This window comes from Mercenaria mercenaria, unplaced genomic scaffold (assembly GCF_021730395.1).
Source record: "Mercenaria mercenaria strain notata unplaced genomic scaffold, MADL_Memer_1 contig_3084, whole genome shotgun sequence".
Lineage (NCBI taxonomy): Eukaryota > Metazoa > Mollusca > Bivalvia > Venerida > Veneridae > Mercenaria > Mercenaria mercenaria.
In genome coordinates, this window is record NW_026461191.1 from 1 (window position 1) to 70,913 (window position 70,913).

The 70,913-nt window shown below is 35.7% G+C and overlaps 1 protein-coding gene across 1 annotated transcript; it reads left to right on the forward strand.

Annotated features, from left to right (window-relative positions):
- Positions 1-4,648: 4,648 nt before the first annotated feature.
- LOC128552720 (uncharacterized) lies at positions 4,649-31,523 on the forward strand (the record flags this gene model as incomplete). Its single annotated transcript, XM_053533768.1, is given in 5 exon segments — positions 4,649-4,778; positions 11,212-12,146; positions 14,101-14,360; positions 17,132-17,275; positions 26,867-31,523. Coding segments are annotated over 5 exon segments (1,595 nt in total), but the record flags the coding sequence as incomplete, so codon positions are not given.
- Positions 31,524-70,913: the final 39,390 nt, after the last annotated feature.

The window sequence follows — 70,913 nt, forward strand, 5'->3', positions numbered from 1 at the left end:
GATCTCAGCCGTTCTACCTGAATCCGAAACAAAGTTTCAACGTGGGTTATCTAATAAATACGAACAGTTTTGCGTTATCATCCATTGTCAACAGTCTGTCAGAAAGTACTAGTCAGAATAGCACAAATTTAGTCTGTATCAGTACTGGCATGTATCTCTTTTATGTTTGTTAAAATGACTCCGCTTGACCCCATAAAGGGAACTGCTGGAGCTTAAAATCGAAAAACATTTAATTATCTCCTGTGAAAGTACGTGGCTGATTTATATTACATTCGGTGTTACTCTCCTACGAAGAGTTTTAAATTGTTTCACATTAACCCTCTTTAGTGGCCATTAGAGCCAAAAAAGGGTTTTTAAGCATTCTGGTAGTGTGCTCTCACTGTAGGGATAGCGCATGTTTTTTCGTGTTATAACGTCTGCAGAATCCCGAGGGATTGGTTGGTGCCCGAGCCCGTAGGGCGAGGGTACCAACGTATCCCGAGGGATTCTGAAGATGTTATAACACGAAAATAGCATGCGCTAACGCTATTCTAGCATAAAACGCGGAAAAATGAATAAATGAATACATTATCCCTCAACGTCATTAAATTTCCATGAAATGCGCGGGAATATCCGAGTTGTTTTTTCACGTTGACGTCATTTCCATTTGAATTATCCGTTTTGGGGCCGTAATACGTTTACGTTCTGCCACGGAACGCGCATATATAAAAAGGTGTTATAACAGCACGTGAGCGCGAGAATCTCTCTGTTAACACACGTTTTCTCTCCTGTTAAAACACCCCCGAAAAGTGACAAGAACAGCAGTTTTATGCTAGAATGTTTATTCAAATGGTTCCACTTGCCACAAATTTTTAGGGGCCACAAAAGCTTAAGATAGAAATAACATTTAAAAGCTTAAGACAGAAAAAAAACATATTAACACATTCTCATTCTCCTCTGACATTTTTCATAAGAATGACTTCAATATTTGTTTGAAGCATCCTAGCATTAAATCCTTTCATATGATTTCAAATAGTCCCGCTTTTATTGGCCGTCAGAGCAAAAATAGAAACCATTTGAAAATGTACTCCTCTGACACACGCTTCTATTCAAATATACATCAAACTAGGTCTAAAGCAATCCGACATGGACCTCTTTGGTTTAGCTTGACAACTTTTGCGGCCAGCCACAAGATCAAATCATAGAAAACCTTTTTATACTCCACAGGCCATATGCCATATGATGATAACCTGATCAACTTGACATATAATCAGAATGTCTGAAAGTTTGAAAATGAGTCATCTGAGTAAAAATAACTAGGTCATTATGTATAAAACAGAGTTGTTTATCATTAAATGATATCATCAATCCCTTTGGATTTTGTACTTACTGATAGGTCATTATGTCCAATTATAGAACTTTTGTTAACAATCTACATGCCTAGTATAAAACATATTATTATAATTACTCAAGTCAAGCCCACACGGGCTATCTTGCATCAATTAATGGGTCTATGTCCATTGATTGCAATTTCAACACTCTACAGGTCACATTTACCATCTGAACCTCATAAATCTTGGTCATAATTGCCACGTATAAAACTTGGTATCTAGAGTAGCACCTCATGACCAAGAAAAACATTGCTAACACTCCCGTGGCCACATTATCTATCTGATATATGTGCATAAAATGACCCATGATAAGAAAGACCATCTTTGTAAGATCTGCATCTGTAGTGTGTCAAAAGGTTACGTAGGATCAAAATGTCAAATCAGTGTCAAAACCTGGAAATATTGTGAACAAACTTATTGTGAGTGTTTTTTCTACTTGATAGACATGAAACCTGATTGGGATATGTCTTAATGAATTCGTTTTTAAGTTTGCAACTGGTTCACCTAGACAGCTAGGTCAAAGCATATACAAACCTCGTCAGCACTCAGGAGGTCACCTTTCTAGCTGATCTGTATAAATTTTGGAATCTCTTTGTTCCGTCCGTACCTGTCCCGTCTTGTTCTGTGTGTTTTTTCCGAAGCGTTTTCCTAGATTATCTCTTTGACCAATACATATTTTTATTTACAACATAACCCAAGATTGTAGGATTCTAAGGTAAGTTTGCATAGCTATTACTTTAGTTTTGAAAAAAGTTATTTCCCGTTTCTACTTGTTAAATATTCTCCAATGTTGACAATTATTTCAACATTTATAAAACCTTGGTGCGTTTGATTGAAACTTCTAACAGCCCTTAATGGCCGTAGAAAATGTTAAGTGTAAACGCTTTGCGTTTTTATTTGATAAAATTGTTTTCATTTTATGTATATTTCTTAAAATATCTCTGAACCCAGTTAATGTATTTCACTGGAACCTCTAAATAGGTTGTAATGATCATTAGTTTACATACCATTTCCCATAACCCTAATTTGTATTTTAAACATCTTTTTTCGATTTGTAGTTAGCAATTTTCCAAACTTGTCATTATCTTTAATAGTTTATGAAACTTAAGCACGCTTTGGATTGAAACGTGACAGAGAATTTTAGGATCACAATGCAAGTTTAAACATCAAATCAAGTTCCATGGTAATACTTTAAACTTTGACAAAAATGTTTCCTTTCAGTCTTAAATATTACTTTAAAAAAACTGACAACATGGGAAAATTGCTGACTACAAACTGAAACTTAGAAACATGTGACAAAATATGTCCCGCTTCGTCGTGCCCTTAATGGTGTTTCCATTTCTGCAAATTGCTTAAGCACATATTCTGCAATAAAAAGCATATGAAAAATTTCAAGTGCTTGTGGCGGGGTTCAGGTTGCTCGGGTACTATGCAAATGCTCCAACCACTAAGCAGAAGAGTTAACTAACTCATCGACGCAGTTGTCACAGATTGTCATCAGAGATTGGTTTTAAACGTATATGATATAAGCGTAAGCGACTGTAACACCTCCCCTCTTCGAAGAAGTCATCAAAGCCATTTTGGCATTTTCGGCACGAGACAAAGTCCGTATTCCGGACGAGCATCCATCTTACGACTTTTGGCTGTAACAGATCGAAGAGCTTTTTATCTTTACATGAGCATATTTTTCGTTTTTACAATGAGTTCCCGTGGCTATTGTTACGTGTGTAGCGAATTCACATGGCGTGTTAGGGCTTTAAACTGAGGTATGGCGCCAGTAAACAAGTTTGAATTATCTAGTGGAGTTTTGCAACTGCTAGTTCCAAGGCATGGTCTACTGTATTCCTTCTTCATGTCTGTGTCTGTTTGTTCCTTCTATGCTATATTTGCCTTCGTTTGTGTTATTTACATGTGTTTAGCCACGAGGTACGTATATAGTTGCATATAACATTACTTTTACGTGTGTTCTTGTTATTATAGAAAGGATATCAGTCACATTTAGTAAAAAATGTATTAGCTCAAGTTGAAACTTGAAACTAGGACATCTCAAATTAAAAACCAGGTCACTTCAAATCATAGATAAAATTGTTACTACTCATTATTCTATCTTATCGTCGTGAAATCTGGTAGGAAGGATTGACCTTGTCTCATCTAGCCAAATTTCAAAATAGCTCATTTGTGTTTAAGGTAGTTAGGCAGGTTATACGGAAATAATGTCGATATTTATCCGTTAAACATAAAATAAGAGAATAAAGCCTGACTTAGGCATACGGAAATAAATCTCATTTTATAAAGTTAATGAAAACCAATGAGTAAATTTATCAAAATGGCAATATTACTACAGTTTAAAGAGAAAATATAAAACGTTTGATATTTTGAATAAGTCCAAACACTCTCTTGAAATCAGCTCGATATGTGCGGATCTCTTTCGTCATGGAGCAAATTACAATGACATATACATTTTATTTTACTATATTTAAGACCATCTTTTGTTTTACAACTGTGGGGAATTTCATGAAATTCTACGCTGTAGAACATTTTCTATTCGCAAAAATGTTATCAAAATTGTGATTTTCCCTATAGACTTCCATCATGAAAACTAGTGTGAGGTTCATATTTTTAAAGCCTAGCAAAAAATCGAACACATGACCCTACCTTTTTATTCGCCGTATATACTGAATATTTGAAAAATAATCAGGGTTTATTTAGATTTTACATTGTAGAAAATAAATATGACCCGGACGTGCAGAATTACCTAAAAACTGTCGTAGAAACCTGGTCAGAATATTTGTCATATGAGACCTATTGCAGTTTTTAAACTGGGTCACACTGGCGTACATTTTAGTTCGGATTCCCTAGATCAAATCGTGAAGGATTATAATTATTACCATTGATCTCCATGAAACTTGTCCGTCTATACACTCCGGTGAGAGGGAAAAACTTCACGGTAGCTTTGTAACTACTGAAATGAACTAAATGAAACTAAATATATTGAAAATGGCAATGTGTGAAAAAGTAGAATGTAAAAGAAATAACAGTGTCTTGATAATATTTGGATTTATTTTCCTTTTTGTTTTGATATTATACAAGAATCCCTTGTCAGTATATCAAATTTTAGAATGTCAATTGAATGTAACAAATGAATTTATTTATTTGAAATGAAAACCTTATCACCTCCACTCTTGGATTCTGGTGCAAGACATGGCACCGACAAACTGCCCTTGACAAGAGTACTGATAGCTGTTGGTTAAGAAGATGAACACTTATTTCATTTGTAGGACAGGACTGGGGAGCAATTCTAATAGCAGGAAACGATATAAATAAGGCATGTGCCGCAGGCTTCAAGAACGATATCGAGGAGATAAAGACTGTTATTACATCTAAGTGGCCACTTGTTATGGGGATAAGGTAGGTTTACTTTTTTGATTAATAGAGAATTTCTGTGTGATACATGACACAAAGTCTGTACCAGCACGAAGCTGACAACTTCCATTAAATGGATCTCACGATCAAAAGGACCATAAAATACAAAAACAGTCAAAGGACGTGGAAAGAATAGATTTTAAGGCCGATAAAGCGACACGTGTGGTGGTTAAATAAATCTTTAAAATCTTTCGGAATAAAAAAGGCAACCAAGAAAAGTTTGAGACAATTCGATTTTATAGATTTTGTTCATAAGAGGTAATATAATGTCTTGCGAAACACCTCTCATGTCCCTGGCATCTTCCTCAGATGGCAAAACTTGCGTTGGACTTTTTTCAAACATAATCTTTTTTCTCTTCTATAAATTGAAAAGTGTATGGTAATTAATAAAATTTGACTCATGACAAGAGTTTATGGTGGCATAATTTACAAAACATATGCAGGGAAATATTTTTGCAGTCAAGTGTACATGTTGGCAAATAAAATTCTTTAACAAACCGATATGAGTACATTTTAAAAAAGTAGCGAATTTTCACTTACATGTATATTGATATTTTAATTGCAAAGTTCAAATTTCAGGGGGGGGGGTGCATTTTGTCTCCCGTGATCAAATTAAGCTGAGGATTTTCTTCTTGTTCTACATTTGCTAAGGTAGTTTGCGTATTCAGAAGATCAATGATATCAAGATTCTTTTAAAAGTATTATTAACATACACTCAAGGACTTTAAACACTCCCGATGTATGCATTTTTTTTTTCTGTACAAAACGAAACGTGACTATCACTAACGCTCATATTCAGATTCGTTTCTTTCAACTAAGAATGTCGAATATATACTTAGTCGTTACATTGTTATTCTAACACGACCTACAAATCACCTACATACATACAGAGCAAAATCTATATTGGGTTATTCTGCAATAAACCACCCTTGAACTGTGCTGCGCGCGCACCATGTTTTGGCTATTCCATTTATACACTGCGTGTGAAGATTTATGAATGAAAGTCCTGTTGGAATCGTAGTAAAACGGGCGTACAACAGCAACAATTTTCGTCTGCTTTTCGTAAACAATCTGTTGATGGAATGGTCAATTTGCCAGATTCGTCGAGAAACTAGGGACTGGAGAGTAATACAAAGACTTGATGGGCATGTTCATCAATGTCTGATGCAGTGCCTCAACACTTGGGCCACAGCATGGAGATTTCTACATGAAATTGCAAAAAAGGACATATCAGGAGCTTAATGAATTTCTTCAAACTGTTGCAAGTTATTTTGATGAAGATATTTTTGAAGATAAATTCATAGACTGTGTTACAATGATGATGGCAGCTTTTTACTAGAATCTATTGGCACTGAAACTGTTGAAAAAGTATGCACAAGCCCTCCTCATTTCAGCAGGTCACCCAGTCATTTATGAACACTCTAAAGGCTAGCAACACACAAGCCACAACAAATAAACAGACAAAATGGGCTGTGAAAATATCAAAAGGTAATTATAACATAATGTATCGATAATGCATAAAAAATGTTTGTTTTCGGTAACATGCTAAAAATAATTAGGGAAGGTAGGTCAGTAATGTTTTTGTTGCATTCCCTGTTTGATATTTGTCTTTGTTTTTAGATCCAAATGGGACTTAAGGCCATAAAAACATTTAGGGCCGGACAAAAACATTAGGGTAGGTCGGGATCCCGAAAACAAACAATCGTTTACGCCCCGTACAAATAATACTATCCGAGATTCGCGTGTAAATCTTTTACACAAAATGTCGGCTCATGGTGAGCTTTTGTGACCGCCGCTCAATGCCCGTCGTTCGTCGTTGATCGTGGGTCGTGTGTCCGTCAACAATTTCTAAAAAAAATCTTCCTTTTTAAAACCAAACTTGACAGGAATGATCCTTGGGTGGCCCCTTTTCAAAATTGTTCAAAGAATTGAATTTCATGCAGAACTCTGGTTGCCATGGCGGCCGAAAGGAAAAAGTTTTAAAATCTCTTGTCCAAAACCGCAAGGCGTAGAGTCTAATCGTCTAATGGCCTTCTATGAAGATTGTGCAAATTGTGCCCCTGGGGTGAAAAGGTGTTCCGCCCCGGGGATCACAAGTTTACATAGATTTTTATAGGAAAATAAGCTTTAAAATATTTTTATCTTAATCCACAAAACCTAGGACTTTGATATTTAGTATATAGCATTGCCTTTTGGTCCTCTACCAAAAGTGTTCAAATATGAACCAACCTGGGGTAAAAAAAGGCCCTGCCCCGGGGGATGTCAAGTTTTACATAGACCTATATAGGAAAAACAACTTTAAAATCTTCTTCCCTGAAATTGCAAGGCCTAGGCTGTTGATTTTTTGTATGTTGCATTACACTGTGGTCCTTTACCAAAATTATTCAAATTATGCCCATGGTGTGAAAGGAGGCCCTGTCCATGGGTAAAAAACTTAAAATAGACTTACATAGGGGGAAAATATGCTTGTCTATAAGTTCACTGGCCTAGACCTTTGATATTTGGTATGTAGCATTGCTTACTGGATTTCTAACAAGACTGTTCAAATTATGCCTCTGGGTTGAAAAGAGGCCCCGCCCTGGGGTCACTTGTTATATGAATTATATAGGAATAAATACTTTAGAAATTAACAGATCATATTTCCTAGACTGTTTGATTATAATTACCTGATGACCCCAAGCGATTAGGGGTCACTTGACTGTGACCTTGACCTACTGGCCTACTAGTATATTCTTATTTTTTAAGATACAGCCTTGAAATCTGGATGACATGTACAATTTTGCACATCGATCTTAAAACTGACTTTTAATGAGAAACCATGAATATAACCTACTGACATACTTTCAAATGTTTTAGCATCACTGTGCCATTTTACACATACGGCTCATATTACTCAGATGAGCGATTCAGTGTCATCATGGCCTTTTTGTTTCACTTTGACAGTCTGTTTCACAATACCAACAACTGAGTGACTAGATCTAACTATATATTTAGTTTACTAAAGTATAGACTAAGTAGAGGGGAAGGAATCCGAAGGGGAAAGTTGAACAAGGACGAATATACAAGGGAATGCCATGTTCTCTAAAAACAGCCGCACCACAACGCAAACCACAACGGCGCAGACACCCATGCACCAAAGACAAACACACAACCACGATCAACCAAACAACACAGAAAAACGAACAAGCAACACACAAGAAAAGAGCAGGGCACCGCCACAGACCCACAAGCACACAAACGCACCGACACACGTAGGAAAAACAACCACGCACCGTCCCGGAATTCGGCTGCCAAAACAAAGGGGAGCCACGAAAACTTACTAAAAGTAAAGGGGGAGGGGATGCAAAAAGTAGCGCAAATGCAAGGGAAAGGAGAGGGCAACAGGGGGGCAGGCGGAGGAAAAACGTCCACAACAAACAAGAAAACACAAGACAGACAAAACAACCAGTTGAAAATAGGGGCACCGCCTTGGAACGGTCAGTAACCTAAATAAAGGAAACTGGCGGTTTAAACGTGTTTAGGGCATGCCGACTATGCACTTACCCTATTATCAACAAGTTAAACAACACAATGTAAAAAAAATCCCCGCTGAGAAAGGCTCTAACATTAGTGCAAAAGTAACAGATAAATAAAGCAAAACATAAAATTAAAGTAAATTTAAGGTACAATTACACAAATGTACTCAACAATTTGTCTGAAGTCAGAGCAACAAGAACCTAACTTTTAAGGGCACGACTAAGAAAACTGTAAGACAAAAATCTTATTTTGCCATACTTCTTTTTTATATTTTATCAAAACGACGCTGTCTTGATTTTAAAGACATAATTATTTGTACACTGATTTTTCTTATAAATGAGTTTTATCATGTATATGAGGTCGCCACGTATTTATTTTCAATTACCAAAAGAACTGTATTATAAGGGATCGCTTAATTAAACAAGAGGACTAAACCATAGCGATTTGGCAGAATCTTGAATCAAGGAATTTTGCATCTGCATTCTTGTAATTTAAATTAGATCTTCGAGGAAACGGTTGACAATTATCTGAATCAAGCGGCGGATACGTGACCTGTGTCAATCTAACCCAGGCGAAACGTTTGCTTTGTGAAGATATGTATCCAGCTTGCAAATGAACTTCAGATAAAACTTCACTTGGCAGCAAATGCAATTATGTTTTACCGTACAAATAAGTTACGAAACATAGGGTTGTCGTAGGGATTTTGAGAACTTTTTCAAATTACTAAATATATGTAAGACTATGTACGCATAGAAAATAGAGATCAATATAATTGCACCTTTACGAATCATATCAGGTGTTCTGTATAATAATTACAAAAGTGCTTCTACTGTGATATTTTGATACAAGCAGAACTGTTTATTATCTGCACTATAAAATACTTACTGGTATATCATTTTATTATCAGCTTGTTTTTAAAGCTAAATTGTTAACAATAAGTCAGTTGACAGAAGGAAAAGGAAGCAGGTTTTGAGTTGTAAATCAAACACATACGAATAAATCCTAAATGTTTTTGTTGTGAAAAAAAATTATATTGCGTCTTAAACCGTTTTTATTTTCCACTCAGTTTTGTTGTTTGCAAAGGAACAATACTAATAGACATCTCTGCTTAATCAGTACTAGCCCCAGGCAAGAGTTGTCATTCTTTGCGGATCAAAACTTTGAATTAAATATCAAAAACTTCTGTTAATGATATTAACAAAACTATCATAAATTTCACATTTTGTGAAATCATTTTAGGTTATTTCAAGGACTTGGAAATCAATTTCTAGACTTTATCTAATGTATTTCTGTCACTGAAAAGTTTAGGCATATTAATTTTAAACTATAGTTTAAGATATGCACATACATAGTTAGCGGTAAGTAAAAGTTATAAGGCATTAACCTTATATTTGCGGAAGCATATCATGGAGGGGACATTGGATTATTTTATTTTGATTTATCTCGTGGCCACGAGTTATGACTAAGAAGAAAAACGAAAAACAAAAAATGTTATCTCGTGGCCACGAGATATAACTAAAAAAAAAAAAAATTCTTAAGCGTATGCAAATGTAATAAGTTTAGTAAGTTGCAATAGCTGCAACATGTTTTACGGATATAGTTATAATATCTTAATGTTAATTGTTAATCGATAAATTCGAAACTATAAATGCCACATGCTTTTTGAAAATGCTTATTAAAAGAAGAGTTGAATATATCAGGGTATGAATGCATCCTTTACATAGACATTGGCCTTTGTTACATAAATTTGTCTATCTTATTTTTTTTCTAAAAGTTTTAAGACTAACAGTTTAGGTCCAATGTTCTTATTGCCGGTAGAACATATTATTGATTCAAGTCAGACTGGTAGCTTTCATTATTTTGAGAGATACAAATCATAAACTCATAAAATTAAAGAATTTGACGATAAGCATTCAACATTTAGCAATTAGTCTTAGCTATTTGACATTTAGCATTTTGAATTAGCTTTAAGTATATGACCTAAAGCATTTGGTACGTAGCATAAGAAATTAAGTAATTGCCATTTAGCATTAGCTAATTGGCATTTAACCTTAACTAATTGGCATTTCGCATTAGATATTTGGCATTTGGCATGTGGAAATAAGCACGGTATCCCGTCCTTCCATATACAATTACCGTTTGACAGTCATTATTTGATAGTACGCATTTGGCAACAAGCATGGGGCATCGGCCTTCCTATGGAGTCATCTTATGCTCATATGGTCACACTGTCAAGTAGTTGGTTAGTCGGTCTGCTGTAAAAAGACCTAGCTACGTTCACACTTTTGATAACTGCTGACACATAATTATTAGTTGATGTACATTGAGTGAAATATTGGGTCGGTCTAAGTATTGTAAAGTTTAAGGCTCTTTGACTTGGAGGAATGTATGATTTCGCATTCGTTCAAGCTCCCACAGTTATAAATATTTCCAATTAGATATGCATGATATATCATCCATCCCTACCCACAGTTTTACAGGAAATGATGACTGTTCTTACTTTTTGATAAGTGGTATTGCGGGGATATACAATAACTTTCAGTCATAGCTCTAGTCCTTTCGTGTACGCAAGTCTTCCCACAGCAAATGATGATTAAATTGTTATAAATATTATAATGGCAGTTAGTTTCGCATCACCGATTTCTTTGAATACAGAAACAGTATAACATCGTGTTTACCTAACATTTTCTTCCTTTAATTATTAAAATGCGGGGTTTTGCGAAAACAAATTAAAGTAGATTCCTGACGACGAAAAAATATGTTTTACAATAATCTTGATATTTATCACTTTTATGTTTGCTGATCTTTGGCTGTTCAGAACGCTTAATCTACTGCCTAGGTATTCATAAAGTCATGTGCATAAAGTAAGCTAGTAAATACCAGTTTGATCTTAATTTTTCAGTGAGAGTAAGGTGAAATCTGTTTGCCCAAAAGAACCAGGAACGGACGAATGCTTGAGAACTGAATTGAAGTCTGCCATAACATCACTCAACAAGAAGGAAGAAATTCAGACAATACTGATATACTTCTCAGGTCATTACTATCAGGAAAAGGGGGAATTAGAAAGGGTTTTTAAATTAGGTGGAGAGAACGAATTTCTCCCATTATATGATTTACAGTCAATGCTGTCACCATTTGTAAAAGGCCCAAACGTTTTGAAACGTACAACAACCAGTTCACGACGATTTATAGTATTTTTTGACTGCTGCAATGCTCCGTCATTTGTAACAAGTTCATCGGAGACAAAAGTAGAGACAGAGGGTGAACTAACACGAACATCGAATTTTCCTTTTGAATCGGGAGATACTCAAGCTCAGGAAAGGCCGAGGAAGACCGACTCTGCAAATGTTCCTTCAATTCTTTCTTTCGGGAATAATGATGACTATAGTATTGTACAAATAAATGCGTGCAGACCCTGCCAAGGTACGAATTTGAAGTCTGATGATGGAAGCATTTTTAAAACATACCTAGTTCAAGCTTTAACTAGGAAGGCCTTGAAGAAAAAATGTCATATTGAGACTGCCATTTCAAAGTCTGAAATAAATGCCAATGTCAGAAAGTGCACAGATTGTCGTCTTAACGGTGACTTTGTGACAATGGGAAATCTAGCTGAATACCTTAAAATTCACCTTGACAAATACGCACCATGCGATTCGAGTTCTCCAGTCATGTATGCACACAATGTAGGTCCAAATGATGCCAAAATTGGATATGTTGTAAACTTCAGCGCTGATATGTCATTCACTTACAATAACACCACAGAGCAAGGACACATTCCAACGGAAATGTTCAATGATTTGATGCCCTTAAAAACTGTTCTCTTCGATGGATATTTTGGTATATTTATCTTACTTTTGGAATTTGATAGCATATTTTTGGTAACAAAACTAGAATCAGTATTTACATGCTGAATGAATTTTTATGTAGTTATAGTTATTTAAATTTCATTTTTGAATGACATTCAAGCTGTCTTGCCACTAGTGGGATTCGAACGAAACGTCAGAGCAATTTTATTTTTGAACCTAGTTGCGCATACTATATTTATTCTGGCAGAGTTACAGGTCGTGATAAAGTAGTAAATGTAATCTTGTCGATTAAACTGAATTTGCTGGACTATTTTAAGTCTGCTGGTTAGTCTTTTGCATCGTGAATAACATTACAGGGCGAGTTACATATCTCTAGCTTACATTTTGTCAAACATATTTTATTTAGAAATATCGATCAAAGTTTGACACCTTATCAGTTTCCATACTAAGCAGTTTTCTCAAACCTCTTAAATGTTAGCAAAATCTTCACGAGTCTTCAGCATCAAGAAATGAAGCTCTGAATGATATTCCATTATTCTGACTTACATCGAACCACATTTTGCTTCTTTTTGCAATTAGCAACATGTGCTAAAGCTTTAGTGTGTACATGTAAGATAGTATTATATACGGGGTGGGGGGTACAAAAACAAACAAATGTATACAGCTTAGACAGCCGTTCCTAGTACACCTACCATCCCTTGAATAATAGTTTTTAACAAAAATTGATCTGCTTTCCTCTGCTCTATCTAAATGAAACACATGAATTATCATTACCTAGCATATTTTCACACATTCTACGAAATAGATATCAACAGAAATTTACAGCTTTTTAAATCTTTTAGATATTAAAAAAAAGTAATCTTGCCCGACCAACCTATTGAAACTTCGGGTTGGATTGCAATACAAGTCTGTGTTGTGATTTCCCTTAATGTGACTTTTTCTAATCAAAGTTGTCCTATATTGTGGTCTGCTTGCTATGAATAAAACCTTGTCAGAACAATTGTCCTGTCGCTTTGAAATCTAGACGTTTGTAGTAAAGTAAGGTCACTAGGTCAAGACATAGAAAAACCTTGTTAAATTATATAGAGGTCACACTTTCTACCAAAAATGCATGACATGTGGTCAGAATATAAGGCCTTATACCATCTCGTATAGAACTTTAAACTAAGTGATTTATCTTGTGTCGAAAAATATTGTTTAAGTTCTATGCTAAGGCCACACTTCCTATCCAATTTATATGAATTCTGGCATTACTGTTTCTTTTTGTTTTGTCTATCAAGTGGGTTATCTGAGGGCAACATAAACTTTTCAGAGTCAGATATGTTATTACGTACCTCATCTATATGAATCCTATGGAAAATGTTTGACTGTATGAAGTATAGTTTAATTGTGAAACTGAGTCATCCGGGGTAGAAAATTAGCTAACTGGTGTAAACTGTTGATAAATCATCTTTCTTAAAACGCCACATTTTCCTCTAAATCTTATTTATCCTAGGTTAAGCAGGGAATAGGGTCATCTTGGGGTAGAAAATTAGGTCTCTATGGCGAATTATAGGATTTACATGAAAGCTGTTCGGAATGTCTTTATCAAATCTATGTCATGTCTGTGCGAAACCTTGTTAACAGTCAAAAGTTTCATAACCCTAAAGAAGCAAGTACATTAAACTTGGACGGTATGGTCCATGTATGAATCTCTCTCAAATTGTTGAAATGCTTCTTCACTAATGTTAAGTCATAAATCGCTTGATGGTTGCTGAAGGAACTTGGTCAGAAACAAGATCAAAAGATCAAGTCCAAGTGAGCGACTGTTGGACAGGATAGCGCTATTGTAATAATATCTTTTTCACAAAAATGCAAGTCTTAATCGTTCTCAGGTGAAAAAGTAGATGAGATGCATTAATGTCTCACATTATTTTATACTTCTGATAAATATATATGTTACTCAATAAAGACAAACCGCAATAAATAAAAATATTTTGTTCAAGATAAAATGAAGATTACAGAACCCAGACCTAGTTCCAGGGACTTTTTAGATATATTGTGCATAGAAATTGCGACAGGACCTAAAAGGCGTCACAGAGACGAGTTAGATACCTTAGAAAAGATAACTGGAGCCTGGTATTCAAAGCGAGAGTTAGTTGTGTCACTCAGAGAAGTTTCTGAAATTCGTCGTGGGAGGGTTGGCATGTTTCTGCCAAAAGGATTTTCTTTGTTTGACTTCTTGAAAAACCAAGCATTTACAAAGGTAAGGTTATTGTCTAAATGTTTTAAAATCTCTCCTGAGCACAACGTGTTTAAGGCAGCTAGCGTTACTACAGTTATTTGTCGCCTGTTGCCGTGCCTCGTCGTCAATAAGTTTAATGTTAATATTCTAGAGGGCGCAATTTTGCCCGATCCTAATTAAAGCAATTATTGTAATGTTTGGCTTTATAAATTGTTGGAAAAGTTGGATACTTGATATAATGGTTATCTCATTTTGAGAAAGCGTTGAATCATTTAGGTATGAGGAAGTATGCTGGTCCTCCTCTGAATAGATTTGTAAGTTATGCATGACAAATCCTGAATTCTAATGGGATTTCAACACCGAAAAATATGGTTTTCGAATACTTCAGTTTTAAGTTATAAAATGTCAACAAGTCTTGGAAAGAGGGTGTTTGGAATAGAAATGTTTTATAAATAATTTGGGTGCAAGCTTCATGTAGGAATGATTTTGAATATTTCAAAAGTCAAATGTTGAATTCCAGTTATCGTTTAGGATAAAAGTATCAGTATGGCCTTCTAAATAAGAAAGAAATATATATATATGTATGCTCAGTACATCTAGAAACGCAACGTTTTAACCCTCGATTTTTCATACTTTCCTTTATAATTTCCTTGTACATGTATATTTGAATTATACCAAGGGTCCAAATTCACGTTTGAATAAGCGTACAGTTAATAAGGTGTAAAACCACCATTTGCACTTACCAGTGCAAGGCATCGTCGGTTTCAAATTATTGACTGTAGATCCAAGTATTGCGTTTATAGATGTAATCAGTATATGAAAAGAATATTGAACAATACAAAAATAATAGAATGTAAAAGCCAACTTCCGAATTTAAAAAGTCTTTTTATTTAATCTGAATTTAATGAAAACAGAACTTCTCCATCAATACAAAAAAGCAATGACCATAATGTAGTTTATGTATTTTTATTATTGAAGGGGCTTCTTTCAGTCTGAATAATAAAATATTTTATGTAAAATAATGTATGGACTGCGATGTTCAAAATGTACTATATGTACTGGTTTGTAATGGATGTTATGAATTTTATATTGGTCAAACAGGAGATAAACTCAGTACATGACCAACAAGTAACAGACCCATCTACATAGACAATTGCCTTTAATACACATTACATTTTTGCTCAAAAACCGTCCGAAACTTTTGGATATTTCCTTTTTACAAATTTCATAGTAATGATGTTTCAGCTAGGATATATAAAGAACGCCATTTCATTGACATTTGAAACCAACACTAACCAAAAATTTTGCTTAGCAATTACACAATTTATGACGCCATATTGTATTATTTACCCTGATGAGTAATAAACGAAACCGGTAGGCAAGTATTTAGTTACTCATGTAAGGTTGTTTATATTTTCTTTATAATTTACTTGATCGTGCTCAGATTTTTTTCATTTTTATATATAATAATGCTGTTATTATTTTTTTTAAATCCTGATTTTGATTTTGTCTGAAAAAAATATTCTGGCTTCAGCGTATAGAGAAAACAATATTCTGATTCCCAAATCACTGAAAAAAAAATCTTGCTCCAAGTCAGAGTTTTAGAAAAAGATATTTCCATTTCTCTGAAAGCCATATTCTTTGCCTTTTAGATTTAGTATTTACAATTACATTACCGAGGTTAGAATTTATATAACATAACACGTTTTCGTCATTATTAAGGAAGAGGCAGCATTTCCATCCACGTTTAAATATTGAACACTGAAGAGGAGTGCAAGATTGATTTGAAAGTATTAAAATTTTGTGATGTAATGTTGACTTAAATGTTATATTGAAAATTTCAGTATGTGAACAGTAATATAGATATATGGATTTAAAAGCCCTAGTAATATAGATATATGGATATGTCCCGTCATCGCACAATCAAAGAGGAAAGCGTGGTGACTTATTGTAAAAGTGCTGAATACTAAACACGCAGTGTATCTCAGAACTATACGGTCATAGCGTCTAGCAATAAAACGTTTGATAATCTTAATAAATAATGGTCGGAAATGGCTATGCCCTAGAACTTTACGAAGTTTATAAATCACATCTCCATAAAAATAAGGTTGTGAAATACCTTGTCGCAGAAGAGTCTTTAGATTAGTTTTGAATTTAGTCACTAATTCCAAATTACGGTGATAAAATTTAGCAAAGGATTTACAAAGTTTATTATAACGGTAGCCTTGTTGAAGAAGCTTTCTGGTAATTAAATATTACCTCGATTGAAGTCTTCAATATGACTAATAGCTGTGGCAAATCTATTTAGCTGTGAAATGTAAACCCAATAAGATGTGACACTGGTTACATCTCCATTAAGGTGAGGGAACTTGACCTGTTAACACCTCGGAAGACACGTTTTCTTTCCGATTAACGTTGTTATAAGTTGAAATATTAATGAAATCAACACAGTTTTGAAAGTACAAACTTGTACTTGTGAGTTGTTAATGTTATTAGTCAGACATTTACTGATAGTTAAATGAAATATTTAATTAATGAATATTTCTGCTGCATTTTAAAAAAGAAGAAATACCGATAAAATGATTTGTAAAGAGAAAATTAAAAGAGATATATTCCGAATTAAATGGAGACGTATATATGTTTCTTGAATATAAGAGAACTAAGCCTATCAGGATCATATTCAAGTCAAAGTAAAGGTCAATTCATGCTGGTAATTAAGTTTAATTTCTCTTAAAACTCAATATTTTTAATCTACAATGTCAATAAACTCAAACTGTAACATTTAAATTTAGAAACGAGAAGAGTCAAGACCTCTATCATACAGCGTCAAGGCGGAAAAATTGCCTGAACTTCTTGATAGTATACGAGAATTGGAAGATATGGAATTAAAAAGCAATTTGTCAAATGTTGTTTCTGCTTTTCAAGAGGAAATGGAGGTAATTTCTTTCGTTCTTTTTTAATATGTATTGTATTTTTCTCTTCTGCGAAAAAAAATTTTGGTGAGAAAAAAGGAATTTGTCAAGCTTGTTGATTATTCACCCTTTCTGTTTTTCCCTTCAACCATCATCCTCATTATTTGCCTACCCCGTCCCCATTTTTATACGCCCGAAGGGACGTATTATGTTATGACGCTGGTGTCCCTTTTTCCGTCCGTCTGTCCGTCTGTCCGTTAGCAATTTCGTGTCCGCTCTGTAACTCTTGAACCCCTTGAAGGATTTCAAGGAAACATGACACAAATGTTCACCACACCGAGACGACGTGCAGAGCGCATGTTTTGGATGTCTCGCTTCAAGGTCAAAGTCACACTTAGGAGTCAAAGGTCATATCAGTTTGTTTCGTGTCCGCTCTGTAACTCTTGAACCCCTTGAAGGATTTCAAATAAACTTGAACAAATGTTCACCACACGAAGACAACGTGCAGAGCACATGTTCCGGACAAGGTCAAGGTCACATTTAGGGATCAAAAGTCATATCAGTGTGTTTCGTGTCCGCTCTGTAACTCTTGAACTGCTGGAAGGATTTCAAAGAAACTTGGCAGAAATGTTCACCACACTGAGTCTATGTGCAAAGTGCATGTTCCGGATGACTAACTTCAAGGTAAAGGTCACACTTAAGGGTCAAAGGTCATATATGACTTTGCTTTGTGTATATTGCTCTGCATTGAGGTGCTCTTGTTTTTATTTGGCAGATCTCTTTTTTACGGTGGTATGTTTAGGACATGCAATTATTTTCTTTAGGATTAAATTATCTTGAGCAATCAACATCTTATCTCGTGCGCACGACATCTTATCTTGAGCGATCAACATATTATCTCGAGCGATCAACATCTTATCTCGAGCGATCAACATATTATCTTGAGCGATCAACATCTTATCTCGAGCGATCAACATCTTATTTCGTGCGCACGACATCTTATCTTGAGCGATCAACATCTTATCTCGAGCGATCAACATATTATCTCGAGCGATCAACATATTATCTTGAGCGATCAACAGCTTATTTCGAGCGATCAACATATTATCTTGAGCGATCAACATCTTATCTCGAGCGATCAACATCTTATCTCGTGCGCACAACATCTTATCTTGAGCGAGCAACATATTATCTTGAGCGATCAACATCTTATCTCGTGCGCACGGCATCTTATCTCGAGCGATCAACATATCATCTTGAGCGATCAACATATTATCTTGAGCGATCAACATATTATCTTGAGCGATCAACATATTATCTCGAGCGATCAACATCTTATCTCGAGCGATCAACATATTATCTTGAGCGATCAACATATTATCTTGAGCAATCAACATCTTATTTCGAGCGATCAGCATCTTATTTCGTGCGCACGACATCTTATCTTGAGCGATCAACATATTATCTTGAGCAATCAACATATTATCTTGAGCGATCAACATATTATCTCGAGCGATCAACATCTTTTCATCTTTTTTCGGTCATCTTATCAATATATATTAAGGACCTTTGTGTGAATTCAGATCATTAGTAAAAACATACGGCTGCCACCGTTTTTGTTTTTGTTTCGATTATACTTATAACCGTTCTACAATTTTGCAGGGTTAGAAATTTAAATACGGAAACTGATAAAAAAAGGCAGGAAAAAATCAGTGATGATGCAAAGAAATAAATTTAAGTCCTTGACAAAAAAAAATTAGTATGTAGGCTTCGCCCATATATTAAAGAATTTCCTTGTTTGCCCTTAATTCATGCATGCAACTTTTCTGCGCGAATTTATCAGTCGAACTGAAATGTGTTGCTTTTCTAACATGCAGTATGTATCATTGGTTATGTTCATTTGATTTTGAAGGAAGGATGACCAATTATATGCATTGCTCTCCCAAATGATGTGATAAACTTGTACATGTACTTGTGGGAAGTTTAAATAACAGCGGAATATGCGGGACCCTAATTAACAACTTGTCCGTATGTTTTACTGATGACCTAAATGCACACACAAAGGGCCTTGATATATATAAATAAGATGTCGTGCGCTCGAGATAAGATGTTGATCGCTCAAGATAAGATGTTGATCGCTCAAGATAATATGTTGATCGCTCAAGATAATATGTTGATCGCTCGAGATAAGATGTTGATCGCTAAAGATAATATGTTGATCGCTCAAGATAATATGTCGTGCGCACGAAATAAGATGTTGATCGCTCAAGATAATATGTTGATCGCTCGAGATAAGATGTTGATCGCTCAAGATAATATGTTGATCGCTCGAGATAAGATGTTGATCGCTCAAGATAATATGTTGATCGCTCAAGATAATATGTTGATCGCTCGAGATAAGATGCTTATCTTTCCAGATAATATGTTGATCGCTCGAGATAATATGTTGATCGCTCAAGATAATATGTTGATCGCTCAAGATAAGATGTCATGCGCACGAAATAAGATGCTGATCGCTCGAGATAAGATGTTGATCGCTCAAGATAAGATGTCGTGCGCACGAGATAATTTAATCTTAAAAAAAAAAAACATATGTCCTAAACATACCACCGTACTTTTTTGTTCACTTACATTTTTTTTTTGAACTACTTCCCTTTTATGTTACTATAAATAGCTTATTTTGAAACTTTTTTATTATTGGCCGTAGGGAAAAACCGAGACCACTTTTTTGTGGTTCAACATGGATGGTACCTCTAATTTTTAGATGTATTTTTACATACCTGTACCTGATAAGGATTTTTTTGTGGACTTAGATTTGTTTTTTGAAGTTTTTCTTGTGTTGTTCCACTCCTTTGGGCTACAACAGTCAAGTTCTTTAAATTTTGCTCCTATCCTATAGTGTAATCCTACGGGCGTATATTGCCCCGCTTGGCGGAGCTCTTGTTGTATTTTGTATATAATCAAAATGTACTGTTTTCAAATGTTTGAAGTAACCTATCAACTATAACTTTCCACTACAAATTTCTATTTGTGGTGGACGTATTTTGTGATGTATTTCTGTTGTTTTGTTTTTTTTGTACAAGTACTTCGTACTTCCGGGATATCTTACCTTACCTTTTAACTAATTGAACTATTTCAACAGAAAACGTATATCTGTTAGATATAGTTTTGTTTGTCTTCATTTTTGCTAATCATAAAGATAGTGTGTACATTTTGGTGTTCAAATGTTGAATAGAGAATTTGTGTGTTAAACTGATTCAGGTTTGGTTATTTATAGCGCGCAAATGGTGTGCTTTTACACTTAGTAATATTCCGCATTTCTAATCCGTCGCAATCATTATTTGAGGTTTATAGTATTATCTCTATGTGTGTGCATGCTTGCGTCAGTATGGTTGTTTGTATGTTAAAACAATAGTGCCTAGTAGTCTTGTATAATGAGCATCAATGGTTACCTTATCACTAAAATCTGTAAAAAGATCCTTTGGATGCAACCAAGCAGAATAATAGCAGACTCGTTTAATTGAATCTGTTCATGAGAGGTGATAAAATGTGCAACACCTCTCACGCCCACTGGCACCGGCTTAGGCGGAACTAATTACACATGTATTGAATAAACTTCATGATCCCAAAAAACCAGAAAATGTGTTTGTTTTGGGTTTAACGCCTTTTTTCAACAGTATTTAAGTCATGTAACGGCGGGCAATTAACCTAACCAGTGTCCCTGTATTCTGTACTAGTGCAAACCTTCCCTCCTCAAGTAACTGCCAACTTCCCCACGTGAATTAGGTTGAGGACTAATGATTTCAGACACAATGTCGTTTATCAAAAAGTCACGGAGAATATACACCCAACCCGAGGATCGAACACACGACATCGCGATCCGTAGACCAACGCTCTACCTACTGAGCTAAGCAGGCAGGATCAAAGAACCAGAAAATATAACAACACTGAATCCAAGTACGGGAAGACTTTGAGAAGATTCTTTACGTGCTAGACTCACACGCAGACAGGTCAAGGTCACGTTTAGCAGCAACTCGTTTGCGTTGTTTTCCCCCGATTTATAACTTTCATATGATTTGATGAATATTTAAATAATTTGACCCAAACATACATCAAAGCCTTACAAAGTGCAAGATCTACATATCTCTGGCTCAAATGTCTAGACCAAGATATAATTTTATTTCATTTTCAAGTCGAGTCTATAACGTTTGAATGCATAGGAAATTTCATTCTTGCACACTGGACTGACGTAAGAGTGATTTAACCCACGCCGAAAAATCATCTAGCATCCCCATTCCATATAACTCGCGCGCTGTTAAAGATAATTACTGACTTGTGCATTGAAAAGATACATGTCAAAAACCAAAAGGCTTACTTGTTGCTCTTTATTTCTTAAAGCATATTGTTCGGATCACGAAAAGTTGTTTTATGGAAAAAAGATAACGTTTCACCTCAGATGGAACTTTATTGTTATTCGCTTTTTGTGTCATTTCTGTGTTACGGACGTTAATTTCCTACGCTTGTTATTAGAAACATTACATCAGAGATAATCTATTCAGATGATTGCTTTATGTAACATATCATTTGTCAATACAGAACGAAAGAAAATGATCTTTCACTTGAAGCAGTTGCATCTACAAGCAGTGACAGATAATTGTATAAATAATTTGGCACAAATAGTCCAATAGCACTAAGTCTACCTGGACTTTCAAGGACATACTTAGAAGTCAAAGATTGTACTCACAGAGGAAAGCGTAGCGTTCAAATCTATAAGGGCTGAACAGTAAACACGCGATGTCTCTCAAAACAATTTGGTCATACCCTTCAGTAATAAAATAGAAAAAGTGGAAACTGGAAGTGGAAAAGCGTTATATAACTTCACCAACTACATTTTGAATATTGCCCAGACCAAACACGATGTTTATAAACAGCATTCCCAAAAAAGTGAGTCTTTAGTAATATAACTATGCTTCCAAAGTACTTTCTTTCAGACTTTATTGATTTTCACAGTGCTGTGTGGGTGGCGATTGTAAATTCTCTCTGTACTAGGAATGAATTAGTGTTGTTATATTTTCTAGTTCTTTGGTATCATGGATTCCATTCAATGCTTATGGATTGTAGAGTTCCGCTTTAGCGGGTGCTAGTGGGGCGTGTGGATTGGTACACATTTCAGTACCTCTCATAACCAGCCTCTGTCAAAGTCTATTTTGCTTTTTGCTTAGATGCATTCTATGCTTCAAAGTATCTTCCTACAGATTTTATTACTTTTAAGTAAAATATTGTAGAGCAATTTCTTTTCGATCTATAAAATTTGTATGGATAGATGTATATTCAATTAATTTTGCTAAACATTGTTCTTAATGAGACACAGTATCACTTGCAAGTTTCGTGCCCTTACTTAAAAGATCATTTTCATACTTACAGGTCAAAAATTGTTTTCCCGGTCCATAACTTCTATAAACATTCGCCATATGCAAAGCAACTCACAATATCAAGGCAAAACATAGACACGTAGGGCAAAGGTCAAGCTCACACTTTGGCTCTAATTATTCTATTGCATGTACTGAAATAACACGTATTTCTTTGTCCTTTCATTACATATCGCGGGGATCAATGTCCCATAGACTATTATCTGGTTGCCGACATAAAAATGAAGATACTCTTTGTGTGTATTGACATACGGAGAATTTACAGATGGAGTTTTACTATGAATATTTGTGTTTATGTTCTTTGATGTGTACGCGCATACTGTTTTACGTTGAGGTATTAGGTATCTTGGTAAAAGATGTGCATGTAATCAGCCCAACCAAATGACTTCAAACCTTAAGACGAGATTTTGGCATTACAAAATATACTCACTAAGCTCGATTCCATAGTCTGAATTTGAATTATGCTAAACCCGGTCCCTAAAACTTAAATGAGTCATTTCGGTCATAATGCTTTGGGTCTGATCACTTCAAAAAAAACTTCTTCACAAGTTAACAAATCTTCACTAGAAGCATCCTTAATAATAGGAATTCCAAAGTTTACAAATGATTGTCTTTACCAACTTAAAGTCTCCTTATGTGCTAATAGTTATCAATAGTTATTTTGTTTAAAAGATTCCACCTTTAAAACTACTTGACAATTTCCTACCACGAGAGATGGAAATATTAAAATGCATTTCGTCCGTGTGTCTGTCTGTCGGCCGCGCCTTTTTAGGTGAAACTGAATATAGTGTTAGTTGTTGTGTATGTAATAAACATAGTTTATACTAAAAAGAAATAAATTCTACACATACACCGGAAGTTAACATAGAATAATGCACGGAGGGGCACCTGGGGTCTTCCTCCACCATCACAGCTGGAAAGTCGCCATATGACCTAACATGTGTCAGTGCGACGTTAAACCCAACCAAAAAATAAAATTTATGTCACCTGACATGTCATTTGGAGTGGCACGCATATCAATACACGCAGTTTAACAATTTTATAAGTTGTGCGTTTCGAATTCCAGAGGCTTGTAACCTCCATCAATCTCCACCACCTTATCTCATTGAGCAATGTCCTACTTGCTTCTTCCGGTTGGTCTGCTCTTTCCACGGACATTCGGCTATTCATTAATAGCCCCGTCCCTAAGAAAGAATACAGCAGACTGTCTCGATTACACCAGACTTATACATTCATTGCTTTCAATTTTGTTACCTGTACTGAAATTTAGCATATTGATTTAGTCATGGTGTATCAAGCAAGTTTTGCCAAATAAATTCGTTAGAATTACTAGAGTTTTGGTTATTCCTCGCCTGCGTATGTAGTTTGAGTATAAATGGTCAGAAAATACATAGCGCAAGAACCATAAAACATATCACAAATAGCTTTTTTAAATTATTATCCTATCTGTATTTGTTGTTATTCCCTAGCTCAAATGCGGATGTGGTAATGATCTCCGCCTCACAGTGCATGTCTCCGTTTATCCGCCTGTTCATCTTCCTGTCCATAACTGGTTTGTTCAGAGCGTAATTGTTATGTTAATTTACAGTATGACAGTGAACTGTAACACTATCTTGCTTACGTTTTCAATGATTTCATTACATTTTATTTACTTATAACACTTTTTGTTCAAAGCATATCTACAGAAAGTGCTTCGTTGAAGAATTATGTTTTTTTCTATAAAATAGTCGAACATTTTTGGACGGATTTTAAAAGTTACAATTAGTGCTAGTACTGAATGCAAACATCATAATTCTGTTTGGAATGATTTTAGTTTGATCTCTTTTCCCTTTTGTGATGGATAATTGCTTTACAAGTACTGAAAAGATTTAAAAACAACATGTCACAATAATAAGTGGCAAGAAAGGGAAATTTGTAGCGTCAATAACTATAACTCTGCTTTAAATAACTCTTTTGGAACTTAATTTTCTGATACTCGTTTTTTTTCATTTCACACATCAACTTTGGAAATTCTAAATATGGTCATTCATATACATTTTGATGAGAATGCCGAAGCTCAAAATCATAATTTTAGACTAATGACTTTGTAATTATCGCACGTTTCACCATATACGCAGCAACGGGGATTATTGCTGTTTATCATATTGCTCATGATAAAATTCAATCATGTTTAAAAGAAAGCATTCTCTCGTTAAAGGGATTATCAGTTGTTCAAACGATGGCCCTGATCTTATTTTAGCTGAGGCAAGGCTCTTTGTAGTAGAAATTGTTATTTCAACTCAACTGTTTGAGTATTTTCAAATTGAGATGTAACTGTTTGTCACATTGTCTTGGGTGTCTGTGGAATAGAAAGTTTAAAAGGTCACAAGTTTTTCATCCAGGAAAGGTTACCTAACTGTAATGTACATAGTGCTAAAATGACTCAGCTAGCAAAACTTTGGTGAAAAGTTTGTATGTACTCAGGTTTCTCAGAAACAACTTAAGAAATGCTTTCAAACTCGACATAAGTATTATGTTTTCAAATGTATTCACCTTTTACCTTACAAATGTTGCAATGTCTGAGATGTATTTAACAAAATAAATCCCATTTTTCTGTATGCAACATTTTCAAATAGGCGAGCTCGCTGGCATTATAATTTCTTGTATACGGTCGACGTGACAGCTAGAAATGTTCCTATGTTGGAATCCGCGACGGGTTGGGGCTGCGAGTAGCGAATCTAAATGATTCAATATAGAAAACCAAAACGTATGACGGCATACCGAAGAATACTGACAGTACGGAAGGTGAGAATCTTTCTCACCAGCCGTTCACCACTAACTTTTCTATAATTTCTACTTATTCAATCTGTTGATGCAAATTTCAAACTGACAAGCATCTCTCCATTTGCGATAGGAAAAACACTGTACACTGAAGAGTATAGCTTGAAAACCGAAAACGGTGAAGAAATTACGCACAGTGGATCTGCTCGTTAAGCTTGAAAAAGCAGCACATGCTAAAAATCTTCTTGGCGTAATATCATTCTTCAGTCGTCCATGTAAGTCCAGTGCGCATCGCACTCTAAATTACCTCAAGGAGGTCATTTAATGTCCTCATCTTGCTGGAGTATCGAAGACGGGAAAGGCCTGAACAACATGTCACTGCTGCTACACGCATCAAAATTAAACGATTAGGAAAAAAATAGCACAAACACTATCATTCTTACTTTTGGTGTTCGTTTTCCTCCTTCATTTATAAAAGTTGGCTATCTAATGACAAAAGTAACTACATAATTATATACCAAATTCTCTTCAATGCTTTAATTGCTTTAAGTTCGGACACAGTGAGAAAACCTGGAAAGGCAAGTACATTTGTCCAAAGTGCCTTCAAAATAGCCATTCTCACGAACATGACACCAGCAGGGTTCCATTGCACAGTCTGCAAAGTCTCGGTACTGTCAGACAGGGAAAATAGAAAAGGAGGCTCTTCATGTCATATTCTCACAAGGCGTTGGATTTCCAGAAGCAAGAAAAATTGCCAATGCAAAATTTACATTTCAAACAGCCACACCAACTAAACTACCTCTAGCAAAACAACACGTTCACTCAAACTGGTCAGGTGACTATTCCAAAAAATCCTACTCCAGCTTCGGTATCCAGTAAACAACAATTATATATAGAAAAACTTCCAAGCAAGGCATCATCTGCAATAAAAACATCCCTAATTACAAACCACAGCCACAACTAACTAGCAATTCAACAAACACTTCATTTAGCAATCCAACAAGCAATTCATCAGCAGCAAAGGTTAACCGCTACAACTGGTTATTTTCCGCAAAATCCAACTCACTCAATAAAATATGGAAAATTGATAAAGAATTCTGTCATTTGTTGCTGTTATCTGACAATAGCACCCGTCTTATTTGCTGTCACCAGTTCTACTAGAGGAGCTGCGTATGGTATGATATATAAATAGATGATGGTGGTTATTTAAAATGTGCGCGTTTGATTTGTTATCCGATATTTTCCCTGGGGATGCAGAATGAAATATGCGGTTAAAGAGAAATATTCAAATATTAACGCGGTTGTCAAAGTATTAGCTATGCTGAATTGATAAATCAAGATGTATTTATCTCTGAAAAACTATTCTGTGTTGACATATATTTCCTTGATATGTATTAGTCCATGTCAAACTTATTTTTTATTTCAGGTGCTTGGTATCAAAGACGCTGAACTGCGTATTACTTTTCCAGTAAAAGAAGATGGCAAGTCATTGCTCAGAAATGACTTTGTATGCTTTGAATTTTGGAATAATGAACCTGTTGCCACAATTTAGATAGCTGGATGAAAAGCTACAAACTATGGCTCCGATCTTTTAATGATAGCTTGGCATTGATATATTGTGATTTGAATTCTCCAGAACTGTCAATTAACGTTCCACCATCTTTGCCATTTAGTGTTGTCTGGTGGTAGAAGTATAAACTTGTACATATGTTGATCCTGATCCTTAGCTTATTATTGATAATTCGTTGAGTAGAACTTTGTATCAAACCCACTTATTGCAGTTAAGTTGATTTATCTGTCAAAGTTTGAGATTTAACTTTTATAAAACTGAAGACTTCCTATGGGTAAAGGGATCCTATTTCTCTTTCCTAGTTATTTCTGATTTCAAATAAAAGCCAAAATAATATGTGTATAAAATGTGATTTGATTCCATACCGGTATATATGAAATGGAACGACTACCACATGTATATATAGTACATATAGCTGGATTGCTTAGATGGTGTGAAATCGTTTAATTTCATCGTTGTGTGATTTAATTTTGAATTACAATGTATATTCCCATATACAGGTCATGTTTTAGCTCACCTGGTCATGAAATAATATGTGCATTGGACCTATTCTGATCATCGAACGCCTATCTTTTGCCCATCTACCATTTTCTACATAGTTTAACATCATCTCATCAAATCAGTGTATGGCAGTTAATCTTTAGCCTGTTGGCGGCAAGTGATTCTGCTTTTGAGAGAAGTGCAGACCATTATTAGTCCGTGCAGGCTGATCATGGTGTGCACTGTTCGCTATACAGTCAGTAAATTTTCAGTGAACACCACTTCGAATAATAAATGTTACTGCCCAGGTCGAATGAAGGACCGGTCAATTTTAGAAACTTAGCAGGCTATTAAGGACATTTTGTCAAGTTGTCACTTCAAATGTCCGCTTTCAAAATTAATCACTTCACCATTGACCCAATTTTGGAATGATTTTGCAGAAATATTATTTTAGTTACCTATCAAATTTATTTGAATTATTCTGATTTATGGACCATAGGGCGTGTGGCTACTTTCCCTTATTTGTATATAGTTGACACTGATGGCATAATTCTGAAATAATTTCAGAAAACCATTCTTCGAATTATCCTTCGTCTACAGTATTTCATGACGATTATTGATGTTAAGGATAACATGGTGTGATAGGCCTCAATTTCACCAAAAGCGTAAATACAATTTGATAATGTAAGCTTTAAGTATTTCAAACGATAGCAATAAGGTGCATATTGACAAGTTATATAGTGCCAGAAGTTCTAAAAAATTTCCTTTAGATTACCTCCCCTGATAATTTTGGTTTTCATGAGTTATCTCCCCTGAAAACTAGAAAAATGACTTTCACCTTTACCCTAAGGAGAATTTTAGATTTCTTTTTTGATATTTGTATCAGAATCATATAATGCAGCTTTCTACCGAAAATTTCCTGGAAACTCAAGTTCAGATTCTCATAATCAAAGAAATTATATATTTCCCATAGGCATCAATGTTAACTTCAATACCGATTATCTCCCCCACGCCCCCCACACCCAAAAAAATAAAAAGATGATAAAATTTGAAAAATCTCTCAGTGAAAAGTTTGTTTTTTAATTTCGAATGTCTTTAAAATGACCAAATTTTATTTAGATATTACCATCCAGTTACAAGATATGAAATATGGCTATTACACCATGCTATCCTTAATGTTAGAGATTTTAAAATCGTGGCAAAAGAGATAGCGACGTGAAATTGAATTGAATGCTGTTTTATATTAATTGGATTATTCTGCACATTTACATTGTAACAGTTGTATGTTATAGTTCTTATTTTGAAAGCTTCCTTTGACAGAATATAAGTTTGAACAACTTCTAAATGTGATCGATGATCTTTATTTTTTGTAAATATAAAATGAAGCCGCTTTACTCATGGAATTACTAAGGTAGGAGATTCAATACGTGTATCTTACTATCCTTCTAAAGGTACTTGCAAGTCAGTGCATGAAGAAAACCTTGAAGGTTGTAAATCACATTTATGACATTTTGCAGTTCTGATATATTTTGTTAGAGATTTATTTAAGGGACAAAAAGACCCATTACATAGAGACAGATGTCTGTTAGAAATGTGTTTTTATTACTTGTTATGAAATTTTGTAAACACTTCCCTTAAATATGTACTATTTCTTTTGATTTCAATATAATTTCAAGTTTTACATTTCCATTTTATAAATATTTGAATATTTCAACAACCTGAAACAAAAAGCAAATGTAGCTTCGGAATTTATCTGTTTTCGATCTATCGTGGTTGCGCAACCGAGATAGACAAAGGGAGGTAATAATAATTCAATAAACTTGCATTTTTACTTAATTTTCGCAAAATATGTACTTGTCAATGCACATCTTTGACAGCTTTAATACAGTAGTGCTTATTTGTATTATCCTTTGGCAAATATATTTATTTAGTTTATACTTATGCCAAACAAGAAATGTCTTTAAAAAAGACAGACGGTAATAGTAGAGATAATAATGATGGTGCATGAAAAATTCACACAAATCGCTACTGAATTCAAAATAGTATGTTTCGTCAAAATATGACCGCCAGAGGGAGAGCAAACTTTTTTTTCCCTTATATGTTTATGTAGGAAACTAAAGCATCTTCTTGTCCGATTTTGAAATGATCCTTGCGTAACCCTATTCCTAAGTCTGTTCAAAGTATTAAATTCTGATTCGGCAAAAACACGGACATAAGAGGGCTTGGTCACTTTTCCCCAAGTCTGTATATTGAAATATTTTCTTTCTGATATCCTTCATAAACGTTTATACGAATTTAAAATAATTTAACAGAATGTATCATGGATGACCCTCTTATAGCCAGCTTGATTTGTCATAAACATGGCTGGAGGGTCTAGTTTTCAGTTAATGGCTCTATAAACCTTTGAAATCATCTATTTTGAACTTCCAATCCGGTACTTTGGCAGAAATGCTTTTTTTTATACCTGTCTGAGCTGTGCAACGCTGGTGAGTGATATTGGGTCATCATGGTCCCCTTGTTTTACTTTGTTATTAATTGACGGCTTTAAATTTGATTATTGACATTTCTTTGTGAGTCATGTCAAGAAACTATTTTCTGAAGTGTATCTTTTCAAACTTTAAGTTTTCATTTGAATGAAGATTGTTATATACTGGAGGCAATTGTTGCCAAAAAGTTATATAATTTTACTAAATGTATTTGATTATTTACGTCTTACAAGATCCAATCCATTTGTATTTTAGTCGTACTGTCACTTCATGACTTCGCCAGTTGCATCATATTCGGACAGTTTGAAGTCAATGCAAAGTTTATATGTTTGCTAGGCACTGTATTAAACTTTTCACAATTTGATTGGTCTTTGCCAACCTTCTAATGCCTCCAACGGGGTGACGTATAGTTGTTGGACCGTCCGTCGGAGCAAACATTCAGGCTATGTAACGGTACGTAGGCTAACACAAGAAAATAAATTGAAAACCCAGTTAACCTGAAATGATGGAATGTTCAATTGAAAACTGAAGAACGTTAAGGCCTACAGGCGTCAAACTTTACAGGATGATTGCCTGTAGTAATTGAAAGACCGTTATTGTTTTAGTGTCAAAGGTCAAAGGTCAAGGTTTCAATGACCTTGAGACCGAATACAATTTCCGATCGATAACTGAAAAACACCTTGGCATACCAAGGCGTCAGACTTCATAGGATAATTGTCCGTGGCCAGTAGATGATCCTTTTTAGATCAGTAACTGTTGGTCAAAGGTCATAGTCGCAGTGACTGAAAAGGGTTTCCTATCAATAACTGGATAACGCTTTGGCCTAAAGGTGTCGAACGTCATAGGTTGATTGTGTGTGATCGGTAGATGACTCCTTGTTTTAAGGGTCAGTAGGTCAAAGCAAAAGTTAAGGTAGCAACGACCTTGAGACTGAAAATTTTCCGATCTATAACTGAAGAACGCTTTGATTTTTCTTAGTCAAATTGCTTGTGGTCATAGATGACCCCTGATGCTCTTCGCGTCAGTAGGTCAAACGTAAAGGTCGCAGTAACCTCGAGACTGAAAATTGTTCCATATTGATAAGTAAAGAACGCATTTGTCTGCCGGCGTAAAATGTCATAGGATGACTGACTGTGGTCAATAAATAATTCCTATTGTTTTAGTGGCCAGTAGGTGTAAGAAAAGTTCGCAGTGTACTTTAGACTGGAAAGGGTTTCCGATCGATAACACTTTAACCTTCAGATAACAAACTTCATAGGATGACAGCCTGTGGTCAGTAAATGGTCCGCGTTGCTTTTGGAGTAAGTTAGTCAAAACTTGAATGCAAACTTTTTATATGTTACTTTTACCCATTATTAGACAATATGCCTTGATTAACTTTAATTCACACTTTTTGTGCCAGATTTATTTATGTTTATTATGTATACATTTTGATGACTATTTTTCAAAACTTAGCATAATGATTACTTTGCTTAAGGCAGAGTAACTTGTATGAAAATAATTGAATGCTCATTTTTAATTATTCATTAAAAATCGTCTTAATACGGTGTTTTGTTTGTCTTACTTAAAGCGTATTCCTTGATGTAAGTTATGATATACTAATTTACATTATCAAAAACCAACAAATGTTATTACATACGAAAGTTTTAATAACTCGCCAACACCCTTTTGTTTAAATAAACTAGCGTCTGTTAAAAGTCCAATACCGGTCCTCTTACAGAATATAGGATTGCTCGATTCCGTTTGTTTCGTTGTTTTATTTGTGTCCGATCTGTAACTTAGACAAGGCCTGACATTTAAATCATTTGCCACAAATGTTAGTCACATCAAGTCGACAAGTCACATGAAATACACATAACAACGGCAAACGTGAACAAGGTTTGTTTAGTGTCAGCTATAACTCTACCATCAAGGCGGTTAGTATTACCTGGCACAAAGATTTCTCCTTAAAGACAGTGTTTCATGTCCAAGACAAATAACCCTTGTTTAATATTTAATGTCACACTAAAGAGGTCGAACTTAAGAGTGATCAATCACTTTGCCATACACAAATTGATTTAAATGAAATGGCACAAATATATTTTTTTAACAGTGTGTGTGTGTGTGTGTGTGTGTGTGTTTGCGTGCGTGCGTGCGCGTGTGTGTGTTTTCGGGTTTAACGTATTTTTCAACAATTTTTCAGTCATACGATATATATATAAACGACGGTTGCTAGCATTGTACAATTGTTGGGATTTTGCATATGATTGACAATGCGAATTCATCATCTCACAATAACATTTTGTTTCGAGAAATATAGAAAATCCCTGACGACGACAATACCAAAGTAGGCGATTCGCAAACTTTACATGACCTAGTTAGTGTTTTAGTTTATCACTTTCGTACCACCCACTTAGGATAGTTCTGCGCATTTGGATCAAATATTTTTCTACAATGTAGAATTTGTTTAAACCCTGATTTTTCTAAACTTCAGAATATACTTGAAAAATTCAGCAAATAAAAAGATAGGTTCGTTTGCATCATTTTCTTTTTGCTAGACTGATTTGAAAAATTTGGACCTCACGCAATTTTTCTCAATGGGAGTCAATGGGAAAATCACAACCTTTTATAACATTTTCACGAATAGATAATAGAAACGCTTCAAACTGATTTTAAGACCTCCTTTTGAATTATTTAACTGTAGAATGTTTTAAAATCATGCTTTTTGAAAGACAGTAACATCTTTCTAGTGCGCACGACATCTTATATCGATCGTATGACATCTTTTCTCGTGCGTATGACATCTTATCTCGAGAGAACGACATCTTATCTCGTAGGCTCGACATTTAACCCGAGCGCTCGACATGTTATCTCGTGCGCACGACATCTAATCTCGAGCGCTTAACATCTTATCTCGTGCGCACGACATTTTTCCTCGTGGGCACGACATCTTATTTCGAGCGCTCGACATCTTATTTAAATATATTAAGGCCCTTTGAGGGTATTTATGTCACCAGTATGACTAACATAGTTTTTTGCTTTTGTTTTGTTTATACTTTTGTTTGCAGAAGGGCAGCAAAAATTGAGTGGTGACGCAAAGGAATATATTTAAGTTCTTGTCAAAATAAAGATTTAATATGTAGGCTTTGCCCGTATATCAATGAATTTTCTCGCGTCCCCTTAATTCATGCATGCAATTTTATAACTTTTCTTACAATGTGCGGTTTGATACTTTCAGTCATACTGTGATTGGTAGCTATTCTAACATGCAGCAAACATCATTAATTTTGTTCTTTTAATATTCCAAACACATAAAGAACATCTGATGGGATATCGATTATTATTAATAATTTTTCCATAACAAACAAATTATAAATTAGTTTAGATCATATATATATATACAGCTACCACATCCAAACTATCTTAACTTGATTTTAATATTTATCACCCGAACATTTTTCTTGATTTTGAACGGAAAATATTGGACACTTACATGACAGTGACCATTTTCTTATTACAGTTGAACCTCCCTAATCAGAATATGTTCGGACCAGAAAAAAAGTTCGGATTTGAGAAGTTTTAGATTTAGATAAGTTTCTATTTTAGACAGAAAAATATGCTTTTTGTTATAAATGGTGTGTATACTACTCTACTCCTGAATGAATAGATAAACCATAATTGAACTATAAGCAGCATGTAGACTGGTTTAGTGTGATGTCAATTTTCATATTAATTTAACTTTTCAATATCAGTTAAAAAGAAAGATTTTACCAATCTAACAATAACAGAAGGTAGTCCGTTATACGATTTATACCACTTAAAGAGAATCAATTACCTGCTTTAAACTGCATTCAGATTAATAAGGAGCTTGTACATTGGCAGTACGTATTTGCAAATAGATTTATTCTGTCGTGTCAAAAATGAGCAAGATTAACATAAGAAACATTGATAATCATGACTAAGGTTAGAGGCGTAAATTTTAAGTGATTTTATATAAAAAATTCAAAAGTTTGTTCGGTGTTCAGAACAGTGAAGGGTAGTTTTACCAAAGAGAACGAATGAGAATATCGGAACTAAATAATTCGTTCAGTTTAGAGAGGTTTTCGAAATAGAGGGGTTCAGATTAGGGAGGTTCCTTGTACATGTATTACCTTAAATAGTTTTCATCAATCTTTAGATGACCCGTCATATTTCAAAAATAAAGCTGTTTTGAAGCAATTCACTCTTTATGTAAAAATGTTTTCAGTTTTTTTTATCATCCTGTTAATCGATTTTCTAAAGCACATCAAACCTCGGTCATGTAACTAAATCAGGTCAATCCATTGCCTCTACAAAAGAAGATATTACAAACACTCTATTAAAGTGAAATTTTCTCATTTAACAATTATGAATATCAAATTAACTAAAGAAAATGAACCTTCGAATACTTATTCAAATATTGACATCATGAGTTTTCCGCTAATAGAATTACATTAGTTGAATGTCCTGAAAAATGTCACGATACTGCATCTGGTCCAAATCATTCATGATCAACTTTTAAAACATTAACCACAAGAATAATCCAAGCGCTTATTTACAATTTACAATATTAAAACTGGAAATTTTCCAGAATCCTAGAAAGAAGTCATAATCTTAGAGAAGCTACAGTTTTTTCCCATACTGAAACCAGAGAAAGATAACAAAAAAAACCTAATTTTAGACTGATTGCCCTCACTTGCTGTTTATGTAAAACACATAGAGTCTCAAGGCATAATTACAAAATCTTAAAACGGTCTTCGCAAACAGCGTAGCACAACTGATTATCTTGTGTGACTGGATTATTTTATTCGTGATGAAAAACATCTTGTGTCTCTCTTTTTAAGGTTTAGAAAAAACTAAGTAAGCAACTTGGAAATGTGATATCATGAATGATCTTGGCGACTCTGGTTTAAACGGTCATCTCCCAATTTAAATATATCAATTTGTATCTGATCGAAATTTTGACGTAGAAGTGTAGGTTCTACCCTTTTTGACACGTCTGAGCAAAGAGGTAATTTGGTTCTATTTTATATGTTACCCTTTTTAGCATTAAAACTAATTATATTGTGAAATGTTTGCTACCAGCGATAGGTTGTTCATGATATGTCGATGATTTTGGGATATGTTATAGTTCGAAAAATATGCGTATGTAAACCGAACGCGAATTTACAGCCATGATTGAATAAAAATCAAACATCGGCATCAAGAAATGGTTTTATTTTCCTAATTATGTCAACTTTTGTCAATTACGGGAACAACATTGTGACCAGTAAAAGTGTGTTAAAATGAATACACTTCCCTTTTAGCAAATTCATATAAGCCAAAGGAGTAGATCTAATGCTGTTTCTACTAAATGAGCCAAGAAAATAGTGCAACACTATTCTCCAATATATTTACTTTTCTTTCTTTGAAAACACTTCTTAAACTATCACGACATATCATGTGCTACAAGTCAATATTCAACACTTTTAAATTGTTGTCAATCATTCTTTTTAACAAATTAAAAATACATGTGGTATGTCAAATGACGCCACAATCTAAGTTTTACACAGCGCGTGCGATTTTGTTTTTGCCACTGACCGTTTCAAGGCTGTGCCCCACTGTGTTCCTTTGTTTGTTCGTTTTATCCTCGTGTGTTGATCTTGTGTGCGTGTGTGCGTGCGTGCGTGCGTGTGAGTGTGTGTGTTAATGTGTACCATTATGGACTGGACCAGCAACAGAAATCAACCCGTCAGACAAATATTTGAGATGGAATTTGAAAGCATCGAAGTTGCCGCGCTTAGTGACGAATACGCGTTGACCTGATTAAGTGACTATGCTGTGCAGTTAAAAGTTGGAAGATATGCTTTATCAGCATCAGGATATAGATGTGCTGTGCTGTTGGATGAATACAGGATTTTGGATATTACTTTGTGCCGATTTTCATTGATGTGACTGTAGTAATTGATAAAAGATATACTTTTGTGACCAGAAATTTGTATTTTGTGATTCGCTGGAACATTCTTATTGTTTACATTTTGAACAAGGTATAGTCCATCTTAATTGACCTGGCGGGGCGTGGTTTCGCGACGGTCCACTGCATTATTGTGCAGGATATTTGGCAACCTGATTTCTTATTCACTTGTCATCTACCTTACACTGTAACCATCATAGTTTTACCTATTTTGCCCGTTTTTGAAATTACCATTATTTGCATAAGCCGGAGATTAACTCTGCCCCGCCAGGTCAAATAAAACGCACTATATATGCGTGCACTGTGATTTGACAGCCGTTTATCAGTGTTCATTCCTGAGCTCTGAACTATACGTTTCATCATTGACTGCAATTTGTTAACAGGATTACGTTAAAAATCAAAGGTAAGGCGTTTGTTTGTTTCAACTATATAGATGGATTGGTTCGGATTTGGCATACTGTTTGGTCGCCAATAACGGATCACTTACGAGATTATTTTTAGCGATAATTCATTTCATCTCACAAAAATTGTATATCAACTGGTCTTCAAATATGCATTATTATGCCCTTAATAAAACAAAATAAAAAAAAGATTTTAAAAGATTTCATTACAGTGTAGAAGTGTTGACTTGTAAGTCATCGGTGTTTTCTCCAATACGGAATCATATTCACCAATACCGGATCATGTGCCAGTGTAGAGTGGGGATGATCTTTAAACCATAGAAAATAACAGAAATCAGCTGTTTTTCATTCTTTAATAAACATGCTAAACATATGAAGTATCATATATAAAAAAATTCATGTTTCGCTGTTTTTAATAACAATACAATGGAAATAAGTTATTTCCAAATTTTCAAATAACCTTTAAGAAACCATTTTGAATCTAACGAATACTGTAATCTATTCCATTATTTCCAGTTCCATAACACCACCTGCTTTGATAATTTTAAGCAACTGACTGAGTTTGGTAAATTAAAGATCAACATATCTACCTTTTTGAAAATGTAGTTACATGGCAACACCACACCACCACCTTTCTTACCAGGAGCCGGCGAGTCTTGTGCACCAGTTAACCGCTAATGGCAACTTCAATACAGTTTACTTTGATATCTACAACATCTTTGTAAGAGCAAATTATAAGTCATTACTTGGTAAGACTGGTCTATAATGGTTTACCTCTTAGTTGATGTAGGTTTCAGGTCACCTTATTTCGTTGAAAAGAAACGGGAGAGTCGTCTGCAAGATTTCACTGTCAAAGTGAGGGTTTATTTCTGCTGAGCAAATGCTTCGTCAAGCGGTTGATTGAACTTGATTGTGATGACGCAACAAAAGTAAATAAAAATTTTGTTTTCATAATAGTAAAACATTAATATTGATGACCACAAAGTTTCATTACCTTTGATAAACTTTTTAAAAAAATACAGAAACAATTATCAAAAGTGATCCGCTATTTGGGAAGATCCGCTGTTGGCGACCAAACTGTATATTAATCTGTATATTTTGACAGGGCATCTCTCCGGATTGGCAACGTTACACTATATTTTAGGCTTTAGTTTTAGCAGTTTTTAAATCCTACCAGGACTGAACTGTTTTGATATCTGTCTTCTGGCCTGTTTCGTCGGGCCCTTAAGGGTGTTTCTCTTGTTGCTCTGTCTTCTGAAAAGTCATTGAGTACATGCGTTTTTGGTTCTAAAGGTTTGCTTTTTGTATATTTATAAACGAGCATTTTTGTGTTTTACATGCCATGCCTTTTTGTTTCCATTCCGTGTATTAGAGATTCACCTGGAGGGGATTACTTTTATTTACACTGTCCCGTGTCTTTGGAACATGGTGGGGGTAAGAGTGAGGTTGGGTGCGCACCATAAACCGGTTTAAGCTCCCTAGTGGTGTTTTTGCCACTGACCGTTCCAAGGCGGTGCCCCACTGTGTTCCTTTGTTTGTTCGTTTTGTCCTGGTGTGTGCGCGTGTATGTGTATGTGTGTCTGTTTGTGGTGTGCGCGTCTGCGTGCTGTGGGTTTCGTTTTGGGGAGGCTGCGTTTTTTGGTACGTGGCATTCCCTGTTTGATATTTGTCTTTGTTTGTTTTTTACAGCACGTACATCCTGGGATTATAGCCTGTTCTGGTTTTTGATTTCTTTCTGTAAATTCCTCTGTAAATTCAAGATATTTATTGACATTTTCATCTTCCATCAAATAAATGTCACCCAAACACATGTCACGATTTTTAGCACACTCGAGTAAGCCAGAATACAGTATTATAAACCAAAATGTTTGTAAAATACTATCAGGAGTGCTTGCACCCATTTGCTTTCTTCCCCATAAGATAGATAATTCTTCATCAGAGATGGACTCTTGCTTGGTAGATTTCCTTAGCCATCTCACCTAGGTTGCTTTTGTTTGCTCTTAAGAACTTCTCGTACCTGAGCAAAATCTGGTCCAGTGGCAATGTACTCTCCATAATTATACTTGAAATTGTACTTTTATAGATATTTGCAGATAAGAAACTTGGGTTATGACATGAGTAGAATATTTGCTATTTAAAGTATTTCATTACATTTAAACATTATATTCCAATGCTTTATCATTATCATGTTTTAACATTTTATGCATTATCTATACTGTAGATCTACTGTAGATTCTGTATCTGTATACATAGAAACTTGGAATAGTTGAAATGCTAAAAAAAACGATACTTAGATGTGCACGGAGGATCTGACAACTTGGATGGGGTTATAAAGAATACCTGCGTAGCTGTCGGTCGAAGTTTGATACCATTGCCCCAAAGCTTGCTGGTTCATAGTCCTCGCCATTTGACCTAATCTCACTCAGGAGAAAACGGCTTAGTAGTTGGGCGAGTTCACTGACAGGAATTTCGTGGAGCAACCTTGTCTCTCCACCCGCTGGTTCAATAAAAAAAGAATTCAGCAATTAATATCATTCAGTGTTTTGCTCTGAGTATTTCTATTTGATTGTTGATCTATGAATGTGTCAATGTCATCACTATATACCTACGTGCTGGAACCTGGTGGCTCATCTAACTGTTTTGTCTCTTTATAATAGAAATATTATCCTACCCATGATTTTCTAAATCCAAAAGGGGTCATAATTCTTGCAAAAAGCAATGTAGTTTTACTTGCTGTGAAGAGTTAACTTTTAATAGTGATTAACTGTTCCATGTTTTAAAGCAATAGCTTTGACCATTGATGAGAAAAGTTGACCTAAACGCAAAAGTTAACCAAGAAATCTGATATTTTCTAAGTAAAAAAAATGCTGTAATTCTTGCAAAAAGTTATATTTCTTGCTATACAGAGCTAACAAGTCTTGAAAGTTTTAAAGCAATAGCTTTGATAGTTTAGGAAACAAGAGGGCCAAGATGGCCCTAGGTCGCTCACCTAAGAAGCACTCCATAACAGTGTAAAACATGTTTGACGTAGTGATTTCATGGAAACAAATATTCTGACCAATTTTCATTAAGATTGGACCAAAAAATTGGTCTCTTGCGATAAAACAAGCATTTTCTTAGATATGACCTAGTTTTTGACCCTAGATGATCCATGTTCAAACTCGACCTAGATTTTATCAAGGCAATCATTCTGACCAAAATTCATGAAGATCAATTGAAAAATACAGCCACTATCACATACACAAGTTTTTAATTTGATTTGACCAAGTGACCTAGTTTTTGATCTCAGATGATCCATATTCAAATTCGACCTAGATTTCATTAAGGCAATCATCCTGACCAAATTTCATAAAAATCAATTGAAAAAAAACAGTCTCTATCGCATACACAAGATTTTTCTTTAATTTGACCTGGTGACCTAGTTTTAGACCTCAGATAATCCATATTCAAAATCGACCTAGATTTCATCAAGGCAATCACTCTGACCAAATTTCATGAAGATCAATTGAAAAATACATCCTCTATTGCATACACAATGTTTTTCTTCGATTTGACCTAGTGACCTAGTTTTTGACCCCAGATGACCCATTTTAGAACTCGACCTAGATTTTATTAAGGTAATCATTCTGACTAAATTTCATGAAGATCAGTTGAAAAATACAGCATCTATTGCATACACAAGGTTTTTCTTTGATTTGATCTAGTGACCTAGTTTTTGACTCAGATGATCCATTTTCGAACTTGGTCTAAATTTCATCAAGGTAATCATTCTGACCAAAATTCATGAAGATCAATTGAAAAATACATTCTCTATCGCATACACAAGGTTTTTCTTCGATTTGACCTAGTGACCTATTTTTAAACCCGAGATGACCCATTTTCAAACTCGGCCTAGCTTTCATCAAGGTCATCATTCTGACCAAAATTCATGAAGATCAATTGAAAAATTCTGCCTCTATCGCATACACAAGGTTTTTCTTTGATTTGACCTAGTGACCTAGTTTTTGATCCGAGTTGACCCATTTTTGAACTCGGCCTAGATATCATCAAGGCAATCATTCTGACCAATATTCATGAAGATCAATTGAAAAATACAGCCTATATTGCATACACAAGGTTTTTCTTTGATTTGACCTAGTGACCTAGTTTTTGACCCGAGATGACCCATTTTCGAACTCGGCCTAGATTTCATCAAGGTTATCATTCTGATTAATATTCTTGAAGAAGAATTGAAAAATACAGCCTCTATCGCATACACAAGGTTTTTCTTTGATTTGACCTAGTGACCTAGTTTTTGACCCGAGATGACCCATTTTCGAACTCTTCCTAGATTTTATCAAGGTAATTATTCTGACCAAAATTCATGAACCTCAACTGAAAAATACAGCCTCTATCGCATACACAAGGTTTTTCTTTAAAAAGCTGACCTAAACACAAAACTTAACCAAGAAATCTGATTTTCTAAGCCGAAAAAATAATTCTTGCAAAAAGCAGGATGGAGTTACGTTTCTTGATGTACAGAGTCAGCTTATGACGATAAACAAGTGTTACAAGTCTTAAAGCAAAACCTTTGATAGTTTAGGAGGAAAGTTGACCTACACTTAAAACTTTACCAAGAAATCTAATATTTTCTTATAGGTCCAAAAGCGGGCCATAATTCTTGCAAAAAAGCAGGATGGAGTTATGATTCTTGCTGTACAGGGTCAGCTATTGACGGTTAATAAGTGATGCAAGTTTCAAAGCAATAGCTTTGATAATTTAGGAGAAAAGCTAACCTTAACATAAAACTTAACCAGCCAACGCCGACTCTGATCAAGTGATGACAATAACTCATCATTTGTTTTCATAAAATCAGATGAGCTAATAAGAACCATGACCATGAACGGGAAAAAGATACACTAATCCATTTCAAGCGTACATATAATTCTCACATAAAACGCACAGTTTGATGAATGGGTACCAAACATATTGAACAAGTGGTAATTTATCTTCCATTGTGCACCAGTCACATTGTCTCAATATTCTATATTGCAGAGATACTCCACATATTTTATGCTTTCGTGAACGTTACAGAAAAATACTTGCGGGAACTTCCCTAATGAACATCCGGTCTAGAGGTCATAGCAGTGTGCTCATGTTAGGCGAAATGTAAACTAACAAAAACAGAATGCAAAATATTCACAGTTATACATTCAATAAAACTCAAAATGATGAATGGCATTCATCTTAGAAATGATTTTGAAATTGAAATCATACATTAGTGTACATCTGTTTTGTTGATTTTATTGCACTCTTATGCTACACATAGTCTAGCGTACACACGTGTATGTGGACGACGACTGACCTACATTTTCACATCAACCAATCAGAATAGTTTTCTAATCTAGACCGGAACTGCACCAGGAAAGTTCTCTTTTTCTGTAACGTTGATAAAATTATACACAATGCATTGTTTATCTAAGATAATAATTACTGAAGAAATGTGACCGGAATGGGAGATAAATTACCACTTGTTCAATATCCAAAGAACACACGTCTTAGGTGAGAAATGCAAGATTGAAACGGGTAAGTGTATTTTCCCGTTCATGACCATGGTTCTTAGGGCATAACATGTACAGTGGCATTCCCTCCGTTTTGGTGCCAGTGATTAGATAGTCGACTACGAGGTTTTATTTAGACCCTGTAAAACTTTGATTAAATCCAACCTAGATTACGGTTGTATTGTTTACGATTCGGCAAGAAAATCCATTTACAAATGCTATGTACCATTCATATTCAAGGTCTTCATATTGCTCTTGGTGCATTTAGATAATAGTCAGTTGCAAGTTTGTACATTTATGCAGACGCAAATGAACCCTCCCTTTACACACATTGCAGTATAAGTCAGAAGTAGCTGCAAACACTTCTAATTTTGCTCATTTTAGTTATTTTAAACCAAAATTATCTAGTTTGGGTTTCGCCTTAAATACTGACTTTTGGACCCTTGCCTCCCATCCAATGTTTTTGATATGACAACTACCATTAAGAAGTCTCAAACTAACCCTGAAACAATTACGTACAAATATAATGATATCCAATCAACTAACAAGGATTATTTCTCAATTCAACTGACGTACCGTCGGTGTTGTACCATTAAATACTGACCCCGTTGAAAATAGACCCCATGGGTCCTTTTTCAACGTTGAGAATTGTCCCCGTCAACATTTCAACATTAAATTTTGATCAAAAGGTCATTTTTCAACGCTGACAATTGACCCCGTCAACATTTTATTATTAAATCTTGATCAAAAGATCCCTTTTCAACGTTTACTATTGACCAAGCCAACATTTCAACATTAAATTTTGATCAATGTGGTCAATTTTCATCGGTATCAATATTTAATGTTACACCGGCATAAAAAATATTTCTGAGTTTTCATGTACTATATCTTACAAACGTCTATCATTTTTTGTTGGATTACAAGTCATGGTAAATTAAGGGAAGAAATAAGGATGTCGATATTTCAGCGAAGAAATCACTTTCATAACCGCAATTTAATTCAAAATTACCATATACTTCATGTTAATGTATTAGGTACAGGGTACAAAGATCTGTTTGCAGGCAGGAAGTTGTCTTTCTCGCTGCCGAATGACTCATTCAGAAGAAATATCAACCTGAATGCGCGCCATATCAAGCACCACTTACTATTTGTGAAATGTTTTGTGGATGGGGTTGATATTATAAAGCGTAAATAAGGACTGAGATAGGTGACGAGATATCAAGAGACAATAACAAGAGACACAAGAAACTAAGAATGTATTTTGGGGGGATAGGGAGTGGGAGTGGGATGGGGGTGATGTGGGCCAGTGGTGACGGGACAATACCAAGGAAAAGAAGATACTAAAACAATTGGGTATAGGGGTAGGAGTATTGGGGTAGTGTGTGTGGAGGGGATGGTGACGGGACATGAACACACAATATCCAGAAACAAAAACAATTAAACGTGAAAAATTATTTTGGGTTTGTAAGTTAGGGGATGGGAACAAATTAGAGGGTGGGTGGATGTGTAGACGGGTAGAATTGTGGGCGTGGGCAGATGATGGGACACTACGAGATAATATTAAAAAAAAAACATCAAAAAAGTTAAATTAAAACATCTTTTTGGGTTGATGGGGCGGGTGGGGGCTGACAAAGGGGCGGACACACGGATGTATGAACCGTATTTCTATATCCCCACTCCACAGCAAGAATAAGAAAATATATTTAAAAAACAAAAGGAACAGAAACCTGAAATTTAATCTGCATAGAAAATTGCTATAAGTTCAAAAAGGGGCAAACTTTCAGTAGTCAAATTGAAGATTTATGGAACCAGTGTTGTTTATTTGTAATGTGTGATTGCTGTGATATAACTCGCTGACAAAACGCGATCAGAATAGTGAACACTGAAAAACAAAAGAAAAATATCGCTAAGTAGACAAAGGAGCATGATTACATCAAAATAATCGCAAGAGGGGAAACTCATGGAAAATATATGTAAAATTACTTTGAATTTGAAGAAGATTTTTAAAGTATTTTTCGTCGAGACAAACATTGTTTTATGTAAATCAGGTAGACCATAACCCAATTTGACCTAGTCATCTAGTTGTTCAGTTACAAATTTATGTTTTAAACAGGAAAACATTATGACCAGTTGTCATGAAAATAGAGTAGAAAATGTGGCCTTTGGCATGTTAACAAAGTTTTCCTATGATTTAAGCTAATGACCTGCTTTTGGACCTAAATTTCATAAAGATAAACATTCGAGCAAAGTTTTATGAAAATCTAGTAGAAATTGTGCCCTCTAGAGTGACAACAAGGTTTTTTTGTATGATTTGACCTGGTGGCCTAATTTCAGAACTCTGGATACCCAGTTTTAAATTTGATTTACGTTTGACAGAGACAGATATTCTAACAAAGATGTTTGATGATATGGTGTATGGTGTTACTAAAGCTTTTCCATGATTCGGACTCTAGAGTGCCAAACGTTTTTCCTATTTACTGACCTAATGACCTAGTTTTTTACCCCAGATAATCAGACAATTCATATTCATCAAGCCGTTTCCACATTCTTCAGTGTATATCAAAGAAGGGGAAGTTGGCAGTTACTTGCGGAGAACAGGTTTGTACTGGTACAGAATCCAGGAACACTGGTTAGGTTAACTGCCCGCCATTACATAACTGAAATACTGTTGGAAAACGGTGTTAAGCCCAAAACAAACAAAACAAAATATCAAAGAAGAAAAAAAGAAATATAAAAAGTGCATAATTTTCAGTTTTATTTCAAATATAAAAGGTAGTTACTGGTATCAATGGAAATAATTTGTAGTCTAAAATACTGCAAAAGAGTTGTAACTTTAGATACAACTGTTTTTGCAGTAAACATCAACAATGCATATGAAATAGATCAGTTTGCAAACGAGTAGTAAGTCATGTAACTACCATTTTGCTGTAATGACTTGACTGCTAATTTAGAAAAGTCCTGCAATATAGTGGTAAGTAAATGTAAGTCAAGAATCTTGGATAAGTATACCTTTATACATCAATGAAGAATTTATTTTCATAAGTCATTGAAATCTTTCTAAAATACTTCAGGTTTTGTCAAATAAGCTGTTTCTTGTCATATAAGGAAGTTTTTATTTTTGATTTTCCTGAAAAAAAAACTTCAAAAACGGAGTTATCACAGTTTTGCTGGCAACCCTTGATATGTAAGTACAAAGGGCCACAAATCTTGTCCTTTTTTTTCTAAATATTCCATACCATGCCATAGATAAGGTTTCGGACAGACGACAGGACGGACGAACAATGCCAAAACTACATTCCTCTGCCTTTGTCGGGGGATAAAAACACAGAAAGTGATAAACATGAAGAGCCGCATTGGACAGACCAGTGGCAAAACTACCAGTGTAATCAAATTACCAACTAGGAGAAGTCTTACATAGCAACAGTAACCACAGCAACTCATTGTGAACAAAGATATGCCCATGTAAGGATATATTAATCAAATCCCACAGAGCCTTACGTTAACTTAAAATACTATGTATTCAGTCAGAGCACAAAGACAAGCGTACGCGGTAGAGTGGCTAAGGTCGCTTACTTCGAATCACCGAGGTGGTTCAATCCTCGCTCGGGGCGTTGAATTGTGAGGAAGTCATCCAGCTGACTAACAGAAGTTCGACGACAGTGGCCTTGACCTACAACATAAGCCTTGTGTTTCGATAGAAGCTATCTGTAAACCAAGTAGTTACAATAGTTGTATCATGTTTTAGCACCAGTGGCTTTGGCCGTGATACAATTAGTCTGAAATGCAATCCCAACTGTCATCTTCACCAAAGCTACCTATACACCGAGGTTCACCACTATATCACATTTCTATCTAAAATCTAGAGGATTTTATTGACAGTGATCTTGACCTTGACCCGAATTATCCAAAATATAATCCCAAACTTTGTTTTGATAATAAGTTGTATTTTGATATTTGTAAATTAATCAGTTTTTAAAGATAAAACTCAGTTATATACGTTTTAAGGTTATTATAAAGCGCAAAATCATATTTATATACTTCTTGCGCTAAATAAATATATTTGTATTCGATAAAAGCTGTCTCCACACTCAGTGTGGTGGCAATATGTGTACCTGAACTTGAGATATTTAGCGTAAACAAAGTTTTCAGTACCTTTGACCTTGACCATGATCTAAGAAGCCCCATTTGTAATTCCAACTGTTATATCCATCAAAGCTACCTATAAAACAATTTTAATCACTAAATCACATTCGTAGATAAACCATTGAGCGGAAACCATAACAGTGACCTGGAACTGAGTGATACAAAACCAAACCTTTGTCTCACTACAAAAGGTGTACCCAAAATAAAGATATTGAGCGGAAACCATGTATTACCAGTGACTTTTATCGTGAACCAAGCAGCTCAAAATGCAATCCAAACTGTCATCTCAACACCTAAGCTGTCTACTAACCAAATCTTACCACTATATCAAATTCTTATCTAAAGTTATTGGGCAGAAACCGTTTTCAGATTTTATTTTTCAGTAACAGTGAGCTTGCCTTTCAACCAAGTGACCATAAAGTAGGAACCCAATTTTTATCTGAATAAAAGCTACTAACACACAAGGTTTGGTGACAACTAGTGTATCCGACCTGAAGTTATTGAGGGGAAACGATCTGTATGACACCGCCTATCCGTCAGAACAACAACACACCCCATTCAAATAACCAGAGTCTTTATTTCAACAAGAGCCGTGGGAGGACAGCAACACTTTAATATTCAGCAGCTTTGTCAACTGAACGAATATAAAAGTCGGAAAGGTGGAACAATTTTGTAAAACTACAGAACAGAGTAATGGAACCTATACTGTGCATGTAAGTTCATCACACGGAACAAGAGTGTGAAGTTTCAATCCATACACATTAGTAAATATTGAAATACTAGTTTACATACAAAAACTTAACCAAAAATTGCTAGGTCGAAAAAGGGTTATAATTACGTAAAAATGTAAAGGATAGTTATGATTCCGGATCATCACAGTAAACAAGTGTGTTAAGTTTCAATCCATTCCTATTAGTGGATACTGAAATACAAGCTCACATACAACAAGAGCTGTCACAAGAGACAGCGCGCTCGACTATTTCGATACTGGATAGTGAAACTGGGCACATCTGAGGAAACTGGAGCTGTCACTGGAGTGTTTTTAAAATGACTCCAATGGTAGACGAAGATATGGCAAAATAGCTTGATTCTGTGTCAAAAATATTAAGAATTAGGTCCATTCTTAGGAGAAAAAAGTTTTAACATCACCAAATCATAGAAAAAAAGCATTGTTTTACATGAAAATTAAACAACATATAAAACATGTATATTATTCTCTAAAACCACTGTCAATTTACTCATATATGTATTAAATTCCGGAAAGGGACTGCATGAAGGGGCCACACTTCTGGACAGTTCTGCGCCTTTAGAAACTCACCATTTTTAAATAGTTGTTACATGTCTTCGTTTAGATACATTTGCAACAATGTACTAGTGTTTAAACTTAATATAACTAAGTAAATCATCATTTTTGACAATCGTCTACATTTATCTCTTCAGAAATGACATTCTTGTCTAAAGGGGGAGTGGGGAAGGGGTGGGGGGGGGGGCAACTCCTTTAGAATATTTTTAGTATCCAATTCTATGGGACAGAACAGTAAAACATGCATTGGACATATAAGTTGTTTGTCAAGATGTTGTTCGTTAACTAATAATTTCTCTTGTTGATATACTGCTAGACATTAAGTAATAAGAGAGGTAAAGATAATGTGTATCAAAACCCTATATAAGTATAATTCTAAGCAAAAATTGGGCATAATTCATAAAATACAGGTGTCACAGTTATGGTCCTTGTATTAAATGATGTAGGCGATGATCAGGAACAATTATTTTAAGTTTGAATTAAATCCCTTCTGTAATAACAGAGATACAGTGAAAAGACATCAACATTAACAAAAAAATCTATGTAAAAAAGGGGGATAATTCATGAAAAATTGGTGCCTGAGTTGTGTCATATGATGTGGGTGATAAGGTGGAACAATGTTTTAAGTTTGAATCAAATCCATTTAGGAATAACTGAGATAGAGTGAAAGTGCATCAAACCTTTAACCAGAAGTTCTAAGAAAAACTGGAGGAAAATTCATGAAATATTGGTGTGAGAGTTATGGTCCTTGTGTCATATGATGTGGGTGATGAGGAATAACTAAGTTAAAACCAAATCCATCAAGTAATTACAGAGATAAGGAGAAAAAAAGAGAAAGTATAAAACACTTTAACCGTATTGGAATGCGGAAAGACGTCGAGCTAAAAACTTAACAAAAAAATGCCAAGTTGAAAAAGGGCATGATTTTGAAAAAAAAATAGAGTTAAGAAACCTGCGCATTGTAAGTCAATTTATCAAAGTAAAAAAGTGTGTGAAGTTTCAATCCACTCCTACAAGTGGTTACTGAGTGCATTTCATAATACACGGGCTGCAAACACTGGCTCCCACTCTTTATGGAGGCGAGTTGAAAAAAGAGCCAATGATATTTCCGAGGCGGCGCTAATGACCGGAACTACACGAGAAATGTAAACAAAGACAGAGGGTGAGCTTTTTTACTTTCTGTAACAAATTTAAGTCCTTATTTCAAAAAAGGGGCAATGCTATTCCACTCAGAATTGGTTTAACTTCTTATGTATGCAGGTCGATCTGCAGAGCAAATGCATTTCTTGATGTGAGAACTTTTGAAAGTTGTGAAATAGGACCGAATTAAACCGAAAGTGGACATATTTTCGCCCTAATTTACACAAGTCAGAGATTTCAAAGTCATTGTTCGGATGTTGTTGAAAAGAATGTCTTATTACTGTATAATCTACGCGAGTTGTTAGCGGATATCTACTGTTTATGTGTATCTTTTGCCAAGAGAAGGAGCCAGCGACACAGAGGAGGCGCTTAGATCCAGAGTGGGAGCCAAAGCACATTTAATATCAGGGTGTTTACAGTTCTTTCTCGTGCGGTTCCAGCCATTAGCGCCGCCTCGGAAGCAACACGTATACTGGCTCTTTTTTCAACTCACCTCCATAAAGAGTGGGAGCCAGTGTTTACAGCCCGTGATGATAATGAGCAACCAGTTCATGCTATGTGGACAAAATCTGAGAAAACTGACAAGGACCATGTTTCAGACCTGCCCAGTGTCCCCAGCCTTTGTCCACTTTAGAACAAGAGCTGTCTAATGACAACACTCGACATTCTGAAGCTCTTCTCCATACTAGCTTACAAACAAAATCTTTAACTAAATTTCAGTTCGTGTACTTGGCTCAGAAGGGTGAGCGAAGATCTACGGATCGCGGGGTCGTGACTTCAATCCCGGCTGAGGCGTATGTTTTCCGAGACGATTTGATAAGCGACACTGTGTCTGAAACCATTCGCCCTTCACCTTCATAAGGAAACGTTGACAGTTACTACAGGCAAAAAAAGATTGTACTGGTACTGAATCCACGAACACTGCTTCAAGGTTATCTGCACACCGTACGATAACTGAAACTCTGTTGAAAAACGACGTTAAACTCAAATTCTAACATGGCTCGATTTGATTTCCTATTAAACAAAGAAAGAAATCAAGCTCTGTATATTCTGTGTTAAACAACGATTGATGAGCGAACCGGTAAGAGAGCATTATGATGTCAATTATGACGTTAAATTGCCACATGATATCCGATACATCACTCCACGGGTAAATGAAGTCCAGCATAATATTAATACCCCAGTCACACATACGGCGTCTCGCCACGGATAGAAACGTAGTAATCCGTATCGATCCATACCTGAGTTGTACCTCAAAGTACCAACACTTGGTCAAAACGTATTGAAGACTTGTCCCAAACTTGTAAGTTTCTCCAGCTTTTGAACATGCACAAAAGTTTGAGCGATCCGTAGCCATTTGAGCATGACTTTAGTCCAACTTGGTTGAAACTTTTTCATCCGTAGTTAAACGTACTAAACGTACTTATCCGCACTGAAACGTACCTTGCCGTAGTTTGTGTGTGTGTATGTGTGTGTATGCGTCTGTGTGTGTGTGTGTGTGTGTGTGTTCGGGTTTAACGTCTTTTTCAACAGTTTTTCAGTCATATAAACGACGGTGTCTACTTGTAGCAGTGAGCACAATGTCCAGCTTTATAGTGCAGCCTCACTGGAATATAACGCCGTAGACACGTAGCATGATACTCCACCCAGTCACATTAAACTGACACTGGGCTGACCAGTACTAGCACTATCCTCTTAATGCTGAGCGCCAAGCGAAGAAGCTACTAGTACCATTTTTTACGTCTTTGGTATGACGCGGCCGGGGATCGAACCCACGACCTCCCGCACTCGAAGCGGACGCTCTACCACTAGGATACCGAGGCGGTGACATGATTTCAAAGATAATCGTAATGAAAACGCTGGCTACACGTGGCCTATTAATACGAAACTTACCGACCCGTTACTAAACCTTAATGCAAACGTAGTCAAGCATATTGATCCGTAGCTGAACGTAGTTATCCGAGGCTGCCTGTACTTAAGCATAGTTCAACGAAATTCACCACAGACGCGTCCACGCGCTGGGCAATTTGCCAGGCGCAGTAAAACGTAGTTCAACGTAGTACGCCGTACCTATCCGTACTTATTCGCGTCCTGCATCTTTTTGTTCCCCTTTTCTCACCATTTTTCCCGACGCGAAAAAATACGGATAGGTACGTCGTATTACGTTGAACTACGTTTTACTGCGCATGGCAACTTGCTCAGCACGTGGGCGAGTCTTCGATGAACTACGTTGAACTGCGCTTAAGTACAGGCAGCCTCGGATAACTACGTTCAGCTAGGATCAATACGCATGACTACGGCTAGGTACGTTTCAATACGGATAACTACGTTTTAGGTCGTTTAACTACGAAGGAATAAGTTTCAACCAAGTTGGACTAAAGTCACGCTCAAACAGCTATGGATTGCTCAAACTTTTGTGCATGTTCACAAGTTAGAGAAACTTTCAAGTTTGGGATAAGTCTTGAATACGTTTTGGCTAAGTGTTGGTACGGATTGATACGGATTACTACTTTGAGGTACGGCTCAAGTATGAATCGATACGGATTACTACTTTTCTATCCGTGGCTAGACGTAGCTATCCGCGCCGTATGTGTGACTGGGGTATAATACCCCAGTCACACATACGGCGCGGATAGCTACGTCTAGCTACGGACAGAAACGTAGTAATCCGTATCGATCCGTACCTGAGCCGTACCTCAGAGTAGTCATTCGTATTAATCCGTACCGAAACGTGGTCAAAACGTATTCAAAACTTATTCCAAACTTGCAAGTTTCTCCAACTTTTGAACATGCACAAAAGTTTGAGCGAACCGTAGCCATTTGAGCGTGACTTTAGTCCAACTTGGCTGAAACTTATTCATCCGTAGTTAAACGTACTTAAACGTATTTATCCGTGCTGTTACGTACCTCGCCGTAGCCGAACGTAGTTATCCGAGGCTGCTCGTACTTAAGCATAGTTCAACGTAGTTTACCGCAGACCCGTCCGTGCGCTGGGAAAGTTGCAAGGCGCGGTAAAACGTAATTCAACGTAGTACCTCGTACCTATCCGTACTTATTCGCGTCCTGTATTGTTTTGTTTGTTTCCTGTTCCTCACCATTTTTCCCGTACTAAGACGTACTTCTCCGTAGGTATACACCCACAGACTAATCCTATCCGCACCGTACCTCAACGCACGGAAATATCCGTATGTGTGACTGTAGCTTAAAATATAACAATGAGCATGTCAGAATGAAAACAATCAATGCCTTCTTGTGACTTAAGCACGGTTCATAGTTCAGATGCTTCAGTATTTAACCACTCGGGCTAGCACCCTTGTAGTTCATTTCCTAAGCATCTTAACTCTGAACCTTGGTATATTACAAATCACCCGAAGGCCTTGATTATTTGTTAAACAAACAAACATGGCTATCTAAGTTAAAAAGGGGCAAAATTTTGCGAAAATGATGGTTTGAGCGATGTAATTTGCAACGCGAGGTCATCTTAGGATGCCAAAGACATGTGTGAAGGTCGAAAGCATTTGGCCATGTTGTTTCTGAGAAATCTTTTCACATTCAAAAACCTAACAGAAGTTTTGCGATGAAAAGCAGCATAATTATGACAAAATAAAACTAGAGTTATATTACTTGTCCTTGCAGGTCATCTCATGGTGCCAAAGACATACATGTATCAAGTTTGAAATCATTTGACCTTAGATGCATAACTTGAAATTTTAAGTTGAAAAGGGGCATATTTTTGAGGAAATAAAATCTGGAGTTGTTTAACTTGTCCTGGGAGGTTATCTCATGGTGCTCAAGACATGTGTAAAGTTTGAATGCATTTAGCCTTGAAGTTTCTGAGAAACCTGCTTACATACGTAACTTTAACCAGAAATTCTAAGTAAAAAACTATATAATACGGTGTATAATGTTGACCAAAAAAGCTGTTGAGAAACGGCATAATTTTGGTGACATAAAAGCTAGATATTTTACATATCCCGAGAGGTCATCTCATGATGTCGAAGATGTGTGAAATTTTAAAGCATTTGACCAAGTACTTTCTGAGAAACCGGCGTCCATGAAACGTGATAATTTGTGATGTCGACGCCGATACCGACGAAAGGGTTATAACATAAGCTCTACCATTTGAAAAAAATCAAATAGTCGAACTGACAATTATGCCATATACACAAATACTCCACGAAGACAGGGACATAAATTGTAATACATTATTCCTCACGCCTTACTTGTATGAGGTTTCACTAGGATTCCTTCAAAACTGCGGAAGACGTTAGCTCCGCAAACTCCTGGAGGTTTGGGTGCAACAGTGCCCCAAAACCCCTCCCTTCACCCACCAAAGAAAAAATATATCCTCAGTCAAAACCAAAAATTTGACCCACTTTAGAAAATTCATTGTCGCCTTCATTCTTGTTCATCTATTACAAACACATGATGAACATATTACATTGGAAAGAGGTTTTTACTTTTTCTTTGGGGCTTTTTTTATACTTTTAGTCGATCTTTTATTTACTTTCTATGTGCAGTAGGATTGAAATAAAAGCTTTCTGCTCATTTCTGCCATGTCGCCAAGTATACAGAGCCAAATAATAACTCTGTTGATAGTACTGGAGTACATCTGTGAACCAAAACTACATGCAGTATTATGAAAGAGGGTTCATTGTAATTGCGGAAGGACATTTTCAATAGCATAAGCACAAAATGCATTCATCCCGGTCATAATTATTACTGTCGCCCAAAACAGTTCTCACTTACCGTAACAATAACTAATATATCAACAAAGTATTTTGAAAAAGGTATAGCTGTGACAAAAGTGACTGTCGTCAAATGATATAACTTTATTAAAATAACTCCCTTGTTACTATTTGATAAGTCAATATTTCTGATATCATCATTTCCAGTTCATCTTTATTTTGTCGCGATTAAAAATCTCTCCTCCGTAACGGAGACTTCTTCAAATATACATGATAACAATGGTGTTTTCCCTCTGTGTCTGTATCATATACCTTGAATGCATCAGTAAGAATGTTTTCAGTATATGCCATCAAGGTATCGAACAGTTATCAAATATTGAAATAATTTTATCTTTTCCGTAACGTATCACTTCCGTAACATAACATCTTAGCTGTTCTAACTGCATACTGAAATGCGGAAAGCACAAAAAAGTTTTTCTCATGAGTCACCCAAAGGAAGCAGAGGCTGATCTGCAAAGACTTTAAAGGCTGAACACCACTTAATCCAGCTGTTCTTTATTTCATATAAAATCCACTCACTTCATAACGGTTTTTCGACATTTTCTAGCATATCAGATTTTCAGAGACTTACATTCCCATAAAGAACTAGATCGCTACTTTAGAAAAACAAAAAGAAAAGGGGGTGTTAACTTTTATATAAGAAAACTACAGTTCGGTAAATATAACCCGCTGAATTTACTACTTTTCGCTTCTTCCAATTTCTCTTTTCGTGACATTAAATTCTTACGCCGCCATTTTTATCCAGCATGCGATAGGAACATGCCGATTTCATTAGAATGCAAAGTGATACATACTGAAACGCGGTAGGGTAAAAGTAAGCACGTTGCTGCCGAGAAAATGCACTAGGAAAGGAAAAAATATTAGTACTATAATTCATATTTGGACTACTTGTGATAGACCTGCGGAGGCTTACATTATATTTGGTAGCGATCAGCCTAAAGTGTTATTTTAAATTATTGGTGGAACAGTATTTCAAGTAAATGAGGTAAGTTCATAGTTATATACAAAAAAGCATTCTACTACATGATGTTTATGAGATTATGTTTTAAGGTGTTTGAATGTGTTTTCTCTGCTTTTCCAATTTGGTTTAAACGTAAAACTATACATAAAATAAAGCTCTGAAATAAATATGCCTCTTTAAACATGACCGTTACGGAAGAGATAACGTGTTCATAAATTCAAGTGCGACATTCAAATTTCATACATGAATATTTGGCCAAAGAGACATGTCAAGACTGTCTCAGATTCAAGAAATTTTTTTTTTTTCTGACTATTTTATCAGTAGAAAAGTAATACAGAGATTGATGTTTCCCACAATACCGTTATGGAGGTGAGATGGTTTGTCTGACTGCATTTAAGTTGTCCTTGTTTAATCACTGCATCTAATATGATCTGGTTTCATTAATGTTCTAGTCATTTTGTAATATTTAAAACCTTACTAATATGTTTTAAAAAGAAATGTGCCTTCGCCGACCACGTGTTTTATTCTGTTACCGAGAAGATATTATGTTACGGAGGTTACATAGAAATTTTGTTATTTATGTAGTTGAAATAAGGTATTCTTAGACTTGTTTATTGTAATTAGGTTTCTCTGAATTTCCTTTTTTGACAAATTTGACTATTTTTCTTTCATGTGTAAAGAAGATAAAGTGGCACATATGACTTACAATGATATGAATCAAACCGAGTCTGCTATTATTTTAGTTGACTGCATTCTTTGCTTTCAAAGGATCTTTACAGAATTTATTATCCAACAGAAGCTGTTGCATGTTGAACGTCCGAAACATCGATGTGACAGAATAAAAGACAGAAAATGTTAGTAAGGAAACGTTTATAAACATTATTAAGTGAGTTGGAATTTTTCAGAGAATGGTAGACAAACACACTAATATCAGAAAAGTAACCGAAAAATGCAAATTCAATTGTTGCTGACAAATCAGAGAAATTTGTGTGCGAGGAGACACATCTGGATGGCTGCGTAGTTTAAGACATGGCTCATGATAAAGTTCTGCTTAATTTTCTTACTGAATCTTGGAAATATAGTAACAAATGCAAAGTCCCATTCGTCCAAGATGTAAAAAGAATATAAGAAATCAGACGTATACAAAATAGTTGATTATTTAGAAAAGACAGGAAAATCAAAAAATGTTCGATGTTCTTTGACGGAGATCGTGGATGGATAGAAAGCCTGCATCATGAGAGGGCTTTATCACTTGATATTATGCTCATTAATCTATTACACACAGCAGTTTGAATATAGGCTTAACTATACATGTAACACAATTTCCGTAACGCATAATCACTTCCGTTACTAGATGCTCCAATATTTGCTGTATATACAGATTTTGTATAAAAGCCACACATTGTAGTTTAGTTTAGTTGCTGTATAGTCTTATGCAGGTAATTGTTTTAAAATGTACTGTTTTAAGGGCTGTCTCTTTAATGAAATGTATTGTTTTTAAACTTATGTTAGGTGACAGGTTTCTAATACTTTAGCACAGCCAGTACAACTGTCAACGTATTAAAACATTTGATAAAGTTCCAAAACTATGTTTCCGTGGTAGAAAAAAAACATCAACAATATACTCTTTAGGCTTATGTTTTAATTTCGTTGTAAATTTTATCACTTCCGTAACGGAGTTGTATGTTTTTAGAATAAATCGCCGTTCCAGCACTGTGCTATACGTAGCACATCTGCAACTTTTTCTGTGGTGTTTAGGACATCCTAAATTGACAGAGGGGTGCCATTTTTCTTCTATACGATGTTCAATTTAATAATTATAACAAGTGTAAATATTCAAGTTTTTGTTTAAACAAGAGGGTCATGAAGGCCCTGTATCGCTCACCTGACCTGTTGACCTAAAGATCATCAAGATTAACTTTTTGACCAAGTTTCATTAAGATATGGTCATAAATGTGGCCTCTAAAGTGTTAAATAGCTTTTCCTTTGATTTGACCCTGTGACCTAGTTTTTGACCCCACGACACCCAGATTCGAACTTGACCTAAAGATCATCAAGATTAACATTCTGACTAAGTTTCATAAATATACAGTCATAAATGTGGCCTCTAGAGTGATAACAAGCTTTTTCTTTGAATTGACCTAGTGAGCTGGTTTTTTACCCCACCTGACCCAGATTTAAATTTGACCTATAGATCATCAAGCTTAACGTTCTGACCAAGTTTCATTAAGATATGGTCATAAATGTGGCCTCTACACTGTAAACTAGCTTTTCCTTTGATTTGACCTGGTGACCTAGTTTTTTTATCCTACATAACCTATATTCACACTGGATCTTACGATCATCAAGATTAACATTCTGACCAAGTTTCATGAAGATACAATCATAAATGTGGCCTCTACAGTGTTAACAAGCTTTTCCTTTGATTTGACCTGGTGACCTAGTTTTTGACCCTGGATAATCCAATATCAAACTCGTCCAAGACTTTATTGAGGGTAACATTCTGACCAAGTTTCATTAAGATTGGACCAAAATTGTGACCTCTAGCGTGTAAACAAGCTTTTCCTTTGATTTGATCTGGTGGCCTAGTTTTTGACCCCAGATAAATCAATATCGAACTCGTCCAAGATTTTATTGGGGGTAACATTCTAACCAAGTGTCATTACGATTGGACCAAATATGTGACCTCTAGAGTGTTAACAAGCTTTTCCTTCGACTTGACCTGGTGACCTAGTTTTTGACTCCAGATGACCCAATATCGAACTCGTCCAAGATTTTATTGAGGGTAACAGTTTGACCAAGTTTCATTAAGATTGGGCCAAAATTGTGACCTCTAGAGTGTTAACAAGCTTTTCCTTTGATTTGACCTGGTGCCCTAGTGTTTGACCCTAGATGACCCAACATCGAACTCGACCAAGATTTTATCGAGGGTAACATTCTGACCAAGTTTCATTAAGATTGGGCCAAAATTGTGACCTGTAGAGTGTTAACTGTCAAATTGTTGACGCCGCCGCCGCCACCGCTGACGACGGACACAGGGCGATCACAAAAGCTCACCTTGAGCACTTTGTGCTCAGGTGAGCTAAAAATACAGCTTTAAATTGTCAGTCATAATCCTTTATTTTCTCTCGGTACTGACGGTAGAAAATGTCATATTGATTGGATTGTTTATCGGACGTGTTTTTCAACTATGTTGCATTAAAGAGTTTCTTCTGAATAAGTAACTGCGTTAATGTTTAAATTTTTCATGTCCGAAAATGTAGATGGTCACTAAAATCTACCCTCCGTAACACGAGTAAATGCACATATGTATCAACATTCGATATTGTTTAAACGCTATCAATGTTGTGGTAGATATTTTTCAGAGACAACCAGGTGATGTTGGTCTTTTAAATAATACAAGGTAAGAACTGTTATTTAACATTCACATTTTTAAGATTTTTCTAATTGTAAGTGGGTCAAAATTTTGGTTTTGGCTGATCCTGCAAAACTAAACTTCATGGTGATCACCTGCATGGAGTCGACGCGGAATACATAAACAAATGTAGAGATAGCCCAACGAACTTGAGGTGACATGGGTCACCTTCGTCCGCCTGTGGAAGTAGTTCGCTCCAAAAACGTGTGGAGATATTGATGTCCCAGATCCCAATTTTGTTCATTCAAGAACCTGGACGAAAGTACTATATATTCCATTTGTGCTGCTGACATGAATTACATTTAATTTCAATGTATTAATCAAATAAAATGCAGCGCTGTCAATTCTAACATTATTTTATTCCATATCTACTTGAAATATCAAGTCTTCATGTTAGTGTCACGGGGCATGGTGGTGTTGTTCTGATATTATTTGTTTTACATCTCCTTTAATAAAATACAAACCATACTAAAAGCGTTTGTATTAATTAAATTGAGTATACCCCTTTTAAGATTCAGTGTAACAATTACACCCAAATATGCTTAATTATAAATCCGTACATCTTTTCCATCCTATAACCCTATACTTGACATATAATTAGTTACCGTTATCCTTGTATACCCCGGTCCCCGACCTGAACTGTACTACCCTTTAATCTATGTCTTTGTACTGCAATAATCGACAGCAAGTGTAAATGCTTCATTGCACTTGCCTTCTTGATGTAAAAGCATACATATAGATTTTACATATGAATAATAAATATTATCTAAGATAATTACTACTTTGTTTCAGGTTAGTACTTTTACTTCATTTGTTACAGAGCTTATTTATAAGTGTAATAATTTTTACGACTTTGATGTAAATTGTTCTAAAATTAGTATTTATCTACCACAAAACTATAAATTCTTGACAGATGGGTCGAGCTAGCCCTCGGGCACGACAAGGAAAGCCCTTCGTCATTAGACTACTATTACTTTGACAGTCAGGAATCATAAGGTTTAGATGTGTAAAAATAAATCAAGTGCATGGACTTGTTTTGAAATTTTTATATCAAAATACTAATAATCTGTCTTCAAAATGTTCGTCCAGCCAAGTGGTTTTGAAAAATTGGAACATCACTACCTTCTATGTCTCTATTTAAGTCTCTTAAAAACCCATATTGGTGATGTAAAAGTGAGCTTCATTTGTATCAAATATTTCTGAAAACAAGAGCTGTCCGTAAGACAGCCAGACTGCTCGACTATTCGAATCATTGTCCCAGAAGCAGGAATATTACACTAACTGTTGAAATATCTAGTTTCTATCCAGTAGCTGTATTAGCTTGGGAGACTTAAAGTCACGTAAACTTGTATGCAAAACTTTGACCAGAGGTTTTTAATTCAAAAGGGGGCCTAATTTGACCAAGAGTAATGGGACTTGATGCAATCAACTAGTTTCATAAACACGAAGACACATGTGAAGTTTCAATTTGAATTCTGCACTTGTTTTGCAGATAATAACTCGCACACAAAACTTTAACCAGAATTTTCTTACTCCAAAAAAGGCCATAATTTGCCTAAAATACGTGTCAGAGTTATGAGACTTGACCCAGTTAGTTTGGTAATTAACCATGAAGAAGAACAATTTGTTTATTTGGGTTTTACGGCGCACCAACACAGTATAGGTTATATGGCGCCAAGCAGGACTACATATTTTGGTTCCACATCTCCCAAAATAAAAACATGAGGTATGGAATCAAAATTTGCATACCTGCTGGGATCACAGAGTTAAAGCAAAACCAAGTGTTAAGACCCTATTAGTCGCCTCTTATGATCATGCAAGGGTAAGGCAGTGGTTCCAATTCTTTTCATACACACAGATCGTCCCTGAACCACATGGGGCAGTAAAAAAGTGAGAAAAAAAGCTGGAATAGTCAACTTAAACAAGAGCTGTCACAGGAGAAAGCGCGCTCGACTATTTCGATGCTGGATAGTGAAAAAGGGCACATCTGAGGAAACTGGAGCTGTCACTAGAATGTTTAATGACTCCAATACGAATGAAGATATTGGACAATAACTAGAGTCTGTTTCAAAAGTATTAAGTAATAAGAGAGAGATAAAGAACATTAAATAAGTATAATTCTAAGACCTAATGTGTCATATGATGTGGCTGATATGTGGAATAACAACTTCAAGTTTGAATCAAATCTATTTAGTAATAACTGAGATATAGTGAAAATGCATCAAAATTAACCTGAAATTCTAAGTAAAAGGGGGGGCATAATTCTTTAAATATGGGTACCAGAGTGAGTTGACCTTGTGTCATATGATGTGGGTAATAAGGTGGAACAAATAGTTTGAATCAAATCCATTTAGTAATAACTGAGATAGTGCATCAAAACTTAAACCTGAAATTCTAAGTAAAAATGGGGGATAACTCATGAAATATTGGGGCAAGAGTTATGGCCCTTGTGTTATGATGTGAGTGATGATGTTGAATAACTATTTATTTTAAGTTTGAATCAAATTCAACAGTAATAAATGAGATAGAGTGAAAGTGCACCAAAACTTTAACCTGAAATTAATTCTAAGTAAAAAGCGGGATAATTCATAAAATATTGGTGCAAGAGTTACGCACCTTATGTCATATGATGTGAGTGATGATGTTGAATAACTATTTTATGTTTGAATCAAATCCATTTAGAAACAAGAGCTGTCCGTACGACAGCGCGCTCCACTATTTGACAGTAAAATGAATATATGTCTCAATAAGAGACCTCTACTTTTAAAAGGAAGATATACCAAAGGGGCATACTTCTGTCAAGAACACAAATTAGAGCTATTGGGATTGTTACCACACATGCAGATGATGATGGTAAAGATATACATGTTTTGTACTTTGAGTTTCAAGTCATTATATTATATAGTACCAAAGTTATGTCCAGAAAACGAAGTTTGTCAAAAAATATAAGTATGAAAGGGGCATAATTTGGTCAAAAATACAAATCAGAGTTAAGGGGATTGTTACCACACATGCAGATGATGATGATAAAGACACATTTTAAGTTTCAAGTCTTTATCTTGTATTGTACTAAAGTTATATCCAGAAAGCGAAGATTGCCAAAAAACATCAAGTATGAAAGTTTGTTTGTTTGTTTTGGGTTTAACGCCGTTTTTCAACAGTATTTCAGTCATGTAACGGCGGGCAGTTAACCTAACCAGTGTTCCTGGATTCTGTACCAGTACAAACCTGTTCTCCGCAAGTAACTGCCAACTTCTCCACATGAATTATCAGAGGTGGAGGACGAATGATTTCAGACACAATGTCTTTCATCAAATCGTCACGGAGAACATATGCCCCGCCCGAGGATCAAGCTCGCGACCCTGCGATCCGTAGACCAACGTTCTCCCTACTGAGCTAAGCGGGCGGGTGCTCAAGTATGAAAAGGGCATAATTCTGTCAAAAATACAATAAGAGTTATGGGGATTGTAACCACATATGCAGATGATGATTATAGAGAAACATTTTTAATTTCAAGTCATTATCTTATAAACTACCATAGATATGTCTATAAACAAAGCCTTCGAAAAAATTTAACATGAAAATAATTCCAAGTATAACAACTTTGTGACCTTGACCTTGGGTAAAATGGGCCCAGCCCCTGCACATACTTTGTTTGTATGCTGGACAATGGCTATGTGAACTTACAGTAACATATAGGCAATAGTAACGAAGATATGACAGAAAAACAAAGGTTGCCGAAAAAACTTTAACCTTAAAAATAACCTATGTATAACATCTTGGTGACCTTGACCTTGGGTATAATGGGCCCAGCCACTGCACATATTTTGTTTGTATGCTGGACAATGTTTATGTGAAGTTACAGTAAGATATAAGCAATAGTAACAAAGATATGACAGAAAAACAAAGGTTGCCGAAAAACTTTAACTTTACAAATAACCTAAGTATAACACCTTGGTGACTTTGACCTTAAATATAATAGGCCCATCCCCTGCACATACTTTGTTTGTATGCTGGACAATGTTCATGTGAAGTTACAGTAAGATATATGCAATAGTAACAAAGATATGATAGAAAAACAAAGGTTGCCGAAAAACTTTAACCAAGGAAGGTCACGCCCGTGCCAGGGCGAGTAGAATAGCACCCCCTAAAAGTAAAAGGGGGGCATAATTCATAAAATATTGGTACCAGAGTTATGGACCTTGTGTTACATGATGTGGGTGATAAGGCCGAACAACTATCTTTAGTCTGAATCAAATCCATTTAGTAATAATTTAGATAGAGTGAAAGTGCATCAAAACTTTAACCTGAAATTCTAAGTAAAAGGGGGAATAATTCATGAAATATTGGTGTGAGAGTTATGACCCTTGTGCCATATGATGTGGATGAGGATGAGGAATACTTATTTTAAGTTTGAAACAAATCCATCCAGTAATTACAGAGATAAAGTGAATGTGAATCAAAACTTTAACCAATGCCGACGCCGGGTCGAGTAGGACAGCTCTCCATACTTCATATAGTTAAGCTAAAAATAATGAATGCAGAGCATGGAATTTTGTCAGTCTACGGGTAAGTGGATCTTAAAATTAATACTAGAGATGCTTTTGAGAAAATCGCATGTCTCCTACAACTGCCTAATCATCTAAATAGTAAGTCAGTCTTATATACTGTTTACTTGGAGCACATGCGCATGCACTTTTTTGACCTCAAAAGGACCCCTATACTACTTTTATTTTTTGTGAACAAAAATGCGCAAGAAATCTGAGCGTTCTTTAATAATTCAAGGGCCATAATTATGAAGTACCTGGGCCGATCTGGTTAGTTATCGAACTTGGCCGAACACTTATTGGCAAACACATTTTGTTCAAGTTTGGTAAAGATCGGATGAGAAATGTTCGACTTGGAGTGCGGACAAGCTTTGTGACAGACACACACACATAGAGACAAACAGACGCACAGACAGGAGTAAATCAATATGTCTCCCACACCAATGTGCGGTGGGAGACATAATTATTGTGTCATTCTTGTTTGTAATTTAAGGTAAAACAGGTAAGTTGCATTATTAGATAAAACACTGACAAAACAAATTTAAATTAATATAATTATTCTATTATATCCTATAATTTAAGGTAAAAAAGGTAAGTTGCATTATCGGTGACAAAACAAAATCATGCATGATTCTTTATTATATTTCCCACCTAATCAAGGCCTTACAGAAAACAGTGTGACATATTTTAAGTACTATGTTATGAATAATATATAAAATTAAGAGCACTTATAAAAATCAATACTGTAAGAAGAATTTGTCTTAAATATTTATTTGAAAATGTGCATATATCTTTAAGTATGTAATTCTTATAATGTTGCAATATCAAAAAAGTATTTTTTAACTTGTCTATTCATCATTATATAAAGCACACATGTAATAATTTTGTAATAGGAAAATATCAAATGTTCCTTCTGATTTAAACTAGAGGCCCAAAGGGCCAAAGTCGCTCACCTAAAAAAACCTTAACTATCTGACTTTTCTTCTAACTAGGTTTTAAGAAAATCCTTTAAGCTGTTATTATAACAAATTTTTCAAAGGTATTTCTCTATATTTCTGTCACACATCAAAACGCATAAAAACAAGAAAAAAATCATTTAAAGGTATTCCTATTTCAACTCCAGTGGCCCATAATGGGGCAAAAGTGTCAACATTTGGCATATTACCTTATAACCAGATTTGATGAAAATCGATCAAGCGGTTCCTCGGAAGAAGTATATATATATTTTAAGCTCTATTGGTCCCTAAAAAGCCAAGTGCCCCCAATCGAACAAACACGGTGAAGGACCTTATAATGATGCTCCAGAAAATGTTTGATGAAGACCCATGTCTTAATGAAAAGACGTTATTTAAAGGTAAGTTCTAATTCAACTCCAGAAGACCCTAAAAGCGGCAAAGTGTCTCGAAGTGAACAAGAGCTCGTAGAGCTCAAAATGCACGCCCCACTCCCCCTCCTCCCCACCCCTGATGCATTCAGTAAATGACAAGGAACAGAAATTATTTGGTCACAGTACACAAAAGTTCTACTGTTCTAGGTAAATGTGACCTTGACCTTTGACCTATTGATATTAAAATAAACAGAGGTCATCTTCTGGTCCTGATGGTCCCACCATACATGAAGAAATGCTCGACAAACTTCAATTTGACCTTTGACCTCCAACTGTGACCTTGACTTTTGAGATAGGAACATATGGGGTTTGCAAATGCAGGCTCAACAAAAATAATGATGCAGGATGCTGGAGTATGGATTGGAGACAGACGCTGGACCAGCCACTTATATTAATAGCTCACCTTGAGCAAAGATCAGGTAAGATAACAAAACATGTTGTAAAATCATGAGATCAACTTTGCATAAAAATGCATGACTGAGCAGTATGATTCAGTTCTAACTGATTCAGTGTCATCCACAAATCTAGAAACCCTTTGGTTTATGTATGTGTTAGAATAATTTTGCATAGTACTTTTGTAGATATCAGATTAAATGTAAAGCTCAAATACAACCAATTGTTCATGGGTTTATCGGTACATCAACACAGCACAAGCTACATGGCCCGAAACAGAACTTTAAAGTTCTTTTTTGCGTCTAAATAACATTGTGATGTTATGGTCACTTACATGAAGGTTTAAACCCAATTTCTGACAACAGTGTCAGAGAGTCAACTCTTTGGTTCAGTGGTTATAGCATTGGAATAGCACTTGTGTGACCCGGGTTGGAATCCAACCATAGGCAGTTGGGATTTTTCGTCATTAAATGTTATGCTCTTTGATGTGTTACAGCAAAGAGGTATGGAATCAAACTTTTATACCTTCTATCACAAAGATACAGTAAACCAGGTGCTCAGACCCTTTGAGTCACCTCTTAAGATCACACAAGGATTGAACTTCAGTTCTTTTCAAACACAAGATGTCGTCCAAGAACTACCTGGGCCTAATACAATCAACAATGTGACTGGTTGGTTTCTTATCACAACAAGAGCTGTCCTTAAGACAGCCGATGTCCGACTATTCGAATTATTGTCCCAGAAGCAGGAAAATGTTACCCTAAGTTATGGGACTTGATGCAATCAACTAGTTTTATAACCCTGAAGGCACATGTAAAGTTTCCATTTAATACCTCCAGATAGTAACATGCACGCAAAACTTTAACCAGAATTTTTTTCTAAGTCTAAAAGGGGGCATAATTAGGCCAAAATACATGTCAGAGTTATGGGCCTTGACCCAGTGAGGTTGGTAATTGATCTAGAACAAGAGTGCCAGAATGTCACAAAACCCGTCATAGCTATTTGCAAATGGAATTTTAATTTTGTGGTTGTGTAGTAATTATTGTAATTGTTTTTCTATATCCACAAAAAACTCCATACCAGGTAGAAATACCTTAACATACACCTAAAATTTGAAAGTAACATCTATGTTGTACCTAAGAAAAGTGGTCTTGGTTTTTCCCTACGGTCAATTATAAAAAAGTTACAATATAAGTTATTTATGGTAACAACTAAGGTAGTTAATCTTAAACAAAAAAAAAAACAACAAAAAAAAAAAAAAACAAGAGCTGTCACTAATGGTGACAAATGCCCCCGCAGCACCTTGACCTTTGACCTGGTGAACCCAAAGTCAGTAGGGGTGGTGTACTCAATAAGTACTATCAGCATGTGAAGTTTGAAGGTCCTTGATGAAGTGGTTCGCATGTAAAGTGCCTTCATGCAAAAAGTTAACATTGGCCGCTGTGACTTTTGACCTGGTGACCTCAAAGTCAGTAGGGTTGGTGTACTCATAAAGTACTATCAGCATGTAAAGTTTGAAGGTCCTGAGAGAAGTGGTTCGCGAGTAAAGTGCCTTCATGCAAAAAGTTAATGTTGGCCCCTGTGACCTTGACCTGGTGACCCCAAAGTCAGTAGGAGTGGTGTACTTAATAAGTACTATCAGCATGTGAAGTTTGAAGGTCCTGGGTGCAGTGGTTCGCGAGTAAAGTGCCTTCATGCAAAAAGTTAATGTTGGCCCCTGTGACCTTGACCTTTGACCTGGTGACCCCAAAGTCTGTAGGAGTGATGAACTCAATAAGTACTATCAGTACGTGAAGTTTGAAGGTCCTGGGTGCAGTGGTTCGCGAGTAAAGTGCCTTCATGCAAAAAGTTAACGTTGGCCCTTGTGACCTTGACCTTTGACCTGGTGACCCCAAAGTCAGTAGGGATGGTGTACTCAATAAGTACTTTCAGCAAGTGAAGTTTGAAGGTCCTGGGTTAGTGGGTCGCAAGTAAAAGGCCTTCATGCAAAAAGTTAACGTTGGCCCCTGTGACCTTGACCTTTGACCTGGTGACCCCAAAGTCAGTAGGGGTGATATACTCAATAAGTACTATCAGCAAGTGAAGTTTGAAGGTCCTGGGTGCAGTGGTTCGCGAGTAAAGAGCCTTCATGCAAAAAGTTAACGTTGTGACTAACGAACGAACGGACGGACAGTTGAAAACTAATATGCCTCCCTTCGGGGGCAGACAAATTTAAGTCCACACAAAAATCTTTACAGGTAGAGACAGGTCAAAATACAAATCAAAATTTGATGTAACATGCATGTTGTACTACAGCAAAGTGGTCTTGGTTTTTCCCTATGAGTGGTAATGAAAAAGTAACAATATAAGCTATTCATAGTAACAACAAAGGAAAGTAATTCTAAAGGGACCTGCGCATGACACTCCGTCTCATGGTGGTGAACATTTGTGCCAAGTTATATCAAAATTTCTCCATGCATGAAGAAGAAATGCTCCGGACAAAGTCATTCTTGAATTTGACCTTTGACCTCTAAGTGTGACCTTGACCTTAAACCAAGGGACCTAAGGTTCTTGCACAAAACACTCTGTCTCATGATGGTGAACAATTATGCCAAGTTTCATCAAAATCCCTCCATGTATGAAAAAGATATGCTCCAGAAAAAGTCTGTGAACGCTGCCCGCCCATCCCCTCCCCCACCAGGGGCATTCCCATAATACGTCGCGTTTTTCAAACGGGCGTATAAAAAAGAACAAATAAGTTTCAAATCTATATGCATTTAAGTAATAGCTGTATGTACTTGCACGCAAAACTTTAACCAGGATTTTCTAAGTCCAAAAGGGGGCACAATATGGCCAAAATGCAGGTCAGAGTTATGGGACTTGATGCTATCAACTGGTTTTATAACCCCGAAGACACATTTTAAGTTTCAATTCAATCTGCATTAGTTTTGGAGACAGTAACTTGCATGTGAAACTTTAATCAGGATTTTCTAAGTCCAAAAGGGGGCATAATTTGCTCAAAATACATGTCAGAGTTATGGAACTTGACCCAGGGAGGTTGGTTATTGACCTAGAAAAAGAAAAAATAAGTTTCAAGGTTATATGCCTTTAAATGATAGCTGTATGTACTTGTATGCAAAACTTTAACCATTGTGTGACGCCAACGCTGACGCCAGGGTGAGTAGAACAGCTAGACTATTCTTCGAATAGCTGAGCTAAAATTACAGCAGTTTACTATTAAACTAATAATGCAACAACTATACATAACATTTCACTACGTACATAATATTAAACCCCAAAATGTTCAATTGTTGAAGGAAATGTCTTTGTCTGTAAAGTCTATCCTTTTCCTCTCATTATATTTGTGTCACTGTCTATCTTTTTATGTTTGCATGCTTTATTTGAGAACATCTTGCCTGCAATCACCTATTATTTTTTAACCACAGTACAATCTCAAACTGTACCAATCTACAAGAAACATGTATAATTCCTTTTATAAAATATAATCTGTCTGTTTCCTTCTGTAACCTATAAGGTAGACCGACTTGTCTCTAATTTTCTGAGCATTTCAATGCCATTTTATAATATCTCCTGTCAGAAACATGTTACTATTCATGCCTACCTTTGTTATTTCATTTTAAAGTTTTTTCTTCAGACACCTTTTTTTATAATCAATTACTCCAACCAATTCGAATAAATACATATAAATATGCAATTCCATATTGAATCTTATATCTCAGAAAAACTTGGCTGAAACAATTGGCTACTTGACACACAGCACTGATACTTCGTAGCACGTAAGTTTACCATCTTCTTTGATCTTTTGTCACGTTGCTACAATTAACATTATACATGTACTTGGTGATCAACTGCTACAGTTCACAATACTCCATGTCATATTCAAGGCCACAATGTCTGCAATCATGTGTTAGAGGTTTATGTTCGGACTGTTCCACAGTGAGTCTGTATGCAATCTGTCACTTGTATTCATTAATGAATATGTTCTGCTATCTGTTAATTCCATCATACTCTATAATGTATTCAAGCCCAACAGTCGCTCTAAAGTAGTTCGTGCTCTCTCTTGAGCTGGTAACACAGAAAGTCTCTTCTGTGAAACTTCTTCCCTGCTGAACTTGCACATGGAAATAGAATGTGTAATTCTTTTACACCACTGTACTCCTGTAAAGAAAATGCAAAAAATACCAAGTGAAGGCATATTGTCAGACCATAAAGCGTACCTATCTGAACAAAGTGTACCTATCTGAAATGAAAAGGGATTTCTTATTTTTAAAAGGGTGTGAATCTCTACGTTTCTTATTTGAACAACTGTTTCATCATCTTGTTATGACTTCAAACTGATGGGAAATAAAGAATCATTCAAAAAAGGGCCATAATGGCCCTATATCGCTCACCAGTTATCATTGCACTTAAGGACAAGAAGGTCAAACAAGAGCTGTCGGAGGACAGCAACGCTCGACTATTCAACAGCCTTGTCGATTGAATGAATACGAAAGTCGAAAAAGGGGCATAATTTAGTAAAAAAGCAAAATAGGGTTATGGAACCTGCATAGTGCTTATCAGCTCGTAACAGTGGACAAGTGTGTGAAGTTTCAATCCATTCCCATTAGTGGGTACTGAGATACCAGCTTTCATACAAAAAGTTAACCAAAAATTTCTATGATGAAAAAGGGGCATAAGTTTGTAAAAAAGCAAAATAAAGTTATGAGACCTGCTTTGCGCATGTCAGATCATGACAGTGAAGAAGTGTGTGAAGTTTCAATCCATTCCAATTAGCGAATACTGAGATACCAGCTAGCTTACATACAAAACCTTAACCAAAAAATTCTAAGTCGAAAAAGGGGCATAATTTTGTAAAAAAGCAAAAGAGAGTTATGCAACCTGTGCAGTGTAAGTCAGTTTATCACAGTATATAAGTGTGTGAAGTTTCAATCCATTCCCACAAGTGGTTACTGAGATACCAGCTTACATACAAAACCTTAACCAAAAATTTCTAAGTAAAAAAAGGGGCATAATTTTGTAAAAAAGCAAAATAGAGTTATGGAACCTGTGCAATGTAAGTCAGTTTATCACAGTGAATAAGTGTGTGAAGTTTCAATCCATTCCCACAAGTGGTTGCTGAGATACCAGCTTACATACAAAAACTTAACCAAATCGGGACGCGGACACCGACACGGACGCCGACGCAGACGCCGACGCATGGGCGAGTCCAATAGCTCTACTATTCTATGAATAGTCGAGCTAAAAACCATAATCAAGATATGAGAAAATAAAGTTGAAAAATTTTAAAGTTACTTCAAATAAAATTATTTTCAAATCAGGCCAGTAGTTTCATACATGAAGTTTTCTGTATAGCCATATGGGAAAATGAGCCCCTCCCCCAGGTGGCCACTTTTTCAATGAATCAAAATTATTTGAAGGAATTTCGTAGAGGGTCACCCAAGAAACATTTGTGTAAAATTATTTTGAAAACGGACCAGCAGTTTCTGACGAAAAGATTTTCAAAGTTCTATATAGGCATATAGGGAAGTTAAGCAAAACCCCTTGGGGGCCATGTTTTTCCCTGAATAAAAATTATTTGAAGGAATATAGAAGTGGGTCACCCAAGGAACACTAGTCTTGTGTAAAATTGTTTTGGAATCAGTTTTCTATATAGCCATACACGTTTTTTTTCCCCGATAAACGGTACCGTTCCCAATGCCAAGTGTCCATTTTTCCCAATTGTCGGTAAAGAAAGTCCCAATGACAATCCAAAAATCAAAACTGAAAGTAAATTGGCCGCGACATGCACCGCATTGTGTTTTTTACGACTGCATAAATGTTACATGCACCAAATTGTGTTTTTTACAACTGCGTAAATTTTATAGGCGCCGAATACTCGGCACAGGGTTAAAGGCATACAGACACTAAATAGAAAAATGGCGCGAAAAAAAATGGTAGTCGCATAATGGCGGACACAAATAGTCCTTAGTTTTTTTGCTCTGTAGAGCTATTTTCCTTATTTTCTTTGCATTTTTTTTGCTAAAATCACATGACAGATCTATGCTTGACATGTAGGTAGCATTTTCATAATGAAATAACAACATGACAAAATTTTTCATGGAAACTTAGATCATACACCACCAGTATAATTTGGGGTCTCATATTTTAGCTGATTTTGCAGTTTGTGTGTTTGACTGAAATTATTTTTCTTGCATCAAACATGACCCCCACTTTTCTTTTGATTTTTAGTTAGCACTGACAATATTCTTGAAGAAAATGTAAGTTACAGAAATTTAAAATGGGTCCTGATGTGTGCTGCGGTCATCGGAAATAGGTCAGTTTTATATAGAATAAAGAACAACAACTATTTAGTGTGTTATAACCTATAAGATGACATTGGTAAAAAATGAAATCTGGCCAGATGATGGTGGGAATGGGCTAGTTTGATTAGAATTTGATAGAAAATGACAAATAATAGCAATTTTGTTGAAAATGAAGATAAAATCCAAAAATATCACATTTTCACTGTTTTGGGTGTATTTTTTTCAAAAACTGCATATTTATAGGCTACTGATTGCTATATTCTGGCCATCAGAGGTAAAAGTGAACATCTATAACAGTTTAAATGTGTAATTTGCATGCAGATCAGAGTAGAAAATGTCAAAACAGGGCAAAACAAGGCTGAATTTAGGGTAACTGCTTCAAAATTATGTCGCGACAGCTATTTTTGACAAAATCTGATGCTTTGTCTTATGGTACTGAAAATGCCGTAAAAACTTGGAAACTGGTGATATCAAGCTAAAACCTTGTATTTCTTCATGCATTTGGGTTTCTTGTACATTTCAAATGAAATTGGCACACTGTCAGAGAAAAAAGTTTTTCTTATAGGCATACAGACACTAAATAGAAAAATGGCGCGAAAAAAAATGGTAGTGGCATAATGGCGGACACAAATAGTCCTTAGTTTTTTTGCTCTGTAGAGCTATTTTCCTTATTTTCTTTGCATTTTTTTTGCTAAAATCACATGACA